At 40.9% G+C, this 63,299-nt stretch overlaps 2 protein-coding genes across 6 annotated transcripts; one reads left to right on the forward strand and one right to left on the reverse strand.

Moving 5' to 3' along the window:
• Window positions 1-27,041: 27,041 nt before the first annotated feature.
• On the forward strand, window positions 27,042-47,743 carry PTER (phosphotriesterase related). Of its 5 annotated transcripts, none has more exons than XM_041408534.1 (6): window positions 27,046-27,096; window positions 28,905-29,055; window positions 37,700-38,173; window positions 39,868-40,133; window positions 43,521-43,661; window positions 46,901-47,743. In XM_041408534.1, exons 3-6 carry the CDS (start codon window positions 37,742-37,744, stop codon window positions 47,109-47,111), a joined length of 1,050 nt encoding a protein of 349 aa, XP_041264468.1. In that variant the 5' UTR covers window positions 27,046-27,096; window positions 28,905-29,055; window positions 37,700-37,741; the 3' UTR covers window positions 47,112-47,743. The 5 variants fall into 5 exon arrangements, with proteins under 5 accessions (XP_041264469.1, XP_041264468.1, XP_041264470.1 ...); XM_041408536.1 differs by lacking the exon at window positions 27,046-27,096 and adding an exon at window positions 27,114-27,564; XM_041408535.1 differs by lacking the exon at window positions 28,905-29,055 and having other exon boundaries at window positions 27,042-27,096.
• A 2,686-nt stretch (window positions 47,744-50,429) lies between these two features.
• C1QL3 (complement C1q like 3) lies at window positions 50,430-55,631 on the reverse strand. The gene is made up of 2 exons (XM_041408697.1): window positions 55,014-55,631; window positions 50,430-50,609 (listed from the first exon to the last, which is right to left on the reverse strand). Exons 1-2 carry the CDS (start codon window positions 55,599-55,601, stop codon window positions 50,430-50,432), a joined length of 768 nt encoding a protein of 255 aa, XP_041264631.1. The 5' UTR covers window positions 55,602-55,631.
• Window positions 55,632-63,299: the final 7,668 nt, after the last annotated feature.

Here is a 63,299-nt window from a genome sequence, read left to right on the forward strand (position 1 = left end):
CTATTTTAAATAATCTATATTATAGAATGACTTTTATACTTTCTTATTTTTGTTTTGATTATGCTTCATATGCTAAGTTAGTACCAAATCTGAGTCTTTCACAACTGCATGATGATTATTGCTTACAGGGACACTGTCATCGAGTAATAGACTTTGGTTTTCTTCTCATTTTTCCTTTCAAACCTATGAATTCCCAGTTTACATGAAAAGATCATATCACTCTGCCTTAAATGCAATTACATTTTACCCAATTTTCTATTACCTAATCTATTTTAATTCTCTGGCTACCTAGTTTTTCATAATAGTCTGATTTGTTGCTGTTTTCTGATGCAACAATTCCATTTTCTATATTCAGAATGTATTTCATACAAAAACCCAAAAATATACTGTTTACATGACAGAGAGGAAGATTACATACCAAACATCTTTGCTGCAACCATATTTTAGCATTGCTTTATTTTCTCATGTGACTGACAAAGAGGGTGTCATGGAAGTAGCTGTCCCTTCATTAGTAAAAGGAGCATCTGTTTCTGTAATAAAGGGTAGACATTTGCCTGCAGAAGTATTTTAGGATATCATTACTGCAAAAGCCTGAGACAGCTCACAGGAAAGCAATATTTCCAAAACTGCAGTTTTTCATAACTGACTGTTGGAATGTAAGAATTAGTGGTTCAGCAAAACTGGTATTTTAGAGAACTGAGATGAAGGAACAAATCTGGTTAATGAAAAGGATCATATCACATATGGAAACTTAGCTGATTAGTAGAGTCATGGAATATGCTTCTAATTCACCAGGAAAACTTTCTGGCAATGCAGAAAGCTCAAATCTAACACACTATCTGGTGTTTTGATAAGTTTTGCTTTCAGCTGCAATTGCCGAGCCACTCTTTCACATCACCACTGGTAGGTCATGCAGGGCAACCTCCAAAGCACTCACTGCTCACTTGCCAACACAAGAAGTCACAGACCACTTACTCTGTTGTATCTTCCAACACAAAATCTTACCATCAGGAATCGTCTTTTCAGAAGGGGCCTCCAAATTTGCAAATTGAGTTTAACATCCCACCTGTTGTGTTTGGCAAGTCTTCATCAAACTTTTACAAATTGGGTAGTGGCACAAATGTGGTTGAGAGAGATGGCTGAGCATTGATACCCCTCCCCTGCTGTATGTGCAGTAGTGAAGTTCATGTTTAAATGGGGTCTCTCTGCACGTGTTGTGGAGACACTGACAACAGCATCACTTTGTGGTCTGCCCGTGGCACTGATCAGCACTTGCAGGGGAGGGACTGCTGGAGTCTTAGTCTCTGAAGAAAGAACACCCTCAAACACTCTGCTGTGTGTGACTTCTCTCACTTCTTCTAAACTTAACTTCTATCTGGAGCTTATTGCATAGACGGTGAGCAAAAAAGGGGTGAGGACTGATTAAATGTTCTAATTGGAAGTTAGAGTAAAAATGTACAATTAATGCCTGGAAGATAGAAGCAATGAATCTCGATTTCCTTGAGCACTTTCTAATGGGACAGTTGCTAATGCAGCTGCTTTTTCTTCTATACATGCAAAGTTGATGCACTTCTTTGCAAATATTTCCAATTCTCTTTCCTGCCAATTCACTTCCATTTGTGTCATTGGCAAAACTCCCATTGATCATGCAGGCAGCATGATCAATGCCTTCTGTACCTGGATGTTTGTCTTCCTTTTTAGGAGATATTTGACTACTTTTCTTCTTGCTAGCTCACTTGGTCTGCCTATGTGGGCTTATCTTCATGGCACTGTCAGAAATGAAGACAGTGATTTAACAGAGGTGAGCAAAATCTTGCCTCTGAGTCTTTCTAGGTGGTAAAACCAGAAAAGGACACAGCTAGACAGGTCATAGTGTGCATTTCTACTGGTACTTAGATTAAAATCTATGTAGAAAGTTTGTGGTGGATAGGAAAATCTGGTTGCTGACTTGAAGGGCACATGAATCATACACAAGCCTTTTCTTAGACCCCTAGGATACAAGTGCACCGCAGACAATTTCTATGTTAGAGCACTCCAGAGGTCCACAAATCCATCACTGCTAGCTCAAGCCCTGGGAGAAACGTGTCCTTCCTTCCTTCCTGGTTATGGCATTGCTCTCCTCTGCCTTGGAGGGGTCATAGTATGCTATTGCGGGCAGTACGGGTATGTTTCTCTTCTCCTCATTTCCATACCATTTACCCTTCTCAGCCAGGAAATTAACTACATTTTCTCTGTTTCTGCATCCTCTTGTTGCATTCCCTCTCTCTCTGTCATGTCCCAAAAGCTCCAGTCCCTCCAGTGCAATTCCCCAGTGCGGGTTACAACGTGCCATCCCGAGCACATGTTTCTAAGAGTGTCAATTTTCACCGGATGAGATGCAAACACTGAAGACAGAGAAGGATTCTCTCTACGACTACGCAGAACTGTTCTACCCTTTCTTTTTTAGTTAGACTTCGGTCAAAGAAAAGCGAGCATTCGCCGTCTGAGCTGTGTCCTCTCACTATGGCAACAAACACAGGTCTTAGAGAGGGGAAGGGAAAACACGCTGTGGAGCAGCCACGTACACAGGAGCCCGGCCCTGAGCCCGCCTCCCCGGCTCCGTGAGCCGCCCCGGCTCCCCCGCTCCGCCGGGAGCCCCCCGCTCCGCCGGGAGCCCCCCGCTCCTCCGCACGCCCAGCCCGCAGCCGCTGGCCCCGGCGCCGCTGCCGCGCTCCTCGCCTTCCCCAGAGCGCCGAGGAGAAAGCCAAAAAAGCCTTCTCCTCTCGCTCATTCTTGGAAGACGGGCATCCGTCCCACGGAAGCAAGACGGCTATGTTTCTTTCATTTGCAATTAAAATAGAGTTCTTAAGCACCACATTTTAACGCAGAAGCAAAATAAACAATAAATCAACAAAAGCATGGTTTGTTAGTTGAGAGAAAACTGCTACATTCTGCCTTTGCTGCTCGCTTTCTGGAATATGAAAGACTCCAGTCGGTCCCTGTGTGCCAAGGATTCAAATAAAAAACACACATAAAAACAGAGAGTTACTTCTAGCAGAAAGCCAGGATTCGTGCATGATAGGCACTAGAATAGATATTACTCACTAGATGCATCTGCTGAAAGTCTGGATCATTCCCTGGAATCTGTCATCTTAGCTTCAAGCCACAAACTGAACCAAGGGGCTTCTCAGGCACTGTGAGCTCCTATCCGCTGTGAGGGTGAAGATGGCCACAGGTGCTGAGACAGCTGTGTGCAGCTAGAACACTGCAAAATATTAGTCCTACTGTCAGAAAACTGCCAGCAATTGAATGATTTGTCTTTCTGGTGTACAGACAACCACTGATTTTATTTAAATTCGCTTTACACATCCAAATGAGCTGTACTTGGTCACATCTGATTTCCTGATCAGTTTGCAGCATAAGAATTTACATGCAGAAAACTGCAAGTGGGTGGCTTATTCTGGGCAAGGGCCAGAGTTGCTGGAAGTGGACGCAAAATCATTGAGTAAACTTTCCATTTCCCTGAACCCTCCACACTTCCCCATTCAGTCCTTCCTATGTCTGTCATTCCCTTGGTGGTAGAAGTGCTCCATACCAAATTTCTGCACCCACTACTCTCCTAAAACACCAGAAATACCTTCCCTTGGTATAGGCGTGACTATTCAGAGTGACAGGAGTCTGCAGTCTCAACCCTGGTAATTGATAGATGAGGTGATTACCGCCAGAAACACTATCCGAGGAAGGGAAAAAAAAAACAGCTAAGTGCTGACGAAATCCTGCTGTCAAGTGGCAACCAAGTTGCAGAATATGAGTCTCACCTGTTAATTATTGTGATTTGCTTCTGAGGCAGCTGAAGGTCAGCAGGAAAGAGATTTGTTTTCTTCAGTGGAAAATAAAAGCACTTCTGGGGTGTAACACAGTTTTGGTTTTTTTGTTTTTTTTTTGATTACTCACTTGGGCAAGGTCAGACTTAAACCTCATAATTTTATTTGGAAAGGAGTCCTAATGAAGGAAGGATGTTTAGGCAAGTGGGGAAAAAAACTCCCTCTTTAGGATTCCTGTGATTTGAACTTGAGTGAGAATTAACCCTTGAAGTCTGGACAGCAGGAAGTAGAAAAGGCACTGACAAGCAAGACATTTGTTTCTCCCTGACTTATTGTACTGACTCTGGCAGGGAACATGGTGACGAGCAGGAAGGACAGAAAGGGTGGTCAGATGTTGCCTAGGAATAAAAACAAAAAGCTTTTTTGCAGAAAGCACAGAGAAATGAGTCAAACAGGGAATTAAAAGGAAGGTTAAGAAAACAGATCACAAACAAAAAGAAAAAAAAAGAACACCAAAACCACTAATGATTAAGAAGGAAAAGGGGAAATACCAATAAAACGGGGAAAGGACCTACCTACAAATTTAATGTGGTTCAAGAGAAGAAAATAATTGGACTTTTAGTAGAAGCTGCTCACTCTAACCATCCGTAGGTAAAAGAAGTAGCAAGACAGGTCTGCGTAAATTGCCACACCCTCAGCTGCCTTCAGGAAATCAGTACATGTCGACTGAAATGATACTAGCGGAGTTCCTGGCCCAAAGATTTCAAGTGTTCGCGATTAGCTGGCTGTCGATAGCAGATGTGTAACTGAAGTACAATCCTTCCTTAAGTGAAGCTGCAAGTGCATCATCAAACCCAAATCACAATGAAACCTAAAAAAGTAGAGGACTCCTCCATGCTGACGCAATGATGTTTGAGAGATACAATTTGGTCGTGGAGTCCTGGTTTTCAAATTGGACAGAACAATATCTACATTCTGAACTTGGCAAGCCTCTCAGCTTTGAGTGTAAGCAATACTTACATGAACCTGGACCAGCTGATCATCTCCACTTGAATGTTGGGATTATGGTGACAAAGAGTCACCAGAGTCCTGGTTTCTGTTATTGCTATTCATGTTCAAATATCTCTCAGCAATTAAATTGCAACTTTACATTTGAAAAGCCTTGTTAGAAGGAAATTAGGATGGTATGTGGAAGGTCAGCCAACATAGGCTGCCAACATAGCAAAGGAATCCTCCTGCTCTTATTGGAGGGCAAATGATGAAATATGACAATAAGCAAGAAAGCTGCAGTAAGAAAGGTGAGGGTTGATCAAGCACACTGATTTTGGGGACCTTCAGTAACAAATCTGGCCTGACATAAAGCTCCTATAAAGATTCTACCAAAGCAGAGTCATTAAATGTGACTTCAGTGCCAATCAATGTTGCCCATTCAATATTCCTCACAGTGTTAACAATAATTACTTTTCCTCAATACAGAAAGTCTAACACAAGTCTGTTAATGACAGTGAGGAGAGTGAAATAATTTCTTTTCTCATTGCTTGTCCACTCCTCTTGCAGATGGAGTTATATGTTGGTGAGAACATGGGTTGGCAGGCAACACACAAGAACTTCATGTAATCAGCTCTGCATGGAGGGTTGGTCTCTTACAGAACTCTGAAAAGTCTAACAAGGATTTCACTGAACCTCAGTGCCAAAAAGTTGGAAACAGTTCTTCTTTTCTATTTTTCCATCCTTTTGCTTTCCATTTTATGAAGTCGTTCCTCCTCTTAAACAGTCTTTCTTTAGAGTGTTTGCAATAGTTTCGGACCAGATGGAGTCACTCACTGATAGGCAATATTGTATAGCAAGTGTCCAATAATTAATAATCACTTGGCATTTCATAATTTGTTATAAAAATCATCATACTTGTACTGCAAGTATGAATCCAACAGGCAATTCCAGATGACTGCTAAACCTTGGCATCAGCTCATGTTCTCCATGTATGTATGGTACAGCATTGTCACTTTAAAAGAGAGCTCTAGGAAAACTTTACAACCAAAATACACAGAGAAAAAAAATCACCAGCTCTCTTCCGCACAGTGGGCTTTTCTGTGTCAGTAGAGAGTGTAGATTTTCTGATAGAAACATTGTACCTTTCTGATGGAAACCTTGCTACCACAACCAGAGCAATGAAAACTTTTCTGTGCAACAGCAGTAGGCTAAAATTTTACTGTATTTAAAGTAAATGAGGATTTCTGGCCCACGACCTTTTAAGAAAAGCTTCCTAAGTAAGGAGTATCATAACTCGGCTACAAAGCTTTTTATCTACATTACATGGAACATACAAATGTGGGGGTTCTTTCAACATATTGGTGAGACCTTGACATTATAGGAGAAACTGTTTTGAAGGAGCGATAGGAAGTCTGTTCACCTAACTATGATGTGACTCTCATGATGTTCATATGAAACCATTCCACAGGCTATTTTGTAATCAACACATGATCCCTCTTGGAGCCTCAAAGTAGGAGCAGAGCATAATTACAAAGGTTATCAGCACATTTCTGCAAAGAAAGTGGACAAAATCGCCTCCCCATAGTTCCAGTTTATCTCAGGAGCATAACTAAGTATGGCACAATGCAGCAGTCCTGGGTTTAATCTTGGTGTTATCTTTTTAAAATGATTTTGCATCAAGTTAAATCAGAGCTCAGGACAAGTACGCAGAAAAGCTGAACTTGTTATTCACCCAGAGATGCCAATTATTCCCACCAACCTAGGGTAATTTCATTTTTTCTTATGATCTATCAGTATCTATCAGTGCAGCAAAGTATCTGAGAATCTTTCAGATATGAAGGAAAATGCCATCTAAAACTATGCTTGCAATTTTCCATGACAGATTTTTGCTTGTTTCAGGTGTATGCTAATTGGATACAGATAACTATACAATTAATGAAGAAAAAGTCTATATGGGCATACAGATGAGGGTCTCATTGCACAGATCTCCAGATTTGCTCTGACAGTACATGGCAGGTTTGATTTAGGGCATCAGGACATGGGCTTTCCCCTTTCAGAGGGATTCTGCACAAGTGTCTGTGCCATTCCCCACAACAGGACCTATAAAGAACGAGTGTCCAAGCCACATCTAATACACAATTTTGCTGTTGAACTATCATGAGCCCTTTGCAACATTCCATGGTGATTCTTAAAAATTTGTCTCCTTAACTTAAATAGTTTAATTTAAAAATGTTTGATGTTGTTTTGAACACCAAAACAAACCAGCACACCTCTCCCACCCCAACACTGTAGTCCTAAGGGGAGCTGCTGAGAAAATCCTATGAACATAATCCAAGTGTTTTCAGAGACTGAGACGCTAAATGAGAGCTCAAGCTCCATGACTTTGTCTCCCAAAAGCACCCCTTCCCCCAGCTGCTGGAGGAACCCTCCCCATGACACCGGCGAGTGGGCAGCAAAGCTCCTGCTTCAGAGCAAATCCTTCACTTACCCTGTAACTCTGTCAGCAGGAGCACCCATTCCAGCAGCTCCTGGCTGCCTCCACCTCAGCTCCCTGAGACACTAATGGTTCAGATGGTTTTTCACGTCTTGTTAAAAGCTCTGGAAGAGCCTTTTTGAATAAGCCTAGTTTCAGCGTATTGTGCAAGCCCAGTATGCTCTGCAGATTTCAGATTCCAGCCTTCTCCTATCCTACAGGCAAATTAGAAGTACATGCACATTTTAGGAGACTAGAAATCTCAGAGGGACATCTAAAGGGAACTGGAATGGTTTACAGTTAAGTCACACCAAGGGATCTTACCTTTATTCAAATAACCTTTACATAAGTGATCATTTGTACTGTTTGTGAGATGTCAAAGCAGTCGAGACAATCAGCAAAATGTCAGTTCTCCTGCTTTCAACAGACTTTGCTACAGACCCCAGCAGAATCCTCTGGCCCTCTGGGAATAGAGTTGTCATGCTGCAGGAGGCAGAAGTGAAGGTGGGGTAGTTAATATCCCCAGCAAGGCACCTACATTGATCTCCAGCCTGCTGCCGCTCATATTTCTCTCGTTGGGATTAGATGCAGAGCAGGCTCCCCAAAGACCACTTAGCAGGCAGTCTGTGATTTGAACCACTTCAGGGCTTCTCCATCGGGTTGTTACCAAGCACTAACAGCCAACATTTCTCAAGCTGCTTTGCCCTTTTGCTTAAGGTTGCTTTGTGCCTGCTAACCAAACTGATATCTCAATCATGGCAGATTAATGTCACTCTGCTATACCCCGAGAAAAGAGGGAGGAAAAAACCCATGTATTTCTTTTTCATAAAGACTGCCTTGCAAGGAGGGACCATGATGAAATTGCAATATACACTTGCCCATCTGCCCTGCACCCTCTCCATCAGATGCTGCATTAAATTCCTCTTTAGCAAGGGAGAATATACTGAGCAGTGAAAAACTCTAGGTAATACAGTTATAAAAACTATCAAGCCTGTAAATGGAGCAGTAAATGGTAAATAATTTTCTTTTATTAGAATTACTGAATCTTATTACAAGTTCAGCAATTAATGTCCTTCTAGTCCACAATCATGCCAGAAAATGGAAATAATTCAATAGTCTTGGGGTTAGGTATATTGAACTGCTGTACAAGTATTGAACTTACCACTGCTTTACTTCTTGTCCTTTGAAAGTTGCCAAGGCCACTACTATGGTGGGGCCTGCAAAATGCAAAATAAAAACCATTTCAATTTGATTTTAGGAAAAGATTTTGTCATATATAAATAACAAACTGTCCCTGGAGGACATGTATATCCTCACCTTCTTTTCAATCCCATTGTAAGGCTTACTATATTTTATATGATCAGAGATATATGAAACTGCTCTGATTGTCTCCTGTTTCCTCCCACACTTACTATTAAATATGTGTGGTCACAAAAGAAATCAGGCAAGGGAAAGTAGGGGGGCCCTCCACTAGCCCTGCAGTCTGGTTCAGAAGTGACAGCTGAAACACCCACTATGACATGCTAAACAGAACAAAACTCTTGACACCTCAGAACTGCCAAAAGACCCAGGGAGTGATTGCACTCAAACTCCCGTTCTTGGTTTTCATAACCAAATGTGGCAACAGCAACAAAGAAATCTTTCTCATATCTTCTCTTCTTCAAAAAGCTGAAAAATAATTTTTTTACATGTTGATTTTCATCTTGGTTCCAGGAAACAGCTTGAGAAAGCACATGCCTCCTATGAAATAACCAAAATTCCAAACCGCTTCTCGCTGTCTGTTCTGTTTCTGGCCTTCTGATCTATGCTAATTGCTAAACTTTGAGTATGCACTTGAAATTTTCTGTGGGCAATGTGACTCTCTTCAAATAAAAATAGATGCCAGAATTTTTTTCTAACTGAAATACATATGAGAGAATGACATTTAATGTAAGTATTTAATCATTATTAATTGCTTTGGTATTCATTGAAATCGTGATGGGTTCATTTGAATATATAGCACCATTTAAGAATAATCTGAACAAGTAAATATGCCAGATCAGTGTAAAAAAGCATAGTGAAACCTTCTAGGAATGTCACTTCATCCACAGAAGTGTATGTTGGAGATAGTTAGAAATTCTAATTAATTACATGAGATACCTTCAAGAAATAACCCCACCTATTTTACTGAATAAAGATTTTTGTTGAAACACTGAAGTCTAAATCATTTTAAAAGTGAAAGCATTACAATAATTAAGTTGAAAATCTGAAATTTTTTTTTTCTTAGCAAATTTTGTTATAAAACCGTGGCTTGTATTTTCTTTAAAATGTCAGCCAAAAAAAGAAAATGCCCAGGCAGGCAGAGAAAAGTCATCAAAGTACACAGGACCTGTCAGGGAAAATGGCATCCCAAAGTCTTGCCAAAAAGGCCTCTACAGAGCTCTTTCTTGTGAGTCCAGAGAAAACTGTTTGCAATCCTGCCACCTTAGGGACACAGAGACTCCAGATCACAATTTTCTGTTTATATCCTTTCTCCATCAAAATATCTCTTAACCTCTTAACACAGAGATCTGATGTAAATTTATCCACTTTTTCCTTCTCAGAAAAACCCCCAAACCCTATTTTGACTTTCAAGCTCTTTACACCGTGAGAAATAAAGTCACAAGAACTGGCAGATGTAGCAAGCCAAGCAGTTATAGCCACACAGGGCCATAGTCAGACATCTACTAACACATGCATACAATTGATGACTCCATACAATTGAGTTTCAAAAGAAAACAAGGTTAAAATTTTATTATTTCTTCCTCCTCTCTAGTAACTACACTGTTTCTTCCAATCTCCTACTCATTTTCACACACAATTTTCCAAGTCTCAGTCATGAATCCCTTAGCTGAACAGGGTCAAACTTTTCAGTATTAGACACCAACGTTTCTTATTGAGCCAGTTGATGGCATTGCAATTTTACTCAGTTTTACTGCTAACAATGGGCACCAAACAGAAGAGAGAAACAGAGCCCAGAAAAAGGAAAGAAAGACAGTTTTTCTACTGGAAAAATCTATCTCGATGTTTGGGAAGAACAATTGGTTTTCTTTTTAAAGTTGTTTCTGAGCAGAGTAGTGTTTTATAAACTCCATAACTATAGCTGTAGAAATTTAGAGCAATGGATGCTACAAAATCATCAGTTAAAAGTAACTTATTTTGAAAGACAACAAATTTATTTACATTACAATTTCCATTCCCATTTCAGAAGGTGAGTGCACAGCTGAAGATATGCAGTGGTGAACATTTTGATATCTATCCCTGCATTGTACAAATGCTACCCATCCTGTCAGCCCTCCTGCACTTCAGATGCAATAGCACAGTAATGCACTTCTCTCTCATGTTAGTAATTTTGTCTTAGCTTTCATGCTCTATAGCTACAGTTGAGAAATCTTAAATCTTAAATTCATCTGGCTTTTCACATATAAAAGTTGCTACTTTATCTTAATGCAACAAAAGAATAGTTAGGATACTTAATCATATATAAAGACTATTTTGAACCTGGCAGAAAGATTCAAATAACAAAGTTTATATATTCTTTTACAAAATATGGAGATGTTTCACTCTGCTGGCTTAGAGCAGTAAAAGAAGAAAAATAATGACATTTCAAAGCAAGAAGAAGAAATCTGACTTATATAAGCAAGACAAAGCAGAAGCAAGACAAAAGGCAGTGGAAGATATGTATTCTCTTTCTCAAATTAGAGAAAATATTTGGAAATATATGCTTTAAACTCTCTACTTTTATATTTGTTGGTGGAATTCCCGATAGAACTGGATTCCTGTTGCTGCCCTCCAAAAAATCAACATTGGAGTTGGTGGGAATTTTTCTGGTAAAATGGCTTTCTGTCACAAATATATCAACAGCTCAAAGCCAAAAGTTTGTGCAAAATATAGATGTGCTTCCATAAAGATGAACTCCCCTCTGCTGGAGGGGGAAGCTGGTGGGAAACAAAAAAATATATATTCAGAGATAATATTTGCATCCCAATCTTTTTTTCTCAGATCACTGCCCAAAATACTGCATTTTCAGTCATTCTAAAGTGAGCATGACCAGAAACGGAATAACAAGGGCAGAATAGGTTGGGCACCCCTTATTTCATATGGTGTGACTTTCACTTTTAAACCTGAGACAGGGAATAAGCTTCCCCTTTCATGACCCCATTCACATAACATTTATGTCTATCCCAAATGAGAACCAGTCTATCTTATTTTCTCATTTTTCCAGTGTGAAAACAGGTGAACATGCTTGGGTTAATCCCCATGTGGAAAAGGCAATAAAGAAAACTTTTCAAAGGAAAAACATTTCCTACTTGGCCTTTATTAGTATTACTAGTGACTGAAGAGCACTTTCAGACTCTTTAAGAAGTGTTAAAAGAAGATGTCCTTTCATGGCTAAGCGAAATAAAAAGCTTGACAGCAAGATAGCTCTCTTTGCAATTAAAAATATCCACAAAGTTGTAGTTAAATATGTTTCAAATTCAGTTCTAGCAAATGTTAATCTGCAAACTGTATGAAGCCACCTCTAATAACCCATGGCTTGCTAATGAACAGCATACAAGTTCTGGCACATTGATGCACACACATATAATGAAAACAAGGCAGTTGAAGGTATTTCATGCAATTTTTTCAGTTCACCACTGAAATTTAATTCTCTTTTACAACTTGAATTTTCCACCATGGACAATTCACCAGCAGTCATATGATGTTTGTAGACATTAACAATATGAACAATTTTTACTGTGGGCACCATCAAAAGTGCAATTGTAAACCAACAAACATATCTGAAGCCTTTTCTGGGAAGATGACTGAGGGTAAAAAGATAACAGTAGGAAAATTGTAGGGGAAAATATGGTTGCTACCCCCTGGATGGCACATGGTCGGCATACCCTAATTCCCACACACAGCACAGCCTAAGGGTGACTAAACAGAGGGTGGAGGGGAGCAGAGACACACAGAGTGGCCAGGCTCTGTCAAAACCCTTGCAGAGGAGGGAACTAAGTCGTACTTTCTAGCTAATAAGCTGCACAGCAGCTGAAAATCAAGGGCTGCTGTTGAACCAGCAACCGTGGCAAAAATCATTCTCCTTGGACTGATGCATGTCCCCATCCCAAGTTTATCTCAGGTACAGAAAGGTGAAACAACTAGCTCACTGGCCACGTGGACCCTCATTTTCCAGAGTCCTGATGCAGTATCTGGCACTGTCACATTTGCTGTCTTGCAGAGCTATTAAGAGCTCTCAGCAGAGAGTACTAGAGAAGTGTAAAGTGCTGTCATTGAAGCAGAGCAACCAAAAACAGTTAATGGACTCCAAGAGTGTGGGCCTTATGGAGCAGAGAATTTTGTCTCAACATTGTAACATCACAATCAAAAGTTAGGATTGAATGACTGTGGATCAAGTATAAACGCATCCTTTGATTTACAATCAAGATGTGGATACTTTGCTCTTTTCCTTAATTAATACTGAGGGATTAATTAATCTCACTTGTTAAACAACAGAGTATTATTTTTAATCTGAGTTTGTCTAGTTCAAGTTCACTAGTTTTACCTTTTCAGATGAAGAGCTATGTACAATCAGTTACCACAACTTAATGTATAAGGAGCTTATATTTTAATCTTACCTTTAATAAAAAATATTTGAAAAACGAATGGATTAAGCGTGGCTCTCTTTCTATTTTCTTTCAACCTTCCTTGTAACTCTTCTCAGAACTGTTTCTGTGGTATTTAGTACCCTTTGTGAAGAGACAAGATGGGAAGGAATGGTCAAATAATACTTGAGTCAATACCACTGTAGATTTGAGATAATTCCATCTGCCTATTTCTGTTTGATAATGGCAGATGTAAGCATGCCATGGAATTACATTGCTGTATTGCATACAACACCAGATTGGCTTCCTTTGATTGTTTGATGGGATTCCTATTTCATTTTCAGAATTACTGAATCACACCCTCACCTTATCACCTTAATATTTTCTCTAAGTCTAGATACAAGTTTAGTCTAGGTTTTCATATGGAAATGAATTTTAAAAAATTGTTCTTGAGGTAAGCATAGCATATACAATTTATCCCACTGTGAATTTTGTACCTATCTGGAAATTTTAGCATGATGAGTCAAAAACAGTTAGCAAGACAATTGAACAGCAACAGATATCTTCTTTCTGCCAAATAATTATTTTCACATTCTATGTGACAAAATATCCAAGTTCTAGGTAATACAACCAACATCAGTCTTGCCCTCTCAGTTTCTTTTTCAAGTTTAAAACTGAATTTTAAAGAAATCGCTATGAACAGTGGTCATTTGTAAATTTTGATATTTTTATTTGTGAGGTAAAAAATTTTTCTCTTAAAAAAAATGAAAATTTTATTAAGAAAAGCATTACTCTGGAAAACCCATGGATCTCTAAAACCTGTTGTCTGTGATGAATCTATTAAACGCAGGGCACTTGTGGGGTTTTTTTGTTTGTTTTTTTGTTTGTTGGGTTTTTTAAAAATATAGCTATGTAATATTCCTCTGGTTTTGGAAATGTTCAGCCTATTCAGGGACTACTGCTATTGAACAATATCAGCAAACAAATATAATTCATAACTTTGACTATAACTTCATGAATACAGCAATTATAAAGTCTGTGTGTCTGGCCTAAACAGGTTCACGTTAATGCACGCATAGGTTTATTTCAGCATGCATTTACCACTACTTATTTAATATGTTGTCATTAAAGGCTGCACTTAGAAGAATAATGACTAAGGCTTCAAAAATACAAACTAATTTTGTATTATGCATATTGCAAGTAAGATTATTTTCTGAAACTTTCTTGCTTTAAACAAGATTTTCCCCTTTCCTTTCCTTTCCTTTCCTTTCCTTTCCTTTCCTTTCCTTTCCTTTCCTTTCCTTTCCTTTCCTTTCCTTTCCTTTCCTTTCCTTCCCCTTCCCTCCTCCTCCCTCTTTCCCTTTCCCTTTCCCTTTTCCTTTCCCTTTTCCTTTCCCTTTCGCTTTCCTTCCTCACAAAATTTGTAAATTCACTTAAAAACAAGAGATTTAGAAAAGGTAAATATTGTATTCAGTCTACTGCAGGGGGGAAAACTAAACTTATGGTTTCAGGTCCCCAGGAGATTCTCTTTGTCGGCATCCACTGATTCTCAGACATCTGAAATGCAGACATTTTATGCAAAGAAATAGAAAATGAGAATATTCTGACAGGATGAAGAAACAGCCTTGTCTTGAAAATCCAAATGAGAATGAGCTGGATTGCACCCAAAATGCCAATTTGTTTCAGGAGAGGAAGTTTCTTGATATATTTAATATTTTAGCTACTATTAGTAAACTGTGCCTACATTTTTACATCACAAATGAGACCATTTGGTCGTATTTCCACCCCCAGTTACACAAACCATCTCAGTTTCATTAGTCTGCCATTAAAAGATGCTAGGGGCATAGGTTTAATTTAAATGAAGCACCTTTCTTACAGTGAGACGCCAGATTGATTTACATGCTCTTGCAACACATGCCTCATGGCAAAATACAGACAGCTCTCATCTGAAACCTGAGAGCTATTATAACAGTGCACAGTGATACTAAACTATACTCCAAGCCTTAAAGATAACAATGTTTTATCCAAATCCATTACCAGGGTTTTGGACAGCATAACACATACTTGCCACATTTTCTAGCACATGCATACGCAATCAAAGCTGTAGGACTACCAGCAGCCTGGACCAAAGACCTCATCTTTGAGACAGCTACACAAAAGCAAGGTCCCCTGAACATATTGAACAAATTACTCTTTGCTGCTCTATTGCAGATTTAGTATATTCCGTAGGTTTGCACCATTCTGTTTTCCTGGTGAAGGAAGGCACATTCCTGGGTGCTTCAGTGCACCAAGATTCTATGCTAACATACTGATGGCCTGGGAAAAATGAATGTTCTCCTGATGCAGCAGCTTACAAACTGAAGGACTAAAGAGCTGAGCTGTGACCTTTGCTTTGCCTTGACCCCTTACCCTGGTCTTGACCCGTGGTCCTCTTGGCTCACAAGCCAGCTGGTAGAGGAATTACTGCTGCTTTCACTAACACTTCTGTGCCAAAAAATATCACTGTAAGCCTCACCTGGTTCTTACTGGGTCAACTAAGTATGGGAAAAAATTGTATCAGTAGACTGAGAATCTGAAGTCTCAAGTCTTGAGAAAAACCTATTGTGAATCTACAGATAATGTTATGTCATAATTCCTGTCTGGATGTTTCACCAAAACTGTGGTTTTAAAAATCTTCTGTTTCCCCTATTCCTGCCCTATGCATATGTAAAAAAACCCTCAAAAACCTGAAACAACAAACTCCCTGAACTTTTAGTCAAGGAACAAAATTTGGGTGCTTTCATCTGCACTGAGCCAGTTTTTCTTCTGTATCTGCAAAATCAATTGCAGGTGCATTTGGAAGTATTTGTACTGCTGACTGTTTGACTGACATCTTCAAATAAATTGTTCATGGTCCAAGTACTCAGGTGTAAAGTTTACACAATTGAATTCTAAGTGGATGAGGGAAGCAAAGCCTGACACCAGCTATATCATGGCTGCAAAAATATACCTCTTTGAACCTGAAGTCCTGCCTGCACTAGAACAACATGTTCCTATCAGTCAAGATGCTAGATCCTAAGTCACTCAAACATACCCGGAAATACCCTGTACCCTCAGATATCTGCATGTTTTGATATATAAAAAAGAAGCCATGTCCTGGATTTACCTGGCTTTATAAAGTTTTACAGGAGGGCTTAATCACCACCCAACAACTTTCAATATTAAGCAAAAGAGAATATTAGCAGAGAGCTTTTAGTAAAATAAATATTATGGACATTAAGAATGTGAGTTTATAATAGAGTGCTTAAGTAAACACTTAAATTAAGACAGGTAGCCCTCTTCTTGAAGATCATGTTTAACTACTTTTTTTTAACTTATTCCTATATAGCTATCAACAGCACTTTTAATCAAACTTTGTAAAACACTTTCCTATAGGAAGTGACAGACCTGGCAAACTTGTGTGAGGAAAAGCCAATGACTTGTCATGAATGCCACAGAGCACTGCAGTGCTCCTTCTGAGGCAGCAGGACAAGCAAACACCCTGCACGAATCTGAACTACCTCCTCCTTCCATTGGCTGGTTGGCTAAATGTCACATTACTGGGGCAGCAAACACTGAATTCTCACTGCTGCTATTTGGAATGTCCACTAGAAAAAAGAAAAAAAAAAAAAAAGGGAAATATCCAGGGCTGTTAATTTGGCATGAACATGAAATTCACACAAAAAAAAAAAAAAAAAATTAAGACTGGAAAAATAACTGAGCCAGTTCCAGCAAAATAACTGCAAAGTTGTACTGAGTTGTGCTAAACCACTAAAAGTGAGGAGTGACTCTGTTTTCAAAGCAATTCAAAAGGTATTGTTCAAATGCAGCACTAAGCATAACTAATTTGTTTTGGTAATGTCTTCAGGTTGCCAAATGCATTTTAAAAAGAATCCCATTTAAAATGCATCCTTATAATAAAACATACCAATATTACCTAATTGGACACTGAAAGGAGGGGCTGGCTGCCTTTCTTTCAAGCAAGAATGGTTCAAGAAAAGAACATTTCTGTTGCACCACAATAACAAAGCTGTAGGTGACAACTGCATTTTCCTATCAGTTTCAGCCTTAATCGGTCAGTACTATCACTATCACACTGAACTTCAACTTGCTGTATCAAAAAAATTAGAAGAGACAGGCTCCACTTTGAGGCAGTTGGTACAATTTACCTTGACTTAATAGGGTCCTTCTATGGGAGAATGGCTAGGGGTATAACAATCCTAAAGATATATTCATACTTTTCTTTGATGCTTCCTAAGATCAGCTGCTTTTGTGATATCCATCATAGAGATATTTATCTGGCTCAGAATATTTGCTTAGTCCTTGTTTGGATATCTCAGCCTTCATTCTATTAAATATTAGCAGACTTTTAAAAAAATTTTTGTCAAGTTCAGGTGCAAGAAATGACAAAGCTTTTTTTTAGTTTTTTTTATGGCTCTTTGCTCTCCAATCTATTTTCTGTGCTGATATATTTTGGAGCTGACCTACCATACATTGCTTCTGTTGCACTCCCAACAGCAAGACTGATAGAGAGTAGACAGTCCCTGAGTTCCTTCTTCCCTAGACAAAGTAACTATTTAAGGCAATTTAGACAAATTAGCAACAAGTCCCTTGCTGTTTTACAGAACATCATATTTTCCAGCAATTAAAGGTGTCCTTGTCAAAGGAGGCATCCACTTCTCCAGGTCCCTGTGGTAAGTGATATGACTGAAAGGAAGCTACGACCAGGATCTTCGTCTGGATTGTGTTTTGAGGGCTACTGGCTGGAAAATCGCATTGAGTCTGGCTGAGTCCAAAACTCTGGCATGTAATTATTTCTGAGTTAGAAATATTCGCCTAAATTTAATAGAGAGAGACAGAAATTGTTAGAACACAAATAGGTGAAACTGGGTCTGCATATTTCTAGCAAACTGGCACCCATGTTACAGACAATTATATTAAATATACCAAGCTAATATTTCTGAATTGATAGATTTTCAATCATGAAAAAAAATATACACAAATTTTATAAAATGTGCCTATTATCTCTTAGTTTGTCCCATCTGTTTTCCTCAGAAAATGACCTCTCTAAAAATATGGGCTTCCTTGTATGATTGCTGTCACTGATACAAATAAGAGGTGGGATTTCACTAAGCAGAATTTTCAAATTCCTTTGTACAGGTGATTATACAATCTGCATGACAATATAAGAACTTAGACTTACAGCTTGTGCAAGGCAATTAAGTAGGCAGGTACAGTGTCTCAAGTGAACTGTCTGAGATAATTAACTTAATATTCAGAAATTGTAACTTATCCTCTGAAAATGCAAGGTCTTCTGATTTATCTATCACTCAGAGAGGAGAAAAAACCACTCCCGTTTATAATAGGAATATTGTGGCATGAGACTTGGTATCTTGTCCAACGAGGCAATAAATCAAAGAACACAGCAGCCAGATTTTTGAAGAAAGAATGTTTTCAGCTGAAAGAGAACTGTCCTTGACTTTCTTCATGTGGATGTAAAACTGTGATTCAACAGCAAATATGAATAAAAAATTAAAATGTACATACAAAATAACTGTAGCTTTAACCTCAGAAATCAAAACATGGGAAAATGAGAAATTTCTCCCTGTATGATGTTGCAATTGATAATGCTGTTTCAGGATACAAGGGGATACTGTCAGCTCATTATTTAGAGAACACAAAAATTAACCAGAAAAACTCCTTTTCATGTCTGTTTTGCTGTTGTGCATGTGTATTTCCACGTGCATGTGGATGAGGATGCCTGTGTGGCTTTCAGTTCTTTGCTACCTCTTATTTTCCTTTTTTTTTTTTCTTTTTTTTATCTTTTTTCTTTTTCTGCCTGCAAGAGCAACACATGCAAGGGAAGACTGACTAATGCACCTCAAACTCAAAGTTTCTCTCCAGGGAGACCTGCCTTTGCCCACGCAGCATACCATTAAAAATGGTGAGGCTCCACATGGGAGCACAGGGCTTCCCACATGGAACAGCCTGCAGGATCAGGGGAATTAATGATGCAAAATGTTGTCTAAAGCAAGCACATGGCTTGACTAAAGAGTAAAAAAACTATATAGATGTAAAAACTCAATCAGCTCCTTGTAAATGCAAAATAAAAACAAAAAAGGGGTTTTTTGTTCCCATTCTCCCACAAACATTCAATAGGAGAAAATCCCGTTTACTCGTTTATTGGATCTCCAGTTAGTTACTCTTGAAGAGCTGTCAGTTTTCCCTTTTTCCCCTTGGCTGCATCAATTCCTGCATGGTGTGCATAACACAGAAGGGAACTACTTTCAAGCTAGATTCTTGGCCCTATTAGAAATTTGTAACTGAGGAATTATGCAAGAAAATGGTGAATCCAGGTCATCCTTTCCCTGGCAATCCCCAGCAGCTGCTATAGCCCCTGGAAGTGGCAGTAGTCAGCCTTGAAATTTCTACAGCTATGTAACATGACTGGGAGCAATACCATTGAGTATACAGTTGGTATCATACAAATTAATACAGTGTAAATTCTGCCACTTTGCTGCTCACCCCAGTGAGCTCTTTCTTTCCCTTTCAAGGAGTAGCTGTGCTGATCAATAACTAGAAAATCTGTTAGAACCAGAGAAAATTGTTTGCCTTGTGAAAACTGTTTCTCTCCTGCAAACATTTGCTTTTAAATAGCATGGACTGCAGCTGCATCGTAGATTGAGCAAGCCAGCAGAAATTGCTCACCCTAGTTTGACTTGAAAGGGCCAGTCATTTCTACTTCTATCAGTCGGCCTCAAACTTGACCCCTCTCCCACCCAACTTATGGTAAACACCAAGGGATTGCAGGATCAGGATCATTAAGCAGTGCTGAATGGACAAGTCCTAAAGCAAAGCAGAGGGACAGTCAATTGTAGGCAGAATGCAGCAGATTTATATCCACTAGGTGAAAGAAAAATGACTCCTAAATGGGCTGGAGCAGCTGTGAAACTAGTCTGCCACAAGCAAGGATGAAGCATGGGAGTCTCAGAGAAGAGCCTCTTCGCTATCCAGCTCTAAAAGTAATTACCATAGATAAAAGCAAGTTCTTGGCAGGGCAGGCAAACTGACAGGGCTCAATTCTTAAACAGCAATCTGATCCCAGGGGACCTCCCAGATCACTTACAGACCTACCATCACAGCACCATTACTGACTGAAAATATGACAAGAGAGGAGGAGTGGGAGAGACTGTCCCTTCAAATAAACGGATGCTGTCCAGAAAGAGAGGCAGTAAAGAGAGGATTCCAGTGTAAATTACTGTCCTCGACGCACATGGTAGGGAAAGCAATACAGTCAGTGGTAGCAAGAGTAAGCTTCAGTTCTGCAAATCAGAAAGTAAAACCCTCAGGCATTTAAATTTTTAATTGAATCCCCTTTTAGTGTGCTAAATCTGATTTAGTGTGATTAGTGTTCAGTAGTTAATTTCACGGATCAGAACAATTGTTCCATAATCTCCCAAACATGATTCTCTAAGGCCTAAAGCTGTATTACATTTCTGCTGTAAGCACAAACTAATATAATTTTTAAATAAAATATGAAATAATAATATATTACATTGTATGGAGAGGCAATTATTTGGTCTAGTGGTAGGCATTGATTTATTTAAAAAAAATCAGAGAAAAGCTCAAGGTTAAAGTGAGGAGTTACAGGAAGACTGGAGAAAATAAAATATCTTTCATTCTCTAAAAGAAAGTTTTGAACTATGTGTCTCATGAGCCATGACAGAGAGCAAAAACTGAGAAGATAGAGCAGAGCAAGAAGCTGGACACTGAAGCATGGAAAGATGTATGCTTATTATTACTTAGAGAGACAGGTGAAAACAAGAAGTGAACAAGCAAGAATAAAAGATCAAGAAGATGCAGTTAAAGCTGAAGTGGTAGCAGGTGGCCATCCTGCAAGAAGGGAAAATAAAGAAACTCTACTTCTCAAAAAAAACCCAGACAAATAACATAAGTTTACCAAAAGAAGCCCTCACAAATAAAACATTCAATATGTGGATAGCTGGCGTCAGAACTATAAAAGTTTTACTCAACAGAGAAATTATTAAAAGCATGTGGCAATTCCTCTGCTGATGGTGCAGTTCCTTGGATCAGCTACCTTAGTGCAAAGTCCAGGCAAGCTAAGGCATGCATGGGTGCATCATGTTTACCAGGGGTAACCCAGAGAGCATTAGTAAGTACAAATACTTAAGCTTTCCTTGATCTAGCATTAACCAATTTCAGATCCATCTGTTCCACTTTGGATTGCAGCCTGAATGTCTCATGTTAACTTCATATGCTTCTAAATTGCCATCAGTTGTATCTTCTACTAAATAATGTTCATAATTCAATAACCATCTGGACAGAACAAGGGCAGTGTTCTCACTAATTTCAAAAAGCTTACTTAGAGAGTGGGGAATAGAAGACCTGATCCATGTCCCTACATTGATTCCTAGGTTTAAAGAACTTATAGCATCTTCCTGTGCGCAAATTAACAGTGAAACATTAAAAAAAAAAAAAAATGTTCTTTAAGTAAATAAACCAAAGGCTTGTAAGCCACATTTTATCTTTTGTTAAACATAAGCAGGCTTGTGACCTTCAGAGCCCTTTTCCTAAGCAATGGAAATTTGAGGCGAATAAAGAACAAATTGTGTTTCCAATAAAGAAATGGGAGGTTGGGAACTGATTTAAGGAGATAGGATTTGATCCAGTGAGTTAGTAGGAAAACAAAACAGTCTAGCCTCCTTTTATGGTTTACTTTGAGCCTGTAGAGCCATCTCCATTTCAATTCCCCTCATTAAGGATTTTTCTCATTTTCAGTTTCTCTCATTAAAGACATAAAGTTTAAAAGGTGTCAAGTAACTGGAAGAAATTGTGTTTGTACAGTGAATTGAAATCTAGCAGCCTCAAGTTTTGTCCTCAATTACATCCACATGAACATATTTGTAACTTTGGTACTAATTGCAAGTACAGATGGTATCAAAGTCATTTATCTGCAGCTCTTGGGATTTATCAAAAAAATGAAGGTAAAGTGGCAGGCTGAAGTGACAACTCTTGGTTTACTCATGCATGTTATCACTGATCAGAAGCAGAAATAAGCTTGAATTTTGTGATACTGAATGAAGTCATCCTAACACTGAGCTAGAAACAAAGCAGCAGTTGTTTCAAAGTTTCTTCCACACAGTACTATAAAATGATGTTCAAATCAATAATAGTGAGTGAAACAGTAAAATTTACTCTTTTTTTTTTTCTGTTGCATCATAAAAAAAAAAAAAGTTTATTGAGAAGAGCTGGAAATATTTATTTGGGAATCTTTTGCTGCTGACCAGCAGCCCTTATAAATTATGCAAATTGCCCCATCAGCCCATCTTCCACTCTGTCAGTGAACCTTTTCTCTCCTCTGTTCCTTTTCATTCCTCTCATTCTTCTGTTCCTCTACTGTGTCATCATCAACAGTAAGACACCTGCAGTTTACGATTATATGTAACTTTAATCTGTCATTTTCTTTTAAAAGTCTGTGCAGTCACTTGTCATCTAGATCCAGTAAAGTTATCTTTGAAAAAACTATTCTTTGAAAAAAATTCTCTTAACACAGAAGGTGAACATGCACTTTTTGCTGAAAACACCTCGGAAGCTTACAGACTCCCAGGAATACTTGTCTGCATACTTCTCTCTGCAAAAAAACAATTGTTTTTGGATCAAATAAAAGCTTGAAAATACTTACCTCCTAAAATATTAATCAACAAGATAACAGGAGAGGTACCACCATACAAGCTGCTTAGAGTTTCTAGCCTAGTCAAAAGAAAAACAGATGAAGGTGCTGAGAGAATTGAATTCAATGGTATTCTGAAATAACATTAAGATGAATTCTACAAACTTTCTTCATGATCAGCCTAGCTTGGCTTTTTCTAAATACCCTCCACTAACTTAAGTAATAAGTAAGAATGTAGGATTAAGTAAGTCTTTAGTCAAAGTCAACATTGCTCTGAATTTTGCCTCCAGAGACATATTTACTTTTGCTGTTAATGAATAGCTTTGTGATATTTCTATTTAAATATTATGTATTGCCTACTTCTTCCAATTTTTATTTGTTCCTTGGAGCATCTGCAATTTAACAGTCAGATGCTACCTACATCTTCAATACATCAGAGTTTTAAAAAAAAAGTCACTGTCATCATTGAATACCACTTAATCAATAAAACCCCATTTCCTAAACAAAAAAGTCATACCCGAAGCCCCTTCCAAACAGTCATGGTTGATTTTAAAATCCTACTTACCATACAATTCATGTCCTGTATGCATAGCAGGAGTCCTGTCTGTTGTTCTGTCATTTAAGAGCAATACGCCAGATTGACAAGCAAATTATTCTTTCTAACCCTCTAAGTTCATGGAATCCCTTTGGAAAGAGCATGATCAATAAAGGGTTTCCCTGGAGGATTAATTTTTTCTTACTTTACCCTTTTTGAATTAATTATCTCTGCAGTGTTTTTTATGCTCTGGAGTTCCTATTTATTCATCCTACCAACTTGTGGGTTATTTTGTGCTTGTGTGCAAATGATACTCTCACTTCCCATTTCTCAACAACATGTGCAAATGCTTATGTTTGCAATGGCCCTTGCACAAATAGTGCCTAAATTACATTCTGCCTCTTTTTCCTTTTTGTGCTTACTATCTTTCTGAAGAAGGAACAAGAATAATCTGGGGCCCTCAATCACTAAGTTTTATTATAGCAAACTGGAATTTTCTGTCCTCATGTCATACCAGAAGAACTCATATACAGCATGATATTGAAGAAGTGCTTGTTTGTGCCTGAAATTTTGTGTATGATTCTCATCTGACTGGTTTTCCAGTCACATTAGAATCATAGAACCATAGAATTTTTGTATTGGAGAAGATCTCTAAGGTCATTGAGTACAACCATTCACCCAACACTGCCAAGCCTACCACTAAATCATGTCCCTTAGCAGCACACCTACATGTCTTCTACATACATGCAGGGATGGTGACTCCAACTTCCCTGGACAGCCCAGCTGGCCTAATGAATGCTGTAGTGTTTTACCACAGTCCCCCCAAAAGAGGCTTATTTCAAAGAAGAAAAATATTGCATATATAAGCTCATGCAAACCTTACCAATTGTTCTCTGAGTAAAACTAAAACATGGCGTGGCTTTTCTCTCTTCTATATCACCTGAGAAACTGAGCCCTGAGCAGAAGATTTCAGTCTGGAAGAGATCACTCAGTCTCACGGGTCCCACTCCCTGAAGTTCCAGTGTAGTGGCTCAGCTGTTTCCACAGCTGCCAGGTGGCAGTGCCTCTCACAGCCTCTCTGCTCTGGGAAAACCCACCTGGTTTCGGGACCTATGCACCCTCTGGGTATGGACCCTTGAGAGCACTTTCCCCTAGGTCACCTAGGGTTGATGCTGCAACTATTGGTCTGCTCTCTTCTTCATACACCTTTGGAAAGAGAATAAATGCTACTGAAGCTCAAGCACTGCAAATACCTGGTCCTTATTTTGTGTCTACAGTTAAACAGTGGACAGAGTTTACAACAGTGACCCAAATGGAAAAGGAATATTGGCTTCAGTGCTCCTTCTGATCATGCCATGATTGAGGTGGACAAAAGCACAGGCGTGATTTAACCCTGACCAAACTGTAACTCCTACAAAAGCTACTGACATCAAGCTTTGCTTTAGTGCAGACCTGGCAAAATAACACCTTAGCTTCTTTTTTTTTTTTTTTTCAATAGTAAACTACTTCTCCTTGTTTCTGAACTACGCAATGTGCTTATTTTAGCTTGTGATGTTACTGACAGTTGTCACTGCTGTTTGTATAGCTGAGAGGCTTTGGGGAGCAAGGGTGGTGGGTTGATTTCCCAATTTCATGAACTATTTAATCTGGCAACCAATTCAATATTTCTAGAAAGACCACAGCCTGATTTTCAGATTTGGAAAAGCGGATACAAACGTCAGATATATTACACATGGTTGTATATCACCTAAATCGTGAACCGAGTGTCTTATGTATGGATTTTGCCAGCTGTTGACTTGTTTTCACTGTTCACTATGCATTTGGTCTGAACAAGACAGTCTCATTACTTTATGTTTACAAGCCTCTGTTTTGTAGCAGGTTGAAGTCAAGGACTTTAAAATTAAAAATATAGTATCTTACTTTGCTTTGGACATAGTGAAGATTGCTTTAAAGAGAAGCTCATTCTGCATGTGCAAAAATGCAGATTGAATATGGTTTTACTTTGTACCTACCAAGTTTTAATACTGCTTGTATATTTTAAAACACAAAAGATGTAGAAGTGCAGCCTTATGTAAAATTCATCACAAATCTTCCAAACAGGTTGGATATGACCAGTGACAAATGATGTTCCATAAAGCATTGCATGACTATTTTTAACATACCTCTCATACATAATTTCTCCTGCACTGACTGCCCAACAATATGAACATGTTGAAATGCCATTATAAATGACAGGACTTCATATCTCCACTTAATCTTTACAGGACCCCTACTCACTTGACTTTAATATGAGAAGCAAATATAAACAAGTGATGTGGACAACTGGAACCATCCCAGCAGCTTAGCTCCAGCATCTATTTGTATTAATCACTACTGCATATTCCTGGTGAGTGGATGCTTATTCAAAAGATCCCAAGCATTTCACTTGTGTCACTGTCTTCATCTTTACATTCCCTTACTGTGCAGTAATTTCCCTTTAGTTGAGATCCTAAAGGTTGTGTCCTCCCCCCACCAGTATCAGCAGTCATGGATTCTAACCCTCAGGTCTAGTATTCTCAAAATGCCTTTTTTTTCTTTTTTTTAAGCCAAAAGTTCATTTCTCCATCACTTTCATAAAAGAACAACTTTCTTTTACCTCCTACCTCTCTAAAATTGTTTACTTCAGCACCCTCCTCATTTTTCATCCACTACTTCCACTTCTGTCCTTCACTGTAAAATAGATGATAAACGGCCCGTGCACCAGCACACAGTGGCTTTCATTCCCAGTTTTGCCCACTCACTTTCTGCATCACAGGATTATCTGGGATCTGAAGAAAAGCTAGGATCCATCTCCCCCAGGCCATATTAAAGGCAGGCACATAAGCATCCATTTGCAGGCATCATGCCGCAGCGCTGGTTGCAGCCTGTTATGAATGGGAACAAGGAAGAATCAAAGTAGAACACATAGCAATGAAAAGATTAAGTACTTTTCTCCCAGAAAAGCTTCCTGACTTCAGGTTACATGTCTCCACAATGCACTGGGTGACTTTGCTGTGGCTTTGGCTATGTGTGAGGGCGAGAGTTCTGCTCCTTGTGCCCTTGCTAGTCATGTTACCAGCATGTTTACCCTCCTATAAAAATGGAATAGTACCACACCGGATGTTGTGAGCCTCAGGTAAATAAGACGCTTTTGAGATCCTCAAGAGGAAAGGTAAAGGATTCTGAAAGTGAATTCTTCATCAGAAAAATTTCTTTACTGAAAGGGTTAAAATCATTGGAATGAACTGTCCGGGGAAGTGGCATAGCACATGGATGACATGGTAGTGTTCAGCCAAAGGTTGGACTTGATGATTTTGGCAGTCTTCTGCAGCCTTAATGGTTCCATTATTCTAACTTGGTGTTTGCTGTGTTTTCATTTCGTACTCTGGACCTGCATTTTCTTCCAGAATCAGTCACTGTCATCCTGCGTGTAGATACTGGAAGTGCCTCTTCACCCATCCTATTTGCATTAAAGGGCAGACTAGAAAATACTGACTCTAGCAAGGCCAAGCACTCAGCGCGAACTCCCACCCCCCACTCCCCCCCAAAATGACTCCGTGGATTCCAGCCTCCTCCCTGTGTAAACAGGGGGTACGCGCAAGGACAGGCAGGAGGCTCAAAGACACCGACTCTCTTCGTACTAGGAGCCAAGGATGACACCAAGCACAGCTGCCCCTCACTCCACGGGGAACTCCTGGGCCCGCGCAGCGGGCAGCGAGCTGGACGGGTCCGGCAGCGGGGCACCGCTCTGCTCCCGGCCGTTTTCCCCCGCTCCCGGCCGCTCCCGGCCGCTCTCCCGCTCTCCCGGCCGGCAGCCCGTTCTCCCCAGGCCCCACCGCCCCCAGCCTGCTCCACCACTCGCTCCCGTCCCCGGGAAGTCCCGCCCCGCTCGGGGCGGTCGTGGCTCTCCGCCTGCCGGGGCCCTGCGGGTTACAGTGCTGCCGGCGGAGGGTCCGGGCCGCGGGGTGAGCCAGCGGGGTGTGGGAGCGCCTGCGGAGCTGCCGCGCCACCTCCCGCGGCCCACAGCAGAGCTGGGCTCGCCCTTGGTGCCCTCGGCCCGACAAGGCGCCCGGGCCGGGAAACTTCCCCGAGTTGTGGAGCGAGAGCCGCTTTCGGTCGCTCCTCTGCCGGCCCGGGAGGGCCCGAGGCGGGAGAGCGGGCGGCGACTGACGGTGCTCGGGGCTGGGGCGGGCGGGGAGCGCGGAGCTGTGCCGGGCTCGGGCCTGCCGGTGCAGCCCCGGCGGAGCGGCGGCTGCGGGGCGAGGAGAGAGGTGGCCGGGACGGCGGCGCTGGGTCAGGCAGGGCTCCTGCGGGGGGCCCCGCGGCACGTGTGGAGTGTGAGGGGACGGGCAGCTCCTCTCCGCAGAAGCGTTTTACAGCACCAGATGATAGTTACCAACAGAGTGAGCCCCGAGCTTAGGCGGCTTCACTGTGTGAGTGCAGCTACGCTGCTATTATTAGTGCTGGTATTTAATATTTGTACAGCCATAACAAGTTAAATATTGGAACTACGTCCTTTCTAGTACTCCTCTCCCGACAGTTCCCGAGGGTGTCTCTGTGAAGGAACAAATGCCTCAATCCAAAACTGGGACCTTCAGAGCCTGCCTTCAGCTGCCTCTCCATCTGGAAGCGCCAGCGGCCCTCTGCAAGATGCTTCCAGAGCTGCTTAAGCTTGTCGAGGCTCAGCAGCAAAGCTCCAGACTTGTCTGTGTGCGCTGTTGGGACACGACACTGCACCGTGCATGTTCTCGGTGGCCCGAGGCTTGCTGCCCGTTCCAAGACACGGTTGCAGCAGGTTCCCTGCTCCCCTGGCAGCGGCTCGGGAGCTGCGGAAGGCAGGCTGAATCTGAGCGAGGGAGATTCAGCTCCCCCCGCCAAGTGTGCTTCAGCACGGTGGCAAAGCCACTGCTGGGCAGTGGCCTTGGGTTTTGGCACCTCCTCTGCATTAGGTCTTGTGTTGTGGTTAGTTTGGTCGTAAGTTGAAGCATACAAGTCCTGTTGGTGAGGAGCTCTGAGGAGCCTAGCAAGTACTTGAATGTATATATGATCTCTAAGATACCTGTAAGCATAATTCTTTTTTTGCAGTGTCTCTTGTAAAGGGTGGTATCTTCTGTGTGCTAGAGGCTTGTGACAGTTCTTGAATGAAACAAATTTTTAGCTGGAGGTCACTTCTGGGAATTTTTGTTTTCCTTGTCTGGAATTCCCTTCTGCTTTACACTGGATAAATTATTCAACATCCTCTGTCATAATACGTTCTGTAATGTTTAAAGGTTGTTGCCTTCTTTCTGCTGGGGGCTGTGTTTCAGTGATGGGTGAAGCAATGCTTCTAATAAGTAGTTTTGTATCATTTTGTCAGGTACTTTGGGATTGTTTTATGAAAGACTACATAAGTGTCATTTATTATTATGAATGCCTCTTATGTTTTGGAATTTAACAGATATAATATTTGCCATCCTGTCACCATCATCACATTCATTTTCATAGTTATAATCGAAGGTGGCAACAATGGCATTCAGATGCGTAATTATATTTTGTGTAGGTGACCAGTGCTAACTTACTGAATTAGTGCATGGTGCAGCAGGAACAAGTGTCACAGCTTCCCTCTGTGATTAGGAGCCATCAGCTTGCTTCTCACACATAAAAATCAGTGTATAGTGAAGCATATGGCACCAGTGAGTTCTGTGTTTATTAAAGGACTATGCCTCTGAACATTCTGTGAATTTTTTCCTTATTTCACTTGATGTAGATCTAAAATGTTTTTCCTGTCTTTCAGGACTTGAAATACTGAAAAAATTCATTTTTTAGTCAGATGAAACCAAGATTTCCTGAGGTTCATGAAAACAGTGAGGCTTCTGCTTGTATCCGGCTGGCCACCTGTCTGGTATGAGGGAATTAGAGATCCATCTAGACTGTGGAAACCTAAGGTACAAGTCTCTGGTTTGATTCAGAAGAGTTTTGAACTCTTTTACATTTTCTGCATTTCTGGAAAATTGAATTGCCAGCTGTATTGAAGGGGAAGGGGAGTATCCCATCCCTCTAGTGCTAAGAAGAAATTACATCCTCTCAAAACTGGAAGGGTAGCTTTTCTGCTTCAGTGCCATTTTTCTGGTCACAAATTAAAAAGCTTCCTCAGAATTTTCTAAGCAGTGGTCATGTCTTTGGTCTGACAGTAATATATGTGTTGGTAATCCAAGAAAAACACTTTTTCCTAACAATAGCTAGGATATGTTTCACAAGTACTTAACTACTCAGATAAAAAGGAAGCAAGAAGAAGGACCACCACCATCATCTCTTAGATAACACCTTTTAGTAAATCACATTTTTTTACTTGGATCTCAGAAATGTAGAATCACTCTTCCCAAAGATACTCTGAAACCTTACTGTTGTGTAGCCAAAGCCACAGGGTTTTTCTTGAAGTAACTTCTGTGGAGGAGGTGGGATCAAAGAACGGTATGCTACCTGCTGAACTACTCCCTTTTTCTGCTCTTTTGGGATCTCATCTCTTTCCTCAAAATGTAAAAGGAGAATTGTTGTATCCCACAGTTGTCGTTACCCTTTCCAGAGTCACTACAGTGAGGGTTAGTGATCAAGTGAAAGGCGTGTACCTCTTTTTTTTGCTGTGATTTGTGTACCTATTGGCGGATGGGTCATTTTCAGATGGGTCTGAAAATCTTCAACTGATTTTAATGCTTGAACTCTGGTGTTCTGTAAGCTTTATTGCAGGACTTTGTTCTTTGTTATTCATTCTAGAATGGGTGGCCAGGATTTTTTTAAAAACAGATAATAGTTTCCAGGACAAAAATTCTGAGTTTGTATCTTCTTTCAGAAATTCTGTGATACAAAAAGGCAAAACAGTGGCAGGGTTCTGTGTCCAGTTCTGGTTAAGACTGAAGATTCAGCAATACTTGCAAAAGAAATAGAACAGTATGTAGGAGACCTTACAATTTTGTCAGCTTCTGTGTGTTGGTTGTTCCTAGCATTCCACTGTTGTACCCAGATGGGGGTAAGAACTTAAAAGCAAGAGGTCATTGACTCTGACCCCTGACAAAGCATGCAGACTGTAAAGGTCCTGAGGTAAAAGGTACTCCTTGAGCTACACCCACCAGCTTTGAGCTTTCCCTTGACTCACATTAACTTTTCTTGTGTGAGCTCATTTCTTTAGAGCAGAAGTGGACATACAGCTTCCTTGAGAAAGACATACAGCTTCCATTGCCTGACGCAGTCACAGAGAACAGTCACAGTCCAAAGGCTTTTCTCAGGGTATTTTTCCCATTAGGTCTTCAGATTGGTTGAAAATTTTGTGATACAGTTGTTTGCAGGAGTGAGACCTTGAATTTAGTTCTGTGCATCTAAGCTCATCACTCCTAGTAAAGAAGGTGGTTTTCTGGAAGCCCCTGCTTTTTTCACTTGCTGCAGTCGGATATTGAATGAGACTACCTGCTCTTTTCCAACATGCATGGCTTTACAGAACTTAGTGGATCAGTGACAGTTGTGTTCTGTGGCAAAGTTGACGTTGGGGTTCATTCATCTGAATTTTTCTAGATAGTAATATTCAAGACGTAGTAATGCATATCACTCATCCATTGCTTAGATTTGTGTGGTACATTTCTACATGTGAAGATCATGGAGTGGTTTGGTGTGGTTCTGTAGGACTGCACAAGTGAGTGATAATGCTCCACCCAGCATGCTTACTAAAATGTTTAAACATGTTTCACATGTTCATGTGAAAATGTGTGTATGTGATCTCAAATAGACAGAAAACCAATGAAAGTCAATGAGAATAACAACAAAGAGTGGAGTTAAGATGTGTGCTTGATTAAGATTTTGCTTGCTTAAGATTTCAGATTTGAAATTTGGAGGGAATGAAGGCTGGATATGCATTCCTGAAAAGGAGACTTTTTTTCCTTACATGTTGTCCTCACAAGAGAGAGAATATGTACTTGTATCCCAGAACCCTTAAGAAGCAAATGTGAGTCTGTTAAGTCTTAAGAATATGAATGTATGTATCAACATGCAGGACTTAGCCCATATTTGCATATAGCATAATGTGACTTCAGTTCTGATTTTTGGCTTAAAAACACTATGTGTGCATGTAAAATATAATTAATGTAATGTTTGACCCTGGAGGAGAATTTTTATCTGACCTTTTATCAGGAGTAATTTTGGAAGCTGCCCAAAATGTAAAATCCCCTGAAGTTCTTCTAAAGAGATGTTAATGAAAAAGCACTTAGGGGTATGCTGGTCTCAGATCTCTCTGAGGAAGAGAAACTTCAATGTGACTTTGCTCAGAGAAGCCTAGATTTTGAGACTGTTATCTGCACAGAATTAAGGTAAAATGGAAGTCTGACTATTCTGGTCACAACAGCTAAACTTAACCAAATTGGAAAAAAATTGTGCAAAGTTCTGTATATGAGGTGACTTGGACTCTGCTTCTTGGAGCAAATCACACGTGCTTGCTTTGATCCCCAAGGTTCGTCCACCCTGCGAGACAGGTACGAGACACTGCCCTTGTCCTGGTGTGGCAGTTCAACTGTAAGGAAGCAATCTGATTTAGGTATGCCTGGCTTAAAGCCTGCCTAGAGCCAGAGCACGACCCTCAAACCATGCAAAGCTGGAAGGTCTCTCTGCCACGAGCTGAGCCACAGAGGGAAGATGCTGTAAGAATTTTCTCTTTCAGGTGAACATTTAAAAGCTTTGCTTCTCACTTACCCAGCTCCTTATCTGAGTGTGCTTTTCGGAGGTTCTGAGGGCAGGGCGTCAATATTGGCCTTTCCCTTATGTGTACTAGTGTTTACATTTCTCTTAAAATTTAAGTGGCTGCTTTTAGATTGTAGAACATTGACAGTGCTGCTCAAGCAATGTAACTGCTGTGGAGTGTGTACCTGCATATTTTGGTGGGACTTCTCTTTATCAAAGTGGGATTATAAAAGGCTTGTCTAAAGATCTCCTGATTCTTTTTCATAGCACATACTGTAACCTTATATAAAGTCTTTTAGTATTCTTTCTCACTTCTGTAGTGTAAAGGTTTTTTGATTGCTCAAACCATATATAGAAAATATAGTGAAAAGCAATATTTAGCATTTCTTTTGGCTTAACTTCTCAAGGAAATATGTTTTTGAATGGTTTGGGGACCAGAGGTAGGCCATTGAAGGCCACAACGTTAACCCACTATTCTGAATACTTCCAGAATAATGTGTTTCATGAAAAAATGTGGCAAGGTGGAGTGGATGATGCTTTTTAAATAATTCCCCCAAAAATTCTCTAGGCTTTGAATCTGCTGGCCAATTTCTACCCAGTCAAGAGCTTACACATCCAAAATGGTGAGGTTTGTGTGCATGCTGTGGGAAGATACAGCCACCCGAAGGTGGGAAATGAAGGGTGGCCCACAAAGGGAAGAGCTGCAGCATGCACTGCTGTGGGGTTAGGCAGGAGTTTGTGTGGGAGAGGCACCATAAGTGTTCCCTTCCTCTCTCTTAAGAGCTTTATTCAAGGCATGAAAAGTCTCTAGTGTGACATCATTCCTTAGGACACAAAGCCTTGAGCTAGCTTGAAGTTCAGCAAACCATGGTACTCTCATAGCTCCATTTTGGGAGAGGAAAAAGGCCAATGCCATTCTGACCAATGTCAATTCTGAAAATACGGAAAAATATTCATGACGCTTAATAAAAATAATCTGTCACTTTCTGAGCAGCATACCTGCCATTTCTACAGGAGAGGCCCAAGTTTGCCCAGAAACCTCAAATTTTTTAGTAATTCCACTCTTCCATTCTTTCAGTAATTCCAGAATTTCAAGTTCTTTTTCTTGGACAGAATAACCCAAAAGCAATATAACACATGTTGTTTTCTCATGTAACACAAAGTAGTGATGGTGTGAGAGTGCCTGTGTCGAACTACAGCGTTACAGGTCTTGGACTCCTTTGTAGTGAGTGGTGCAGTTGGAATTGCTGGACTAAATGACAGGTGAGTCTGCATCTGTCCTGGAGCAAATGCAAGTTCTGTCCTCCTGCTGCACTCAGCCACCCAGCTGTGGCAGGCTCAGCTCCACAGCCCCTGTAGCTGTGCTTTCCTGCCAACATGCATGAGCAAAAAAGCTGTGCTTCCTGAAATCCGTGTCTGAGGGAGTGCTGGGTTTCAGGTGTGTTTGCACTGTAATTAGCACTCATGAATATGTTTTTGAAGAAGGTGGAATAGATCTGGAGAGGTTAGAAATCTTGCTTATCTGGTGGGAAAGAGGAAGAACTGTGCAGGCAGTATTGAGTTCCTTCCTTTCTGTAAACCTCTGTAGGGTTGGCAGAAACATGAGGGAAGAGAAAAATAAGAGGATTTTTTAATTCTTCTTGACATAGTCTACATGTGTTCTCTTTTTCTCGTACCCTATGCCTCTCCTCTTCCTTTGTCTTGCTAACTTTTTCCCTTGTCACAAAACCTTTACATGTGGGGAACGGTGAGATAACACAGCATAAACTAACTAATAGTAATTTCCTACAGATGTGTCACATATTTCTAATAAGTGGCTTTTCCATGTTCTGTAGGGGTTGCTCAAACTAGAATTGAATGCTCAAAACATTTCCTGCATCTGTAAATATATAGTGAGCCTGTGCTACGTCACATTTCCCCTTGTTTCTAAATGGCAGCTGTGTTTAACTTTTTCTGGGTACAGTAAATACCCATTGAGCCATTCTTTGTGCTTTTTTTTTTTTTTTTTTTTTTTAAATTTTTTTTCCAGTAAATTTTATGTCACAGCAATCTGGATTTAATGTTGCTCTAATCTCACATTGTGATGTAACGACAATGAAATGATTCTCACACTGGTCTACAGAGAATCTGTGCTAATGCCATTAAAATGTGCTTACCGAATCAAAACAAATGCAGAATTAGCATATGGAAACTGTGTTTATGTGATTATAATGTTTCAGCAATATGAGATTACTGTAGGAAGCAACTAATCCAAACCTAGGGGGACTTCCCATTACAGGGCCATTAAAATGACACAGTGACTGAAGCACACGTTTCAGATGGGAAAAGCAGAAACATAAATCTTGTCATCAGTATTCAGGCAAAACATCTATTGAATTCAGTGGAGTTTTTACCAGAGTCAGGAATGCACCACCATGACCTTTTTAATAGCAAGTCTCTTTTCTCTTAACAATACCTCTAGGAAAAATATTTACTTCACCAGAATTTGATAGTTGGCTAATGGTGAGAGTTGTATTTTATGCACCATACAGTTGGTGGTTATAAAGATTTGTCCAGAGTTTATTACAGAAATGATAAAGTAGTGTTTCATGGTTTTTGTGAAATAGTAAAAGTTTTGGTTACATCTTAAAGCAATTTTCTCATTTTTTAGTCTGAATTTGTAATTTTCAGGAAATATAATTTATCTCTCTCTTTGTACAGCACCTAGAGCTGAGAAGTCTTGGTCTGTGCAGGAGCTCCTTGGCAATACCAGCACATAAATTAGCAATTTTCAAAACCAAAATAGCTTTTATTGCCAGATACGAACCTACCTATTTATCTTCTGTGATAGGAATCAGCACATTTTCCCATCCCCTCAGGCTGGATTAAGATTAAGGAAATATAATTCACATATCCTATGTAGAGCCATCTGAAATATATTTGTCTTGTCCTGGATTGTTTCTTGGCTCACTCCTTAGTCCATGGAAAGAGGATAACATTACAGAAAGTGACTTGTCCTGTCCTATTACAGGCATTTAAAATAAGCTGGATGAGCTGCCTATAGATATGTCTTTCCATCTCCAGATGATTGTTCTGTTGTAGACATACATCATTTAAATGGCTAAATGAGGTGGTATGAATGCAGTCCTTGGTATATGAAAGAAGAAACTTTTTCAAAAGAAAGTTCTGTGTAAAACATGGCATGCAAGTAATAAGTAATCCACACAAACAGTGATTCCTGTAGTAACATATACATGCTTAAATTAAGTAGGAATCCTGATTCCATTTAAAAGCTATTTGCACCTAAAATCTGTTTTAAAAATGCATAATTCTGATTCCATCAAGTGAATCTGACTAGGAATAATGTATCATAGCATAACGAGGGCAGGCTCTTTATGTGAATGACAGCAGGGAAGATACCAGCACAGTAGTTTGAAAAATAATTCCAGTCACAGGTTGTTGACTGTCTTTATTTTTTATTGTTCTTTTATTAAGAGTGGTGGGTTTCTAAAACTGTGTCCGTTAATAGGAACAGGCAGTAATATTAATACATTTTTCATGAAGATAAAATTAGGCCTACTTTAAATGCTGTTTGTGTCAGTTTCCATTTCTTGTGATGCTTCTTATATTTATAAAAATCCTTGGCCTCAGTCAAAAGGTTCTGTAAATTCTGTATGTGAGCTGTAATCTGAATTCTAGAATTCAAAATCAACAGGTTGGTGTCTGTTACAAGAGAAACCTGGCGTGGGAACTGGTAATTGATTTGTGTCAAGCTTTATCAAAAGAAATTAAATACTTGCATATTTAATTATATATAGTTTTGGTTTGCTAACTTAATAAATGGATTGGAAAATTGTCAGTGGACATGGGGAAAGAGAAGTATGAATCTATTGCAGAGGGTAGTTATCACTCTGCTGTCAGGGTTTTACTGAATGCCAGAGTGTAGATTAAAACATCTAAAGAAAGCGGGGAGGGGGGGAAATTAAAGCAAAGGTAATGCTTAGAATTGTGTCAGTTGCTTTGCTGTGCATATAAGAAAGTTCAATGATCTGAGTCATTCTCCAAAATAGTGGGTTGCTCTGTATAGAGCACCAGCCTTCTTCAAGGATGGAATTAATGACTGTTTAATTGAATTGCAGCTAGGAGCAGTTTCTGACTAAGACAGGTATTTTGCTTTTAATTATTTGCTCAAGAATAATATTTTCTGAAATCATGCACTTCTTTATCTGTTTGGAAGAAAAGTAAATCATCCTATTAATCAGCCAGCAGTCTGTTCTATGAGAGTAATTTATTCTTCTACCTTCTCAAACAAGTTAACATGCTAGTTCAGGAACAAAATTCCTAAAAGAACAGTTCTTCCTAATCTGCTTTTACAGAAGGCAAATAAACATAGTCATTCAGTCATTTCTCCTTTTTTTATGGAGGCTAACTCTTCATATTGCAATGAGCACCAGCAGTATAGATTTCACTGGGCAGGGAATAGCTGCCTTTTCCAGGGGCTGGGTCACTTTTGTGCATTGGTGCTCTGGCAGTGACTGCTTCTCATGAGATCAAAGAATCCCCAAAGAGATCTTGATGTTCCTGTGCCCTTTGATATGTAGAGTTCAGTGCCCTTCAGATTTCAGTTTTTCTGTCATCCTGGTAGATTAACTTTAGCAGTTAAAAGGAAAATGTCCTCTGAGGGCTTTACCAGTAACAAACCCATGTTTATGACATTATTCACTAAAAGGGAGGCAGAAATGGGAAAGACCTCTCTCTTTAATCAATAATGCATGCTCTAGTTAGTCCTTTCCTCTGGACATGATTAAACATGTATTTTGTTTCATAACTCATGATTTTGGTTGACTAGGGATTTTAACTATATATCCTCAAGCCTTTGTGACTAGCATCTGGAAGATCTAACATGAACTGGTTAGTCAGGACTACCCCCCCTCCTAAAGGGAAAATACCCAAAATCCCAATAGGGAGAGCTGCAGTTAATTCTAACCTGCAGTGAGTTAGGCCAAATTGGCATGGGGCCTTTGACATGAACCAACTGCAGACTGTAGCCTCAGTGTTTGTATTTGTCACGGCTCGGTTGAAGTTTTGAGAAGTAACATTTTTTCATTGATGTTAAAGATGAATTAAAAAGTGTCTGAGATGCTGAGCCACATACAAATTGTTAGATTAAAGTCTTCTTAACTGGCAAAATATTTGCCCGCTGAAGCATTTTGGCTTCCTCACTGCTGTTTGTGGGCCATGCTGTATCTTTGGTGGCTGTTATCAGCCTTAGAGGAGTGGTCCTGGGCTGTTCCAGACCTCCAGAACACAGCAGGTAGGAGAACCTGAGCCCTGCTGAAGCCAGACGAGCAGATTATCACCCCCACCCCTGCATTCCACAAAGGGAGGGGGAGACAACGTGTCCAAACACAGACTGCTTCCTCAACATGTGAGCGGGATGCTGAGTCTTGGAGGCCAGAGATAAATATACTGAACATATCAGTAAGGAATATTCAGCCTTGGTGCCAAGTGTGTTCATCTGGTGGCTGAAGCTGACAAAATTTGACAGCTGCTGAAGAGCAAAGAATCCTAAACGAACATACAGTGGTTTTATTAAATAGGAAACATTTATCTTAATGTGATACTGACGACAGCACAATAAATGATGACAATTTCCATGTACTGGAATGTGGTGTGTTTATATTGCTGGAGTACTAATACAAGTGCAGTTGGGTAAAATAAATGCCTTGTTTTTCATATTGACCACCCTGCTACAAACAGCTTTTGGAAACATCCCAGTGAACACACACAGAGTGTAGGTATATGTGCACGAGGGAGTAGGGATTTCAAAAATTGCCTGAGAAAATGCTGCTCTTTCTGAAATGTTTTTGTTTTTCCTTTCTTCTTTCCCAGACTCCTTTAGGATCTGATTTTTTTCCCCTTTGTTAAAGAAAGATGCCTTCTTTGAGTGGAAAAGTGCAGACTGTCTTGGGTCCTGTGGAGCCTGACTGTCTTGGCAAAACCTTGACTCATGAACACTTGACTATGAACTACAGCAGCTGCTTTTGTCCACCTTCTCCAGGCCAAGAGGCTTTGTCTAATGGGCCCATTGAGATGAAGAACTTGTTTTGGATTAAGCAAAATCCCTACAGCCATAAAGAAAACCTTCTTTTGTATCAGGAGACAGATGCTGTGAGGGAGGAGCTGCTGCATTTTAAAGCAGCAGGTGGTGGGACGATTGTGGAAAACACAACTACAGGAATTGGCCGGGATATGAATACTTTGAAGAAACTTGCTGAAGAAACTGGAGTTCATATTGTTGCTGGTGCTGGGTTTTATGTGGATTCCACTCATTCTCCTCAAACACAGGCCATGACAGTGGAGCAGGTAAGTCTTAACCATTGCTTCAGTGCTTCTGTCCTGTGAATTATCCCAGGGTAAGCCAAAGCTGGAAAGAAGTTCCAGTAAAATAGATGGAATACAGGGGTGCTCAGCATAGAAAACAGGAACAGCATTACTGCTCGTGTGTAATATCTGGAGCAACACTACTTTCATGTGCTTGGTTTATGTGTCAGAATTTTCAGTTCTTAAGCTCCATTTTCTTTGAGGGATTGTCATAATGCAACAGGAAAAGGAAAACACAGTATTTCATGTGTGGACATTTGGTACACCACGTACTATCTTGAGGTTTTTACTAATTTTTTAAGGAATGAGTTTATTCTTGCTACCTCTTCTGTCACTTTTTCTGGCTAATTACTTCCCAATGAATTTACCCAACATTCTTGTAAAAAGCATGAATAATTGCAGTGTTTATAGGACAATTGTAAATCACTGCTCTGCTCAGGCTGTGTGTTATAGCTCTCTTCTCTATCATTTGTGCAGGCTTTTCAGGGCATAGTCTACATCAGCTTTTTGTACAGTGACTAAGACAATGTGTTAACAATAGCTGAGGTCCCCAGATGTTCCTGTAATAATAAATATTCATCTTTTATTAAGAAAATGTAGTGATGAGGAGAAGAGGGAATGGAACTCTCCAAGGTAGGAGGCTGTGAATGTGTATAAATAGAGCTGACAATTTTTTTTTAAATCTGTCACAGTTTACAAATGAGTCAAATTAATTTTAAAAATCAATGGTCAAAACCTAAGCAGTGCTGCCAGCAAAACTGGACCAAAATGTACACTAGAGTACTGCTTTTCATAAATGTTCATCCATTGCTTGAAATACAAATAGCATGGACACAAATAGATTTCTCAAGGCAAAGGTTTCCCTTCTGTGTTTGATGGACTGATGGAGACCCACAGATTTCCTGTACTCAGTGCTTGGAAGGTAGGTCATCATCAGTACCATTTTGTGCTCTCAGTTCTGAATGTATGCTTAAGATACATGGCCTATCTGGGAAAGAAAAATTAAAGTTTTTATAGCAAAGTAGTTTTATTAAGAGATTCTGATGGGTTTTGTCTATGCATGCTCTAAAGTAGACTAATTTTGATCCTGTAAATTTGTCAAAAGAGCTTTATTTTTGTAGTTCTGAAGTCAGCAGATCTGTTGTTTTACCTTGGCATTCCCATAAGCAGGTTTTGCCTTAAAATTGTCTCTTGAGAATGCTTGCCAGTTTCTCTCTTCCTTTTATGTATGACAAGGTTTCCATATTCTCTGATCTCTTGTTTTGCAAAAATTACATTAGATTATGTCTGGAGCCAATTCAGGAGTGCAAGGCAAAGGTTTTGGAATAAACTAACTTTTTTAAAAAAAAAAAAAAAGAAAACTTAATGTCTGCCTAAATCAGAGTTCAAATTACATGTAGACCAGCTTTCTTGGCAAACCTGGACAAATGTGTGACTGGATACTGTTAAATTCATTTGCTTCTGTGTTTATTTTGGTCTTAGTGAATGGCTAGCATAACATTAGTTGACAGAAACCAGATTTTAACTGCAGTGCTTTCATGCACCCAGCTGTTAATTAGATAAGTTCAGAAAGACCTTGGGAGCATAACTAACCCAGTGTCCAAACTAGGCCAAATTTGATGCTATTTAACACAAACAGTAATAATAACCAAAAATCTCATTTTCCTGTTCTCTAGCTGACAGAGATTATTGTTGATGAGGTACTCAAAGGAGCAGATGGGACTAATATCAAGTGTGGTGTGGTGGGAGAAATAGGTTGCTCCTGGCCTTTGACACCCAGTGAACACAGAGTGCTTCAGGCAACAGCACAGGCTCAGTCACAGCTTGGGTGCCCGGTTATCATCCATCCTGGCAGGAACAGCGACTCCCCTTTCCAGATCCTCCGCATTCTGCAGGAAGCTGGGGCTGATGCTTCCAAGACAGTCATGTCTCACCTCGACAGGTAAGCCGACTACTCTGCTGTGCTTCCTGCAGTGTTGCCACGGCTCACTGGGGCTTTGCAGAACTACACTGGGAAAAGGTGACATAAGGTGTTACCCTCAAGTTAACTGACTCAAAAATAAGTGCTTATATAGAGCTTGATCTGCCTCCAGCACTACAGTCAGGATCAGGTTTTAGATTCACATTGATAAGAGATTTTGGTATTTTAAATGCTGTCTTTGAAAGCCTGGCAGAGGGATTAGGGATAACCCTAACCACATTTTAAAAATGGGAATGTCATCAATTTGTATCCCTGCAAAAATCCCTGTATTTACAAAGCATTGGACGCTGAGCAGCTCTCACTAAATCGGGTTGGAAGTTGCTGGACTTCCAGTGTTTTTGAAAACTGGGTCACTCTTAATGGCCTTGCCAAAATCTCACGGAAGCTAATGGAGATTTCCTTAATTTGGCTGGAGTCTAGATCAAAGCAAAAGGCAGATTTTTAATGTTCTGCTACCAGATAGAGGATATACTGCGTAAAAAGAAAATAGTTGGGTTTTGGATAGTCCATAGCATAGAGCAGATAGTTAACTTGTAGTTTCCTCGAGAACAAAAACCAGGAGCTCCACATGAGGCACGGAGAGAAATTGGGATGCTTTTCTGTTTCCAGTTTAGAAATATAGCCTCTATTACCAAATCAGTTTTGTATGACCTTGTATTGCTCATGGTGAGCTGGAGTATGTCCAAGCATTGATTAGTTTGGCCAGTTGCTGAATAATGGAGACTATTTGTGGTCATATGATTCTCAGCAATTGGATTGTTTGCCCTCAGTGTGAATGCAATACAGGCAACAGCACTGTGCTCCAAATTTCTCATGGTTACAGGCTCTAAGAGCTTGCAAATAGAGCTCCAGGTGTTTGTTATTCACTGAGGTCCTTGTTTTACTTGACGATTTTAGGAACATAAAATTCATGCCATGAAATTATATTTGAATATTTATAAATTTTTGTATTTACCTGTGTTCCTCTGTATCTATGGCTGTATTTTTCACCCCTTTTTGAGAAAAAAACTGATTACTTAAATCTTTTTATGAAAGAGGACTGAGCAAGCTGCAGGTATCAGTACTTATGTAGCCATTTTGATACAACATAAACATACAATTATGGCTTTTTACTTCTGTAAAAAGCTTCTGCACTGTTGTAAATTGTTGAATTAAATAATTAATGGATAGAAATTAAGCAATATAAGTAGGAAGACAGAGGTGCAGTTTCAATAACAGACGCTGATGCAGAATATGACATTTCCTTTTATCTCTTTCTATCATTACTTTCACACATTCAGGTTGGCACTTGCTATAACATAAACTACTGTGAAGTTTGGCTTTGCAATGTGCATTTAACATTTTAAATCTCCTCCAGTAAGAAAAATTCATGTGGGAGCATCCCAGTCCCTTAAATGTGAGATAAATTTGTACATAGCTCCATGTTTCATATCTGCATTTCACATAGACAGAATGGTAGTTTTCCAGTGGATTTACAATTAAATGATAAAACTAAAATGCTACCATGTCTTGCAATTTAGCACCTTAAAAAAAAGGTATCCATAGTGGAACTACAGTGTACTAAAAGGCTGGAAGCAAAAGCTATTGAGCCTCTGCTTTATCCATTTGTTAGAGGTTAAGGTTAGAAAGGAGATCAACATCTTGACTCAACTCACTTGAGTAACTTCTGTTAGAAGTCTCGCAGCAACTGTTATGAATTTGGGGAAACACCAACAGTTTGGTGTCTGTCCCCGTGGTATTTATGGCTGAGGTCCAAATTATGGGGTGCTTCACCATGTCCCACCTCCTTTTCCATGAGCTCGGGGCTGTTCAGGGACAGTGTTGCCTAAACACCCAATTCCAGCTCAGAGACCAGAAATTTGAGCTGGGAACTGCTGCTGTTGCTACATCCTTGTGGCTCACAGTGGGACCCAGTGGCTGGGGAAGGAAGGTTCTCTGGCTCTTTGTTGGGACAGATCACCCAAAAGCATGACACTAACAATAGTTTTCAAAAGAAACTGTTCTGGCTGTGATTTTGAAATAGATTGTTAGGTATTTTTTGCTACCTGCACAGGATTGAATAGTCTTGGCAATTGTCTCCCTGTGAACTGGGCTGGGCTGGATCTAAAATAATCTGTTCTTTTGCTCTGCACTTTGAAAACTCTTTTGGTGATAAATGTTCAGTCTCTGTAAACTGTAACATTTATTTTAAAATAACATTTTTTATTAATTACAGTTGGCAAGTCTTACACTCCTGCTGATGGCAGGCTTGTTTGAACATGGATTTTCTCTCTCTCAACCCATCTGTTCCTCCTACTTGATCTGTTGTTAAGTCATAATATTGAAATTATGACATCAGTAATTTCCATAGCAACAGACTGTGATGTAATTTTATAAGGTAAAACTGCTTTGTGACATTAATATCTGCAATAATAAAAAAATTCCCCAACAAATTACTGCCCTTTTGGTTAACTGTACTACTCTTGTGGAAATGTGGTTTCTTCTTAAAAAAAATTGTTTAGCAGCTATAAAGATAAAATTGTATCACTTGAGTGTTTTTGTTTTTCTTTGAACAGTTTATACACGTGGTAAAAATGGTTCAAAGAAAACCCAAAATATTCCAGAGAACTCTTATTTCTGTTGCTGTTCTTTTCCAAATGAGTGAGAGGTGCTAGAAGCTTTGTTCCTTCACTTTTCAAATCTGTTGCAAAGCCCATGTCCCAGATATTCACAGTACCATTATGTATTTTGGTGAGAGCGTTTCCTTAAGGCGTTCTGGCCAGATCCCAGTGCAAACAATGATATATTGCTGCTCTAATGGCAATCTAGAAACATCGCTGTACAGAATAGAAACTAAAGACAAAGTTGTATATTACTGGTGTGTGATGGATGAAACAAGCCCTGGGTGAAGCTGTCTCCTGTAACTCTTTTGGGAGAGTAAATCTGTCTTGTGTGAGCAATCCATTGTCTTTTTTTTTTTTTTTAATATCACTATGAATTAACCTGCTCCTTAAATGTCCTTCCTTGTTAGGTTGTCTGTTGAGAGGGTTAATGATATCAAAAGTAAGTAACTTTCCTGTTTCTGTTTAAAGATTATTGTAGAGGCTTTCATTATTTCATGGGGAAAGAGTTGGTTTTGTTTTGGTTTTTTAATGCATGAAATCCCAAATGAATGTAGGAAGGACAATGCTGTGTATAGTCTTAAGTTGCATGTGTCAGACAGGAGTCCTGTTTTTCTAATGGGTGAATTATATCGTAGATTATTTGGTTTTTTCCTTGCAAGTAGGAGATCACAAAGTACCTGTCCTCATACCATAAGATGTTTTATTCCTGTTACAATGCTGACTCTGTGTTACATATGTTCTGCAGGACCATCTTTGATAAAAAGAAACTTCTTGAATTTGCTAAGCTCGGATGTTACTTAGAGTATGACCTGTTTGGTACAGAGTTCCTTCATTACCAGTTCCATCCGGATATCGACATGCCGAACGACAATGAAAGAATTGCAAGGTATCTTCTCCCATGCTGTTTAGCTATAGCATGGCCATTGGTAAAAAATATTATTGATAAAAAATACTTGTTTTAAGACCATCACAGAGTGACTCTGCTCGTTGTTCAAAACCGTCTTCTATCATACTGAAATAATGCCATTTCCCCTGCTGCTGTCACACTGTTAGAGCAGCATGTGTCATTTCTTCTGTCTGAGAGGAAGATGCAGAATCACAGTGTTGTAGGAAGTTACTTGAGAAGAAGATCAAGAGTTTTTTTAGCTTCATTCTCTGTCCTAATTCGATGCTGATCTTGTCAAATTTATGCAGTCTGTAAAAAGGAAAAGGATGACAATACTGCATTTATGTTAAGATTAAGTACTTCTGTTTGAAACATGGTATTGGAAACCTAGTGCTGCTACTAAACATCATCTAAGCCTGTTTTATCTCCTCGCTGGTTTGCTAACCCAGCAAAACTCATTGGTTGTTTTGGATGGATTTGTGCTTCCATCCTGGAAAACTGCCTTTTTTCTTCCAAGCACTTTATCGCCTTTCCTCCCACTGTCCTTTTGCCCTTTCTCTGTTTTGAAGAATGTGATTCCTGTCTCTTCAGGGCTCCCATTCTCCTCACACTCACTCACAATGTGAAAATATTGGTCCCACTGGCAGGATACCTCTTCCCTGCTTCTCATCAGCACCTGCAGTCGCAGCTCAGCTGCATGGCCAATCTGTTGTGCTGTGCTAACACAAAGTTTTGCCAAGGAGATACATTCTGTACAAAAACTGTCTGAGAGAAGGTAGGATCAGCTGGGAATGGACACCTCACTCCTTCCACTCCATCTGGAGGTGTGATGCTGCCATGCTGTTTGTCCACAGCATTTGTGAGCAGTGAAGTGGCAGGTGTCTGAGGGTGGGTTGCCATCCTGCCTGTGTCTTTTTACCTTTCAGAGTCACAAATAGTTCTTTCACTCTCCTTGATGAGAAAGATGTTATGATTGCTGATTACTAATGAAGTAACTTCTAGCTTTCCCTTACATCTCAGACAGTTTCCCTCCCCCTCATTGTCAGATTAATCTTGAAACTAATCTGTTTTCAAACTGTTCTCTCCTAAGAAGGTGCTGTGGCTATTCTTCCAGCCTCCCAAGCATTTGCTGCTCCTTTTCACACTTGAAATTGTTTCTCTCTTCACAGTGCTGCTCTCAGTCTTGCTACTCAGTATTTTAAACTGTTGCAAGGAATCCACAGTTTTCACTTTTAGAATGAGTAAAGTTGCTTCCTCTGCTGTGCCTCCTGCCCTCTCCTGTGCCGTGGAAAGTCAGCATCTATGGAAGCACTGGGGAATATTTAGAGAGGACTGGCCTTGGTTAACAAGTGCATGTTCAATTGTGGCAGTTTTCATTCCATCCATGATACTTGCTCAGCCACCATTATGTCTCCTGAAACTCTCTAGTGTCTGAGTATTTCTTGCAACAGGCTGTTCAAAGGAAGAAAATATGAAAGGTTTGTCTTCTTGCACAGTGTGAGAATGTGTATTTGAGTTATATCGATGTACCCACCGTGGACTAAGGGTAGCTGGGGCAATCTCCTTAGGCTTTTGTTTTGTGAAACAGCACCACAGAGGTAGAAGTCAAATTGACCTCTGAATGAAAATACTGAATTGAAAATACTTGTTCACATCTTTTTTGTTTAAAACACAAACTTCTGTTGTCGTAACATGCGTACTTAACACAGTTTAGCTGTCTGTGTCTACTGCCAATGCAAGCAAAACACTGACTTCTGTTCTTGGGCAGGTTGGAGTCAGAAGCATGTACTAACTAAATATAGAGGAATGAGCAAAAAGGAGCAATAGATACAAAATGGAAAGGATCATATGCCTCCCCAGCCCATTAAATGAGTCTAATATTAGAGCAGGTGGTTCTAATAATTTGTTTGGTCAGGAAAAATTTAGTCCTTCCAGTGCCATTAGTCTTACTTTCTGGTTGGCTTGTGGTCTCTCTGTATTTCAGGCTGGAGGAGGTTCTTGTGATGTAAGACTATGGTTTACATAGTGTTGTGCACTGTATGGCACAATGTATGGTGGGTTTTTGAAAAACAATAATATTTTACCAAATTCTATCCTATTTGCCTTCTTTCTGCTGCCCATGCTGATTTGATCCTGCTACCTTTATCTGCTTGTAATTACCTGTAATAAAAACTGTCAGTAAGGGCTTTCAGATACAGTGTGGGTACTTGTGAGGCTAGTTTTTTTTTTTCTTTTCTTGCTGGTAAAAGCATTGTCATGAAGGTAAGAACGAAAACTTCACAAAGCTGGCAAGTGATGGAATTGGAGGCCTTCATGAGGAATGAGCACTTTCCAGGGCTGGTCTGTCAGTCCCTGACACTTCAGTGCTGCAAACCTCTGCCAAACTAAATGGAAGCTTGACAGTCATGCAGTACAGGAGTGTAGACATCCACATAACATAAATGCTAAAAAAAATTAGTTGATCAATGGAGTAAGGCTAGCTGAATGAAACATGAAGCAGAAGGACTTGTAGCAGTCCTGCTACAAGAGTGTGATCAGAAGGATTACTTCTTTTTCCAAGCTGACTTGTCATTTTGCCAAGGCTCTTTAGCTGCACTGCCATATTAATTAATGCCCCTTATTTCCTGGCATGTGCTGTGCCATGCCAGTCTTCTTTGTCTTCTTTAATGAACATCTTTGCAGTGTGTTTTGATGATAACTGTCTATATGGAGTATGATACTGGCAACTTCAGCTTTTTATTAACCTGCTTTGCTAAATGGGATTCAACTGAATATATGAAAGTATTTAGGTAATTGAGCCAAGCTCCTTTAAAGAGCTGTCACACACAGAGTCTGGTCATTAGCAAATGTAATGGGACCAGCTTTGTGACAGCAGCAAAAAGTAACCTGCTGAGAAGGAATTTATGTAGGAAATTATTATTTACTCACTTATATAAAACCTGTGTCCTGTGTGTGGTGATGCTGAAGTTCTTGAATTCCTCTGTGGAATGTATGGGTCTGGAAATGCAAAGTCATGTGCCAAAAGCAAAGTTTTACTTCGCCATTTTGAAGTGGTGTTTTCAGAGATGGGATATTTTTTGTGCAATAAAAAATGTATTTTATTTTCAGGTAAAGGGTACAATCCTCTGAGCACCTAAGTATTTCTGTTATAATACAGTCCAGCAGTACAGTAATGTAAGAAGTGTAAATGCTGTTGCAGTGAGAACTTTCACTGACAGGGATGCTTCCAACTTTTGCAGGATTCGTATGCTGATTGATGAAGGCTATGAAGACAGAATTCTGATGGCTCATGATGTGCACACCAAGAACAGGTTGATGAAATATGGAGGTCATGGATATTCACATATTCTTAAAAATATAGTTCCTAAAATGCTAATTAGAGGCATATCCCAAGATAAAATTGATAAAATACTCCTAGCAAACCCAAAGCGGTGGTTGACTTTTAAGTAGGAGCAATGAATAAATATGCCTGATTTATAAGGAAGCTTGATAAAATTCAGATTTCAGTAGAGCAGTAATTTAAAAAAAATTCTGAAAAGCTAAAAATTAAGTAGATGCAAACAAACTAATTGTAATATTTCTTTTTAATTAGAACATCAAAATTATATACTGTCTCTACATTTTCTCCCTTCTGAAAGTTTGCTCATTAATGATTTACTGAATATGAGCCTACCTACAGAATCTTTTCTTTTTCTTTCTGAAATTTTGAAATGACTGTTTCAAAAACATAATCTGTTACTGAATGTTACCTCAAAACTACTTCTGAAGATGTGTCACGTGGAAGGAAATTTCCTTGAAAGAAAATTAATGGTTTTCAGTTAAATTTCCTGTCTTCAGGGCTGATTTTAATCCTTGTAATACTGTCAATCTTCTCATTATCCTCATGTTCTTTGAGTAATACTTGATTGAAAGGTCTGAAAGTTTTAGTTAGCTTCCATTGACAAGCGAAGGCAAGAGGAATCTCAAATCAAAAAAGATAAGGTTTCTTTCTAGTTTAACAATTTACTTAATTGTAACTGAAAATGTAAAAAAATACATGGAAAAATATATTTTTGAATAAAGCATTTTGATCACCTCTTAAAGTATGTGCAGTATTATTACAATTGTCTTTTTCTAATTGCATTAATTTTTTATCATGAACTTGGAGTCTCACAGCAATCATGTAAAACTTGACACATACCAGCTTCTTTTTGTAAGGATGCAACACCAGCACTCAAAATATATTACATAATACAGTTTTAATGAGTTGTATTAGTTATAACAAAGGTTGTGATATAAGTCTTTACAAATCAGTATATCAAGATATGATGAAAAAGGAAGAAATGTTTGCCTTATATGTGACTTTCACATAAAGCGTGTTCTTTGCTCTTGTCTAACTTTAACCAGGGCAGGTGATTTACCCAAAAAATGGTGTTATTCAATAGCAGTGGTAGCCTGATTTCAGAAGCTTCTTCAGATTTGACCATGTATGTCTTGTAGTATTGAGCTTTACCAATACACACCGTAGTAAAAGCGCATTGCTGGTTGTGAATGATCTCTAGCTCTAGGTGCAGGACTGCTGGACACTACACAGGGAATCTCTAGCTACACTGCCGTGGGATGCACTGGCCAGCAACAGCAACAGTGGAGCGAGCAGACAAGTCAGGTACACATCTGTCACTAAAATAATTGCCTCGTAGAAATTAAACAGGAGTAACCACTACAGTGCACAGATATGAGCTGGCACTTTGTCGTAAGGTAAAAGCATTGCCCGTCTGGTGAGATGATACACAAGCAGCTGGCAGCACCGTGTCCCCTTGTAAACCCTGCATGAGTTTGCCTGGCCATCCTCTCAGCCAGCCTGGGCTCACTCGGCATTTGTTTGGAACTGAGCGACTCAAAACAGGAGTAACGCGTTCTGTTTAGAAAAGGTTCACTCATTCAAATGAGATTTTTAGGGCGATGTGTAAAATCTCTATCAGACTTCTGCTGAGTAGCCAGCACTCGAGAGCTTTTTTGTCAGTGGCAGACACTTTGGAAATTTTAGTGCAGATAAATCTAAGTTTGTACCCTTATTACATTAGACAAGGTTGCTTGTGACAGTATATGGAATAGCTATACTAGGGGCAGCCTCTGTTACTCTTTAGTGATTTACAGAAATGTCACCTTGATTTTGCCAAAAGGTTAAAAATAAATAACATAACAAACTGTGCTAAAGAAATTTTATAATCTTGCTGAAATTTAGGTTTAGAATGAAATCTGCAAGATTTAACCTGAGAGAAATAGCCTCCCAAAACCAAAGCAAATAATAAATCCGTTTTCTGAGTAAAAAAATGCTGTGGACATTACTGCTATGACTGATTTTAAAGCATTTTTATAACTATGTATCTCTGTTTAGTTTATTCTCCAAGCCATTAATCCTCTATATGGATTAAGCTTGAGACTTTATATATCTGTATCTATATGAATGAAAAAAATAGGTTTTAATACACACTTTTTTTTTGCATGTAAATATCTGCTTCTTTCTTTGCATATGTGTTATCATTTTTGGTAATGTGCTTCTCTGTGTCCATCTCGTAGGCACACCTTACCACAAACTGGTACTAGCTTCCATGGAAAAGGTCTGTGTGACAGCGTTTTCTTATGTGTCAGATCTCCCACTCTTCCTTTGTTGGAAAAATCCCACTGACTTCAGTGAGACAAGACACCTAAGACAATAAAGGTTGTCTGTATTCCTATGAAATTCTAGTGGAACATCTGCAGTATATTAATCCATAAATACTTTATTTAAAACAGAACTCAGGTACAGACTAAGTGCTAAAAGACTAATGAAGACTAATTGCTGCAAAGAAAACACTTTGCCTTAGTCTGATGGTGTGGATGCCAGGCTTTCTACATATTTACACAACTAACCATCAAGAATGGGCCTGTAATAATTGTCTGAATTACATATATTTACATGTATACAAATTAAAAGCCAAATCCCTTTTCCACTAATAGCAGTGAGAGTTTTGCCATTTGCTTTGGTGGAATCAGGGATATGGCCTGATAGAATAGTTTGTCAACTGTTATATTTTTCAGGGGAAAATAGTGTTTCTTCTATCTTTTTCTTTTAGAGGACAGCTAAGGGAAAGACAAAATTTAAATAACTCCACTGAATTGCTTTTTGTTAAAAGTCTAATGTAAACCTACAAAATAGAACATTGAGTTAAGGCTTAAAGCTGATTAGTTTCTAGTTTTAAGTGGAAGGGTAAGAAAAGTACAAGGCAAACAATTTCTTTGCAGAGAGAAAGTGTATTTTGATTACCTCTTCCTTTTATTGTAAAATCATTCCTCACCACACTATGAGTGGACTCCAAGCATCATTGTTAGCAGATAAGTCACAAGAACCAAAGCTGAAGTATGGATAAAGCAGCAAGATCATAACACATCAAAGTATCATATACACTGAAGAAATAACTCAGCGTCCTTAGGTGGGCTTTCCTTCCCTGTAAAAACTGGATCTATGTAGAACTTCATTCACATGAACACTGAACAATGAGGAAGTATTTGCTTTGGCGGAAGTGGATCGCACATCTGTTTAACTTGGTTTGATTTTTTTAACATAAGGTTTCTCTGTGTTGTACAGATGTGAATCAGGTAGCATTCAACTTTTTCCCCCCACTGCTGAGGTGTTCAGTGGTCACTCTCTGCTGGGGTGCTCGTTTCATTGACTTTTGCCACGCAATCCATCGCTTAGAAGAGCAGGCTTCATTTCTCGACTGGTTTGGTGGGTCTTTTTACTCATTATCAGTCAGCATAAATAATAAATCCAGAAAATGTGCTGTATTTGTTGTTGTTTCCTCCATGTGCTTTTCCTCCATCTAATTTAATGTAAACTTCATCTCCTGGCTCCAGGTGAAGAACCACGCTGTTACTGGCGTAGTCGTAGTTCTGATCAGCATCCTGAGCAATCGCACTAGCTCGAACCTACATAAAATACAGAATCGCTGGTTAAGAAAACTCAGGCCATTTTTCCTGCCTGGTGTAATTAAAGCATATCCTCAAAGTTTTATTCAGCATGCATGAGTTGCCACTTTAAACAAATGGCAATGTATATTGTAGTTTATTCCTGTGGCAATTGCTTATTTTCTCCTACTGTACTTCTGAAACTAAAGCAATAATATTCTCCTTTCTCAGTCATCTGATGAATACACAACTGCCTGATCTTCTGTAGATGCCTGGAACCTTTTTATAAATATGTGTAAGAATAGCTGGAGTTGGGAGAACTGGATCTGATCATGTGCCAGTTTTATATTGGTGTAACTTTTGTATCAGTGGGACAAGTTGAGGATCCACAGGGAGGCCCACAGGGAGCTCCCAAGATGGACTTTTTCTGGAGGCAGTTTATTGTCATACTAAGCAATAGAATTCTGCTGCAAAAAAGCATACAAGAAGTACACCCCCCACGTACACATGCACACAAGCAGTCTGGGTTTGGAGAAACTGCTATTGCCACATTTCAGTAAGCAAACATTTAATTTCACTGTGTTTTAAGAGATGCACTTTTGAAAAATCACAGGCAAGTCACTATTTGCTGTAAGAGGTTTTTGGAATTTACAACTCATTGAAGGCTTTTAATTTGCAACTTTCCCTTAAACATACTTTTTTTCCCATTTCTCCCTTAGTATTCCACTACTGATTAAATTTGACATTTCTTGCAAACTAGAAGTAATCTGTAATTTCAAGATATGTGTTGGTTTCCAGCAATGAACAGCCTTGTGCCATTGTAAGTCTCCAAATCATTTATATATAATTTGACTCTGTTTGGTAAAATATTTAAACATGGTTGTATGTGATTTATTTCAGTGTAACACGTCATCTGCTTGTTGCTTGTCTTTGTTCTAGTGAAGTTACAGAGCAGTAAATGATTTAGTGGCATTGCAAATCTGAACTAAGTAATAATGCATGACTTGGCGTACTATATGTGGGATTTTTTCTGCTCTGAACTGAAAAAAATAGGCTATAAATCACAATTTTCCATGGATTCCTTTCAAAGTTTACATGATAAATTTCCAAATTAAATTTTCATGTGATATGATTTCACATTAATATTGAAATGTTTAAAAGGAGGGGGTTCTTTTACCATGCAGGATCTTATGGCATTATGCAGCTTAAAAATCACAGTAGGTGGAAATTCTTTATGCATCCTGTAAGAACAGTGAGAAAGGCTGCAAAGGCTTGCTGAGCTGTGACAGGCTGCAAATTTAAACTGATACATGGCATGATGATAAACCCCAACTATTTCAGGACTTATTGGTCCTGACTTGCCTGGTATTGTTTACAGAGGTGATCTATTTTTGCTAGTTTTTTAAGCAATAATTATTCTAAGTACTGGATGTTTCCTTTGGAATAGTGACTGGCAGGGCAGAGTTGAAGGCTCTGGGCCATTAACCCAGGAAAGACCTTCCAGAGAAAATAATGGACTGAGGTGGTTGCCGGCAGTGGAAATGGAAAGGGCAGGTGGGGAGGAGTGAAAAGGCTACAGACAAGGTAGAAGAACTTCCACAGAGAGCTAGCATCTTGCATAATGGTGAGGAAAATGGTTTCAAGGACTTTTCAAATTCATGTTTGCTTCCTAATGAAATGCTGCTTTGTGGATTTGTATAAAATGTTATGGATGGTAAGGGAAAATTTGAATTACATCAGTGACAATCCTAAGGGAGTCAGCATGTGGACACTGGCTGCAACAGCAATGGATATTTCATTTCTAAGATTCTACATAATACCTACTGGCTGGGAAAGAAAAAAGATTCTGGGTATTGAAAGTCTAGAAACCAAAATGCAGATGTTACTGCCCTGTGTGTAGCAGCAAAGGTCCTGTATGCTATTCTTAGTGGGTTTACCTTCTTGCTTGGTTAGCCAGAACAATTTCTTTTTAAAGCCTAGGAGAACAGTCTCAAATAAATTCTCCTCAAACGAATGGAGTGTACTGCTGCAAAAGGTTAAATGCATCTCAAAATTACAGCATTATGAGACAATACAGTTCACAAGTTCCATGTAAGTTCTTTCATGAATCTATGCTCTCAGCTGCACACACATACCTAAGCTGTGCCACCCTGTTCAAGCTTGATAACCATTAAAGCAGACAATTACATTGGGGACCTTGAGGTCTCATATATGTATTGCTTAGGAATGCTTTTTTTTTTTTTTTCTGTAAGTCATACAGTTTTCAGTGTTTTGGGTTTTTTCATTGTTAGAGAACATTGGATTTATAATGTTGCCTTTGTCACTACATTTAACTACTTTCCAAATTTCTGAGCTTCCTTACAAATATACATAGAGCCTGTCACATCAGCATTTAATGTTTCAAGTATAAATCCTAATAAATCATTGAGGCATTAAAACTGTAGGTCAATTTTAAACCATTGATATGCAGGTATTTCCCTAAATATCTTGTATAGTATATACAAATGTACACAAAGAACCTCTCTTTAGGTGGGGTTTTTCTTTCTTCTTTAAATAACTCTGAGTTTGTCTCATGTCTGGCACTGGAAGTACCTATATTTGGAAATGGTTAGACCTCAGGTTCAATTGAATATTTGTAATTGGATGCTTCTTTAAAACTACTGGTACATATTTATTTTTCAGGATTCAGGAAAATAAGCACTCTACAACATTATAAATATGGGTAAAATATAGATCAATTCTTTAATTGTAAGTAAAATTGTATTTCTGCATTGAAGGATATTGCTTTTGTAGGAAGATATCAAAGTGAATATACTAGGATGTACTTAGTTTTACTAGTCCTGGTTTATCTGCTGAGACAGTATTTATGGTAGATATTTTCTAATTTAATTAATTGTCGCTGATGTCCTCATTATTCCGTTTTCACAGTCCTTCTGAGGAGCCATAAAGAAAAGGTTAAGTGGCATATCAGATTAATTTACTGGCCGCCGCCGCTGCCGTGCGCGCTGAGCACAAAGGGCGGCCGGCCGCCCGTGCTCGGCTGGGGAGGAGACGCGCAAACGAACGCGGCTGTGCGCGGCCGCCCGGCCCGGCGGGGACGCGGGGGCCGGTGTCCAGTCCTAGGGACACGGCGGGGAGCCCAGCCATCCCCCAGCCATCCCCGCCGGAGGGCGAGCAGCCCGGGGAGAGCGGCAGCGCGGGCTGCGGGCTCCCGGAGCGGCCAGCCCGCCTGCAGCCCCTGCCCGCCGGGACGGCTCGGGCGCTGCGGGACCTGTTGAGCCGCCGGGGCGCGGCGGGTCCCCGGCCCCCCGCCGCACGGGAGCACCGCGGAGCTCCGGGGACACGGGAACGATTGGGCATCTCGCACAGTCCCTGGGCATCCAGAGCCTTGAGGGATGGCGGTGCCTCTAAGCGCCGGAGGAATTTTTTGCCAGCCCAACCGTGTCTGTTAACTACGCGCGGAAGAGGCGCAAAATTGCGAAGGAGGGGTTACAAGGGGGCAATGTAACAGGCAGTGGCTACGTTTATCCTAATTAAAAGGGATTATTCCTCTGTATTTCAGACGGCAGCATCGCAAGGCCTTTAATTATTTCCGATGCCTTTATCCTGCCCAGGGGATGCCGACAGACTCGGGTCCTGCCCGGGCTCTCCGGACGCCCGGTGTGCCTCCTGGCACGGTCCGTCAGCCTGCACCGGCCCGCCAAGGGCTCAGGTCTGCGGGCGCCGAGCTCGCTCTATTACCAGCTCTCCTGACAGGGAGAGAAGCCTCGCACCCCTCCGGGGGCTGAGCGTGCAAAGCCCGGCGCTCCGCTGCGTGGGAGCCCCGTCCCGTGCCGGGGCTGCGTTCCTCCCACCCACCTCACCCTTTCCCCACACAGCACCACCCTCTCCCGAGCTCACCGGCCCTGGCTCCCCTTTCTTGCCGGGGACTTTCCCCTCCCTGCGGGGCAGCGCTGTGTGTATGCCCGCCACCCGCTCCCGTCCCAGCAGAGCTGCGAGCAGCGCTCCGCGGCCGGGGCGGGCCGGGAGCTGCTCTGCTCGGACAGCAGGCTGGGAGCGGCACCTGCGGCGCGGCTCTCGAGAGGAGAGCGCGTCGAGTCCGCATTCACGCAGCAGCCCGGGCGGCCTCGGCTCTGCGCGCACCCGGCCCCTCGGCAGCCTTCGTGCACCCGCGGCGGAGCGGGGCGGCCCTCCCGGCAGGTTCCCCGCCATCGCCCGCCTCCCGCCGCCCGGGCTCGGGGTCCGCTCCCCCGGCACGCACCCGCACCGCCTCCAGCGGCCGCCCGGCTCCCCCTCCCCGCCCGCTTCCCGCCCTTCCCGCGCCGCTCCGCCCGCTGCCCGCACAGCGTCCGCTCCCTCGGGGAACCCCCTCCGCCCGGGGCCCCCTGCCCTCCTGTCCCCGGCTGCCCCCGGCGCGGTGCCCACCTGGTTGTTCTTGCAGAGGTCGGCCCACATGCTGGTGCCGTCGCCGCCCCGCATGAGCACATGGTAGGTGAAGAAGTAGATGCCGGGGATGGAGCAGGTGAACTTGCCGGTGGTGGGATCGTAGTGGTTGCCGAGGTTGGTGACCACGTCGTCGAACTTGAGCACCTCGTAGCCCTCGTGTTGCCGCTTGAGGCCGGCGTAGAAGGCGATTTTGGGCACGGTGCTGTAGGTGGCGGCGCTGATGGCCCCCGCCGCGTTCAGCCCCGGCGCCCCGGGGGGGCCCGGCAGGCCCTGCCGCCCCGGCTCGCCCTTCTCACCCGGCGGCCCCACCGGGCCGGGCGGCCCCGGCTCTCCCGGCGGGCCGCGCGGTCCCGCTTTGCCCGGCCGGCCGGCCTCCCCCTTGGGCCCCTGGATGAAGGTGGGCAGGGACTGCATGAGCCCGCGGTCGGGCGTGGCCGCCGTGCTGGGCGCCTTGGTGCCGCCGTAGGGGTCGCAGACCATGCGGCAGGTGCCGAGCATCTCGTAGTGCGCCGAGGTGCCGGCCGAGCTGACCAGCACCGGGATGAGGATGACCAGCAGCAGCACCATCACCACCCCCAGCGCGCCGGCCGCTATCAGCCGCCGCCTGCTGCCCACCAGCCGGCTCAGCGCAGGGCGATCCTCTTGTCTGCTTTTGGACAAAATCTTGATGGTTGGCGGGGTTCCTCCTCAGAGCCGAAAAAACGCCGAGCCCGCGCGAGCTCGGCTCCCCTGGGGCTCGGCCGCCCTCCCGAGGGCCGCCGGTGTTGCGGGGGATCCCGCGGGTCGCGGCGCTCCGCTGCAGCCGCGGGGCGGGCGAGGGAGCGGAGCGGAGCGGGAGAGGAAGAGCTGCCGCCGCGCCCCGGCCGCCCGCACTTTTATGCTCCCGCTGGCGATCGACTTTTTTTTTTTTTGCAGGCTGTGCCAGTCCGAGTCAACTTTCCCTGGAACTTGCCTTTCCTCTCGCGATCGCCCCGCTCGCCTCCTCGCTCTCTCTCTCCCTCCCTCTCTCTCTCTTTTCGCAGAGACGACAGTCCTCAGCGGGGACGCGCCTCCCGGCCGCCCCGGTGCCCGCCGCCCAGTGCCCGCGCCGCCGCGCCGAAGCCGAAGCCGAAGCCGAAGCTGGAGCTGGAGCCGGAGCCGGAGCCGGAGCCGAAGGGAGAGCGGGATCCTGCCCGAGTGCCACCTGCCAGGAGAGGAGGAGGCTGACGAGCGCGCTGGAGCAATTTATAGGCACCCAAAAGCGCAGGGGAAAGGGGAGCTGCTTTGGCATCTCATTCCAGCATCTGCTCTGCTCTTCCCACTCACAGAGAGTTTGGCATTACTCTGGCAGTGTGGGAAATACATATTTTTTTTTCTTTTCTCCCTCCCCCACCTCTCCCGCAAACGGATGAACAGCGAAATCGTGAGCCTCACTCACTAGCTGCATCTTGTGATGACAGCTCTTTCTGAAGCAGACCGAAAGGAAGAGACGTGCTTAGCAGCCTCTGGGTACCCTTCAGGTCACCGATCGAGAATTAAAAGGTCAATCCACCTCCTGCTTAACGCTTCCCTGAGGCCACTTTGCCATGTTAGCGCTTTCCGGGAAATACCGCTTTAAACGCAGGGATGCTTTACCAATTGTCCAAGTAAAAGTTATTTGAAAATATATCTCCCACAATAATAAAGAGATTAACGGCAATTTCGGATCTCCCTCTTCCTCCTCGTCCCAATTGCAACCATAAAGGCAGGAAAGGAAATAGTTTTTACTCTGAATTAAAATTGACGTGCTCATCACCGGCTACAGTGTTTCCCGGTGTTAAAGCCAGCCGCTGCTCTGCTTGCAAACTGACACTGAGGGAAAGTGTTCCCTTTTGTTTAGAAGCCAAAGAAAAGTCCGGGGTATTTGCAAATTGCCAGATGCTTAAAACCTGATATGAAGATCTCTTTGGCTTAACTCAAGGGCACCAAAGCATTTTGTTTAATCTTGGAGGCTGGGGTTTTTTTTGTTGTTGTTTTTTGGTTTTGCTGGGGTTTTGGGTTTTTTTTTTTTTTTTTGTTTTTCTGGGGTTTTGGGTTTTTTTTTTTTTTTTTGTTTTTCTGGGGTTTTGGGTTTTTTTTTTTTTTTTTGTTTTTCTGGGGTTTTGGGTTTTTTTTTTTTTTTTTTTTTGGTTTTTGGGGTTTTTTTGTGCATGAAAGGCTTCTCCTCCCCCAGGGTCTGGTGGGCACCTTTGTGACTGAGTGGGAAGGTGAATGTGCAGTATTAGTGGCAATGTTGCAGAGAAAATATTAAAGAACTTGTCCTGCTTACAGATATACAAGGTACACAAAGAGCTGTTTAAATAAACAAACAGAATTGATTCCTAAATCATACTTCTGTATTCAGGAGCAAAGGACGTCAATCAAAGCTGGGTGACATTTGCCTGTCAATACAGGGATGATGGCTGGAAAGAGTGTGACTTATTACAGCAAGGCAAGAATCAGAAATGAGCAACAGCGGCAAATAGGACAACAACCAAATAATGGCATCTCCAGTGATGATCAGAGGGCTGTGATCTTGTCTTGGATTTTATTAGCACGAATCTGCTCTCCCCTCACCGTTCTCTTTTATTTCTTTTCTATTCCGCAACACAATAAGGTCAAACAAGCAGGCAGTGGGAAACAAAGATTCATTGATTCTTCCTTTTAAGCAGAAATGTCAGCAGCTCCTTTTGCTCTTTCCTGAGAGACTCAAAGGCATCGAGTGTATCCATGCCGTGCAGAGATGGGCCAGTCCAGCTCCTTATCTCCCAAGAAAACTGTCGACAAAACTTCCATTCATGCACTTGTAAATATTCCTCCCTCCCTTTTTTAAAGTTTTTTTTTTTTTTTACTTTTCTCTAATGCTCTGTATTAAAAAAAAATTCCTTATCTGGCACTGACACAAGCTAGCCAGTTCCCTTAGCTAAGGGCTTCCCCTCAAGACCCAGGAAGGCAGTCACAGACACTTGCAGGATTATGCTCATATCTCATTGCTCTCTTCACCCCACGGGAAAGGGCTTTCAGTGCTGTTTTTTCTTCTGGGCAGGAAAAACTGAAAAGGTGTGCCAGAAGTGACTGCCCTGTCTCAGCCTGTAGCTGGGCCCTTGAGGTGTTGTATTTAGTCATCCCTAAGCCGGCTGGTTTTTGTGACATCAGGGTGTGCATAAGCCTTCATTGCAATGGCTGTGGTACACGTTAGGCAAAGGACAGATCTCATCCTCAAATAAACACAAACCTGTCATGATCTGTGAAGCCATTTTGACCTTTTGGCATCAAGCACACCCTCAATTCCTTACTCCAGCTATGATAAACCTGATTCTTAAAGTGAGGTCCTACCATGCCAACCATGTTTTCCTTAATGGTTTTATCCTCACACATAGAGCCTGGGATGTTCATTTACCTTGAGCTGTTGCAGACCTTTTCCCAAAGAAGACAGCCACAAAAATCACAGCCATAATAACTAGAATAGAGAGACCAAGGCAAATACTGGGATGTCAGCAGAACTTATATATTAGCTTGGAACATAACCTGTGACCTTGGATTTTGTTACCAGATTAACTTTAGTTCCCTAGGAAAAATTGTATTTTCTTGGAAAACTAAGAAGGGGAAACAAAAGTGCTTAGAAGTTATGCACCAGAGATCTCACCAGCCTGGTGCAAATTAAAAGGAAGAGCAGGAAACTCTTTTTACTGTGGGACCTTTGTTGTCCTGAAATGGTATGTCAAAAAATTGATCTGCTGTAATTAAGGCTTGGGTAGCACTTAGGTTATAATCTCTCCATGCTAAAGGCTGACAGACCAGATTGACAGTCCATTCTTAGTATAACCATTAAACCTATATGAGCTGCTGCCAGTCTTAATGTGCCAAATTTATTTGTATTTTTGAAGCCCTCTTGCTGGCTGGCTCCAGCCTTTCAGCTTGTTTGCTTCCTTCCCTGTTCTCTGGGCCCTTGTGCATTCAGACTTGCAGGTGATGTTCGAGTGATATCCCCTGCAGCTTCTGCCATTTGCAACAACCTTGTGACAGCCCTTGCTCTCTAATTAGTTAATATTCATACAGAGACTTAAAGACATGCAGCATAACATGCATGTCCCTTTTACACGTGTGCTGTTGTCTCAGCACTAACACAGGGGAAAACTGAAGAAATTCACTTACAAATTCATCCACTGACATGCAGGGCAACACGTCCTGCAGGCACCAAACACAAAATGGCTCCTCATGCCTGCCCTGCTAAATTCAAAGTTAGCCCAAGAAAAATACTCTGTGAAAAAGGGCAACCCTTTACCAACTACAATAAGCAGGAGTAACATGGAAAAAGGCATATGCCTAGCAAATGAGTGTGCCAGTGCTGTGCCAAGCTCCACACTGCTTCTGCTCACTCCTATCTGCATCTGGCTTGCTCTGACTTACATTTTCTATCTCTTTTATTATTATTTTAGAGACATATTTTGAATTTCACTCTGCTCAGAAATTAAGGCTTTGCTACACCATACTGTTATAAGCACTGGTTTAATTTTGTATGTAAAGGTTAGCATTTCAGCCTGGATACCAGTGATATGGTCAAGAAAAAAACATGCACTCATTCCAACATGTAATTATGCTCAATGCTGTAAAATATAAAGAGGGGAAAATATCTCTATCACTATAGGCGACTCAAAGGTACCATGGTGACAGACATGGCAATGACATGTTGTTGTCCCAAACCATCCCTGGTATCCTATTCCATGTCTGTTTCCTTAGTTTGGTAAAATCAGCACTGGCATTTGTGTCAGGTAGCAGGTCCTGGAGAGGACCACATCCTGCACCAGTTTTGGCAGGAGATTGTACAGGCAGCTTTAACTAAACTCTCACAAAACCTGTTTTGGTCAGGATGACTGAAGACCAAATATGTTTATAGAGCTGCAAGATGCCCACTGTATTCCTCAATAAAAATTAGGCTTTTGATGCTGATGGAAAGAAAATCAGCTTTGGTGTGTAACAGAAAAATACTGTTTTGCTGATATTTGGAAGTTTTTATCTGTCCTTTGAAACATAGGAAGTCCTTACCCAAGCTGTTCTCTGCTACTAAGGGATTTGAGCCATCTTTATGTGTGATTGGAAATACTGTAGACTAAGATTTATTGCAATTAATAAAATAAAGCCCTTTGAAGACCAGTCTCTGAATGCAAAGGTAGGAAAATTATCCAAAGAAAATGTATCCAGCCTTGAAAGGGTTACATCCACTTTTCAAATCCAAATGGGGAGGGAATTCAAGGAGGGCTGTCGCTGAAGTGACAGGGCTCAACAAGGAGAATTTGCAAATAAATTTGACATATTTCTTCTTTTTTAGTTTTTAATCTGAAAAGATCAGTCAAATATGACTGGTTACTGGGGGGAGGGAAAGAGTGAGAGCAGAATTAAAGTGGAAAGATTGGAACCAAAATCATGCATGTCATGTTTTGACTGGTGAATTACCGCAGATATAAAAACATAACTGTATGTAAAAATAAATCTTAAACACATAGGGACCTAAAGATTACACATTCAGCTGACAAAGTTTATGGATATAGAAGAATCATATATGACACCTGATAATTGTCAACATAAATAGCAGTAATTAACCATAAAAGATTCTCATAATTGCGAGTGCCCCTGTTTACTCAAAATAAAACACCAGTTGCAAGTAAAAACCTATCTTTTTAGGTTTCTTCTTTCCCATTAACCTTCAAGCCTGCTGGTCTGTGTCTTCTCTCTGTTTTATCCCTCTGGAGCCATGACCTAAGGTGGTGAATAGAAGGCTGTGGTGCTGCTTGGGAAAGCATATGTCCAGTCACCCTTGGGATTATTTTTGGTTATGTTGCAGGTACCTCTCCAGCCACAGTGTGGCCTGAGCAGTTCATTCTCTTGCCCTGGTGATGGTACAGAGCTGCCAGAGCTGTGTCAGATCCATGGTCTCTGGGTAAAGCTGCACCCACTCTCACCCCCTTTCTTACCTGTCCCCCTTTCCAAGTGGCAGGTCCCTGCTTTGCTTTGCACAAGGAGCTGGGATTTGGGCAGTTTCTAGAGTCTCTAAGAGCCATGGTGCTAGAGAGGGGTAACAGAGCAATGCTTGCATCAAGCAGTAAATGCTTCCTGCATAAATACTCAGTTTGCCCATAAGTTCCATTTCAGGAACTGGATCTCCAACCAAGAGGGTTTTTACACAGCACTTCCACCAGCTTTTCTCACAGGAGCCTGGGCATCCAGTGTCCCTACACACCAGGATAGCATCTGCTTGCAGCAGGGTCCAGCTCACAGCCTAGGTCAGCTGTACTTGCTGGATACATGTTTTTTCTGTCCACACCCCACTTTTCCCTTCCTGTAGGATGAGCATTTTAACTGATCACACTCTTTTAATGAAGAAATGTGATCTTGAAGAAGTGTTGTAACCACAATAGTGCTGGAAACATTTTCCATGTAGACTTTCTGCCTGATCCACTCTCCTCCTTTTAACTCCCTTCTGGTCAAAGTTCATAGAAGGATTTTGTGTGTCTCCACAAGGAGGCACTCAGAAGATCTCATAGTGTTCATCAATAAAGGCCAAAATATTGAGATAGTCATAAATGCTATTAAATCAAGGAGTGTTGCTAATAATGAAGGCTACAGTGTCAGCATTCTTATGAGGATGTAAATAGTAAATACAAAGGGGTGGAAGATAAATGCCTCTAACATGGGAGTAAGATTAAACAACCACTTTGTCCCTGCTTAAAGCTACACCAATAAGCAAAAGCATATATCATGTTGCACTTCTATTAAAAATTATGTCAGTAGTTAGAGTCAATCAGGAGGAGATTTCCAGATGATTTGCCCATGAGAACGATTTTGGTTACCTTTGAAATGGTTATTAGACTGCCAATGCTATTAAAGAGAGATGTTAGGGGAAAAAAGCAAGAGCAGACAAGCTTTTCTAAACTGTCATCTGTGATTTACCCTTCCTTCTCCAAAGCTGAAAGACTCCCTTTCCATTGTTCTACCAACCCAGCAATCTTCTGGCATTTCATACTGGAGTCCTTTATATTCATCAGGGGGTTGATGGATGGGCAATAAGAATGGATAGATGGGAGGGGAAAACTCAAAATTAAAATCCCCAGAGTGGCAAGATGCCCAAGAGATTTATTTTTTCTTCTGTCATCCCCTCAACTGAATTTCTTTTTGTTCCTGATTATTGATTTCTGGAGCAGTTAATGGTGTAATTTACTTTGCAAGTTGCAATTACTTCTGATCATTCATTTTTCTTCCTATCTGTTCATTAGCTAAAGCAGGAGACTGTTTGATCCCAAACAATCTTCCCCACAACAAAATGGCATACAGTGGACTTTGGTGAGGTCCTGCAAGACACTGAGCTTTTGATTACTATAGTACGCAACTGTGTTTGGAATTTTGCAAAAGTTGTCCTTGCATTGTAAAAAAAGGCACATTGCAATATTATTCTGTAGGCCCAATCCATCACAAATTAGGAATAACTCCACTGATAGAAGTTGTAAACTGAGATGTTAACTAGCACATCTGAGATCAGAATTGGGTCTGCTTATTTGCATCACATTCCCGGAATCCCTATTTCTATTCTCTTTGTCCAGTCTGCTAAAATTTGTTTGCTGCAACAAATTACAGGGAGCTGTGATGAGTGCTCTCCTTCCCAAGAGGGACTGATTATGCCTGCACAATGAGGAAGGGACCAGGACATTCCTTGTGGCATTGTAGAGATACAAGCCTTGCTGAGGAACCATTGTGTATTTTTTTCCAGCATAATGTATTGCCAATGCCATCATTAATAAGCTATCCTGCACTTGATGTAACTTTGGGTTTGGTATTTGTTATTTTATTTTCTGTCATATTATTTGGGCATTTAACAATATTAACAAGTAAAGGATGCAGATTGGAGGCAAAAATACAAGTATTTACCCTCCCTCCCCCGCCAAGATATGCATGTATTCTTATGCAATTCATGCATTTTCAGCTAGACTGTTTATGTTCTTTCTATGAAATATCAAAACTGTGGTGTGCACAATTACTGCAAAAATCCAAAATGCCTCAAGTGAGAAATGGAATATGACTGGCTAGAAAGCATGTCTGACATATGGGACAGAGATTTTCTGATCTCCAGGAAGAGAAAATTTCAGCTAGAATGTTGCTTTCATGCACTGAGACATTACAAATATGTTTTCAATGTGGAGAGACACACATATGCCATGCACATGTATGCATGCAAATGTAAAATAGAAATGTGTATGTTTTTGTGAAATCAGGACA

Source organism: Onychostruthus taczanowskii, unplaced genomic scaffold (genome assembly GCF_017590055.1).
Source record: "Onychostruthus taczanowskii isolate IOZ18803 unplaced genomic scaffold, ASM1759005v1 scaffold3, whole genome shotgun sequence".
Lineage (NCBI taxonomy): Eukaryota > Metazoa > Chordata > Aves > Passeriformes > Passeridae > Onychostruthus > Onychostruthus taczanowskii.

Coding starts and splice junctions, on each gene's coding strand:
- PTER (XM_041408535.1), top strand. CDS start 37,742: ATGCCTTCTTTGAGTGGAAAAGTGCAGACTGTCTTGGGTCCTGTGGAG. Junction 40,134..43,520: donor GTCATGTCTCACCTCGACAG/GTAAGCCGACTA, acceptor TATGTTCTGCAG/GACCATCTTTGATAAAAAGA. Junction 43,662..46,900: donor GACAATGAAAGAATTGCAAG/GTATCTTCTCCC, acceptor CAACTTTTGCAG/GATTCGTATGCTGATTGATG.
- C1QL3 (XM_041408697.1), bottom strand. CDS start 55,601: ATGGTGCTGCTGCTGGTCATCCTCATCCCGGTGCTGGTCAGCTCGGCC. Junction 50,610..55,013: donor ACCTCTGCAAGAACAACCAG/GTGGGCACCGCG, acceptor TATTTTATGTAG/GTTCGAGCTAGTGCGATTGC.